This window comes from Lontra canadensis, unplaced genomic scaffold (genome assembly GCF_010015895.1).
Source record: "Lontra canadensis isolate GAN:19392208 unplaced genomic scaffold, GSC_riverotter_1.0 scaffold4, whole genome shotgun sequence".
Classification (NCBI taxonomy): Eukaryota; Metazoa; Chordata; class Mammalia; order Carnivora; family Mustelidae; genus Lontra; species Lontra canadensis.
In genome coordinates this window covers 25,796,788-25,868,876 of record NW_022630998.1, presented here as the reverse complement: position 1 = coordinate 25,868,876, position 72,089 = coordinate 25,796,788, and the positions used below count along the sequence as shown (strand labels likewise).

General features: G+C 36.8%; 2 long non-coding RNA genes across 2 annotated transcripts; one reads left to right on the top strand and one right to left on the bottom strand.

Moving 5' to 3' along the window:
- Nucleotides 1–17,340: 17,340 nt before the first annotated feature.
- On the bottom strand, nt 17,341–49,405 carry LOC116860747. Its single transcript, XR_004381345.1, has 3 exons — nt 49,127–49,405; nt 18,797–19,026; nt 17,341–17,481 (listed from the first exon to the last, which is right to left on the bottom strand). It is a non-coding gene; the product is annotated as an uncharacterized LOC116860747 (long non-coding RNA).
- Nucleotides 20,294–45,328, top strand: LOC116860739. Its single transcript, XR_004381344.1, has 3 exons — nt 20,294–20,530; nt 43,974–44,169; nt 45,164–45,328. It is a non-coding gene; the product is annotated as an uncharacterized LOC116860739 (long non-coding RNA).
- Nucleotides 49,406–72,089: the final 22,684 nt, after the last annotated feature.

Below are 72,089 nucleotides of genomic sequence, written 5' to 3'. Positions count from 1 at the left end.
TGCACTTTTTAAAATGCAAATTCTGGGGAGCACCTTTTAAGAGTTTTAATTTAGTGATATGATGTGTCCAGATGGTTTTTAAATGTTCCTTTGATGAACTCTGAGGAATAAACTAGCTTTTCATAATATCTTATGCTGTAAAGATATTCTACTGATATTTAATTTAAACCCTAGACAAAAATTGTGCACACAAACCTATGGAAATATTAGGTTGGGGACATAACAAGATAGTAGCCTTGACTTCTGACACTGTATCAGCGTCTCAACAGGCTGTGTGTTTTCTATTCAGGGTTATATTGGTCCTCAGTCCGAACAGCAAATCAATGGTTCTCAAACTTCGCTCAGTAGTGTCAAAATTGTAGTGTCACACTTTAAACAGTAGTGTCAAAATTATATCAAAAACACCGGGAATCTTGATAAGAATACAAAGGCTTGAGTCCTATCTTAATTTAATGAGCACATATTACTGTGTTCTTTTTTGGCTACCTGAGATTCTGATACCAAATTTTGGGAACCATTACACTAAAGGAATCTTTACAGAAAGTATTAGGATAACAAAAGGAAGCCTATGATCGAAGTCAACCAGTTCTATAATATTTGAAGTATAGCTATAGCTAAATAAACTAATATATTTAAAGAAAGAAAAGCGTTAAAATTTTACGAGGGAACAATGAAGGTGTCTCTTTTGTTCTCACTTTAAGAATTTGGAAAGATTGCCTTCTGAGTTTTAAACTAATACAAATTTACAATTAAAGAAAGAGATCAGGCCATTTTAACTAATCTAAGATACTATGTCTTAAAGGGAGACCAAGATTTGAAACATTCTGAACACACTGGAACATTCTGAAAACACTGATCAGGATAAATTCGAATATAACTATAACTAAAAAACATAAAACTTGTCACTCATATTTCACTCATCCTAAGGAAAGACTGGGTTAAAAAGAAAAGTGGATGAAAGAAGATACTCAAATAGCAGACACATAAGATGCTCGACAACACTTGTCACTATGGAAATGCAAATTAAACAGCAGTGAGTTACCACTACACACCTATTAGAATGGCTAAAATTAAAAAACCTGATAGTATCAATTGCTGGTGAGGATGTGGACCAGGAATTCGCAATGCAAAATGGCACAGTCACTTCAGAAAACAGTTTGGTAACTAAACAATGCTAAACATGGTCTTGCCATATAATTCAGTATATCATGCTTCTTACTCAACTGACATGAAAATTTATGTTCATACAAATATCTGTACATGACTGTTTATTCCATAATCACAAGTTGAAGTCACCAAGATATCCTTCAATAGGTAACAAAATGGAATACTATTTAACAGTGAAAAGAAACAAGCTATTAAGCCATGCAAAGACAAAGATGAATCTTAAGTGCTAAGTGAAAGAATTCATTCTGAAAAGGCTACATGTATGATTCTGCAACATTCTGGAAAAGGCTAAACTATTCAAACATTGAAAAGTTCAGTGGTCACCAGAAGTTTTGGAGGAAGGAGTGTTTATTAAGAAAAGCACAGGGGAATTTTAAGGTAGTGAAACTCTTCTGTATACGACAGTAATGGTAGCTATGTGACACAATGCATTTGTTGAAACCCACAAAACTTTACAGCACAAAGTGAAACTTAACGTGTGCAAATTTTAAAATACCATTCAGGAGGTCAGGGGATCCCACCACAAAATGCAGACCATGATGTAAGAATCTAATTGTATTACAAATGTATTAAATACTTTCATTAAAGGCAGTTGGGGAATAAGTTGCAGATCTAAGATATCTTAGAGCAGAGCTCGTAAAACCGAAGACAAAAACAACTGTGCATAAGCACTGTATTCTAGTTGATCAAGTTGTTCTCTGTGGGGGTATGGGTTAAAATTATGAAACCAGTATACATGTATACTGGATTGAAAAATTAAGTAAATGGATGATCATTGGTGGGAGCCAGGTTTCTCATCATTGGAATGGGTGGGAAGTTACAGATTAGCAAGGAGAAAAGGCTAGAATGATCCATACCGTAGTGGATTAGAGCTGGCAACTTCAATATGAACTCATGTTTAGTTTACTCTAGATACAGATGGATACATATAGAGATATTTATAGATATGTACATATCCACAGGTTAGTATACACATGTTTATTTCCTTGCTGTTAGCTAAAAGAACCTAGAAGCAAGGACATTGCAGCAGAAATGAGCACATGTAGAAATCATATCTTGGTTTCTAATACCATTCGAATAAAAAGAAGCAAGGCTCCTTGCAGAAATGGTCAATTTCAGAACTGGGGCAGGAGATACAGAATGAATCTAGAGTATCTTATAGTGCCAAAAGCAAGGAATTGCTGAAAAAACAAAAGTAGATCCAGAAAATCATAATAAGCATATGTCAAGTAACACAAAAGCCAAACGAAAGAACTCTCAATGGCCAAACTAGAAAAATGTGAGCATCTAAAAACAAACACATAAATAGTAAGTAGGAGGAAAAAACTAAGCCTCTTGTGCAGAATTCCAGTAATTTCTACAGATGCTGATCCTTTAAGGAGGTGGAGCTTGGCACCCCATATTTTAAGTGTGGGCTTGGTATAGCGACTTCCTTACCAAGAGTTGAGTATGGAAAGGGGGAAAAAGAGTAACTTTGACAAATATCCCCTTAGCCAGATGATCAAGGGCAGCATCAACAGGGATGAGTTATATTGATATATCAGTACCTAACCTTGATAGGATGGGATGAGAATGACAATTCACTTCGGTGGTCTTCTTCCCCAAAACCCATAATCCCAGTCTAATCATGAGAAAAACAACAGACAAATTCCAACTGACAGACATTCTACAAAATACCTGACCAGTATTCCATAAAATTGAAGATGTCACTGAATCCAAGGAAAGTCTAAAAACCTGTCACAGCCAACAAGAACCTAAGGAGACGTGGCAACTAAATGCAATGTGGTATCCTGGAACAGGAAAAGGGCCGTAGACAAAAACTAATGAAATCTTTTAAAAAAATGTTTTTTAAGATTTTTATTTATTTATTAAAAAAATTTTTTAAAGACTTTATTTATTTATTTGACAGAAAGAGAGAGCACAAGGAGGGGGAGCAAGAGAGGGAGAAGCAGGCTCCTGGCTGAGCAGGGAGCCCAATGCGGGGCTCAATCCCACGACCCTGAGATCATGAGCTGAGCCAAAGGCAGAGGCTTAACTGACTGAGCCACCCAAGAGCCCCTAGACCTCATCAAAATTTAAAACTCTTGTGCTAAAAACAATCCCATCACAAAAATGAAAAGACAAGCCACTATATATATATATATATATATAAAAGAATGAAATATATATATAATATATGAAATATATATGAAATATGATATATATGAAATATATATGAAATATATATATGAAATATGATATATTGAAATATATGAAATATGAATTAAAATGAAATATTAAATATATATTAAATATATATAATATGTAATATATAATAATATATATATAATATATAATAATATAATATATTAAATATATATTAAAGAATGAAATATGTATATATTAAAGAATGAAAAAATACATATGCATATGTATATATTTTGGAAGGTAGTTTCTTCTAAGAGACCAAAATACTCCCAAAATTAAGTGGGTGACTCTATTCTGCTTAATTATTTATTGAAGTAATCTCTACCCCTAATATGTGGCTCCAATTTATAACCGGAAGATCAAGAGTTACATGCTTTAATGACTGAGACAGCCAAGGGTCCCAGGAATTCTTAATAAAGTATGGACTTTGGTTAATAATGTGGTATCAATATTTGTTCATTAATTATATGAACTGTACCTCATGAAGGTAAAATGTCAGTAATTAAGAAAATTGGGTGCGGGGTATCTGGGGATTCTCTACTTCTATCTTTACAACTCTTTTTGTAAATACAAAACTGTTCCAAAATAAAAAGTTTATATATTTAATAAGAGCGTGGGTTCTGGAAGAAAAAAATAAAAATAAAAGAGCAATAATCAGATCTTCCTCATATCTACTTTTACTAAAGGTTTGGGGAGCCTGCGGAGTGAACAGTGCAGATAACTTCATATTGAATTTTCACATTCCACTCAATCTTTCTGACTGGCCACCTTCTTTTTTCCTCCCTTACTTTATTCTCTGCTGTCTCTCCATCCACAAATTCCTGTTCCTTTTCAGGGCAAAGGCATTTAATTATACTGCTGTATCTTTGTTGCCTGCTAATCTCTGACCTCAGAGTTTCATTTCCATCTAAAAAAAAGACACTACACTGGCCAAGGCAACTCTATTGCCTCACAGGCTTCTTTACCTTTTCCTAGCTGCCTACAAGGCCTACTCCAATCAACCCACTATGTAAATGCACACTTTCTTCTGATTACCTTCAATGCATTTATACATTTCTTTTATATTAATTATATTTCTGTGATATCTTGAGATTATAGTCTACTTTTATTTCTTGGACAGCAATGCACTGAATCATTTGTCTTCTGTTTATTCATTCATAAAAATTTACTTCTAAGTACTGTATCTTTAATTGTGAAATTGTTTTCCAATTAGAAGATAACTAAAACTAAAACGAACATATTTCCATTTTGGTTATTTCAAATAGGAAGCTCTGCCTTAGGAGGGGTTCTTCAATATATATGCTCTCAAGGGTCAGAAATTAGATCCCTTATTCCAGGTAAAAAGCCAGTTTCTTCATTAGTCCTCCTTTATTAGTCTTCATGGGCTACAGCAACAAAAGGACTCAAATTTTCTTAAAGAATATACTCAAACTTGCTTAAAGACAACATCTCTTTTTTATATAACAGTCCAGGGCAGCTGTTCAGAATGGCAGGAATAGCTCTACTACATGCATTTATGCAGGACCCTAGGCTACTTTCACCTTCTGGATCCACCTTCTGGATCCTCTATCCTCTAGTGCCTCCTCCTCATCTGCATCCAGACGGCAAAAGGGAAAAGTGCCTGGTGAAGCATGGACCTGACCAGGGAGTGGTATGTATTTCTTCCATTCAAGTTCCATGTGCAAACCTGTCTGCATGATGGGACTGGAAATGTAGTCTTTCTTTTTTTCCCAAGAGGAAAGAAGAATAGTGGACATCTAGCTGTCTCCTCTACACACAGGCAATACTCTCTTGAGCTTGGAGACGTTTATTCAGTAGAGACCAGAGCTGGATGGTTACAAGGTCCCCATAGTTGAGAATGTGATCAAAATCAACAGGGTTGTGGAGATACTCTACTGATGAGTTCCAGTTAGACATTTCTGAAAAAGACTGGAAGACTTTGATACCACAATTGCCATGTCATTCATCATTAAAGAAAGGAAAGACTATCCTGGATTCATCAGTACAGGAATACCAAAGCTGATGAAGCAGTAATTGTTCCACTGACCTTATATAACTAGATAGAAGTCCATTCAAAGGCATAGGTTTGCTTCTCGTCATATCTCTTCCATTGAGAAGAAAATAAATTACAGTTACGTAAGGTGCTCTGATAATTTCAGTGGGTGGCTCAACCCTACTTGGATTTTGAAAAGAGGAGGGGCACCTACAATATGTAAGCATATATTATATCATTTGGCCTTTTCTTTTATTTTTTTCTCCTAAAATCACTTTTGTAGGTTTCCAACATAGATTTTTGTTTGTGTGCTTTGTGAAGAATATCCTTAACTTCTTTGTGGCAGCACCTTCCTAAAAATGCAACCTCATACACATATTTTAACAATTATGCTTCAAAGACAAAATACTTTAAGGATATTTTTCTCTTTTAAAGTCTCTTTTATTGCTAATTTATAAACCACCCCCAAAAATCAGTTGTATTGGTTTATTTTCAGACTTAATTTTTACTCAAAATGGTTAAGCTAGCTTGACCAGTCAGGTCTAATGTGATTTCAAATGATTCCTGGTTCTTTCAAAATATTAAACCCATGAATTGACACCTTTGAAGTTATATTTAAAGAACTTTGCCACAGGCTTTGAAATTTGAAAAACAGTTCCAAATATATTTCAAGTAGTTGCAACAACTTTGGACTAAGTGTCTAACTTCTTAAGGAGAAAAGCTCTGAAAGGAAACATTCATTTAATGTTTAAGTTCTGATAAACTTGATTTTAAAACAACAAAATGAACATTACTACTTTATAGGGAAGTTAGATAAGGAAGTAAAGAGTCAACATATCTAGCATGAAAAGTAAAGCAGTTATACAGATGATTGCTTTATCTAATCACAGCTACTTTTGTTTATTTATTTTGTATTTTTCTTCAGAGTCATATATGCACAGTTTAAAATATAGATTTATTGGGCTTATTCTAGAGAAATGGCAGTCTCTTGTCTTTTCTCTCCCTGTTCTATTCCTCTTTCTCAGAAGTAATTACAACACTTTTGGCTGATCTTCTGGCATTTACCTCCATCTCACCAAACAGGCTGCCTCTTCTGTGCTCACAGTTTGGGGTATTGGCTATAGATCTCCTGCAACCGAAGGAGAAGATCTAACTTGCTTCCCTTCTCATTGCCCCTATAACACATGCAAAACCTTCCCATTCTTCATTCTTTATACTTCTACCTTAATTTTGTGCTGACATTATTATTACTGTGGAAACATTATTCATAGCTGTGCCACATAGTAAATCAGGATTCCTTTCCCTTTCCTGTACAACTTTTTTGAATTAATCACTTTGTGTTGTTCTCCTCCTTTTCTCTGACTTAACACTAATTCAAGCCCAAACTCTATGTCAATTGTCTAAATTTCTCTCAAGTACATTAAGATGTTGGAAATATTCTATTCTATTCCCCATTCTCTAGATTTCTTCTAGAAGAAATCTTTCTTGGAGCCTTCTGACTTTTCCCATTATGTATGTGTTGCCTCCTTAAACCTGCATTCAGGTTGTTTGGCATCCTCCCCTACCAAGATTTTGGGATTCTCTTTGCCTTATTCTGCTAATTCTTCTGCATTCCCCTTCTTAATTTTCTCCCCTTTTTGACAGAGCAAATCCTCAGACATTCTTCTGAGAAAAGGTACATTGGAAATAATTGAGATCTTACATGTCTGAAAATATCTTTATTCTGTCCTGAACCTAAATTAATAGTTTTCTATATGTAGAATTAAAGTATAGAAATCATTCTGCTTCATAATCTTGAAGACAGTGCTCCATTGCCTTCCAGACTTAAGCAGTGCTATTTAGTAATTCAATGCCAACTTCCTCTCTGTTCCTTGGATTGTGGCATGCCCCCTCTGGAAGCTTATCAGGTCTCTCTGTGGTCCACAGTTTTCTGACAGTCTGGTGTGGATCTATCTTCAGTTTGCTAGCATTCACTGAGTTTTTTTCAATCCAGAAAATTATGTGTTTTAGGTCTGAATAATTGTCTTATATTGTATCTCTAGTGATTCCCTCCCCTCCTGTGGTAGGCAGAACTTTAATCTGGCCCCCATGATTCCCACTCCATAGTATATATGACTTTATATCCCCTTGAGTATACACAGAGTTTTTAACTTACTTCTAACTGTCAGAATATGGCACAGAGAATGAAATTGCATGCCCCCTATGATTATACAATGTTATATGGCAAAATGAAGGGATTTTGTATATGTAATGTAGTTTCCTAATCAGCTGATTTTAAGTCAATCAAAAGAGAGATTATCCTACGTGGACTTCACTTGGCAGGTGATCCTTTTAAAGGAGAGTCTAGAGGTAAAAGTTTCTTGCTGGCCTTAAAAAGGCAAGCTGCCAGGGGTTCTATTGCTATAAAGAAATGAATGCTGCCCCAAAACACAAGTTCAGAAAAAGACACTGAGCCTCTGAAGAGCCCTAGCCCTAGCTGTCATTTATCACAGCCTTGTGAGACCCTGAGCAGAGGTCCCAGTTAAGGGTGCTTGGACTCCTGACCCAACGGACCCCGTTCTTCTGATCTGTTTTTGCATTTCTGCTGCTTTCATTATATATATATATATATATATATATATATATATATATATATATATATAATTCCAATAGTTTGTTTTGTTCCTTGAGTGTTTTCATTTGTTACAGTATCCTGTTATTGCTTCATGATTGCAATCCTTTTTTTTTTTTTTTTAACACTTCTGAGGACATTAATGATGTGATTTATGTTTTATTTTGTTTTTGGAGTTTTATTCTTCTTATAGGGCATGTGTCTCCTCCAAGTTGCTTTTATCTGTTACTTTATTTTGGTGCCTTTACCTTTCAAATTAAAGATTTCTCTCAGGTGATAAAAATAATAGGTATGGGGGGGCAGGGTTGGAGTGGAAGTGGGAAAGTAACTATCCAAAAGTTTTACTTAAGGGTGATCTGGCTTGGCTATTTAGCGGAGGAGCCTAGAATGTCAATATCTTTAAACCTTTTCTTTTGAGTTTGTCAGAATGCATGGGGAACGATCTTCCAATCTCCTAGCTGAGGTTCAAAGTCTGTGAACTACTCTTCTAGAAGGTGGGTAGGTAAACAGAGTTAGTTTTCAGCTTTTAGCATGCCTATTTCTACTTATTTTCCCCACTTTCAGAATCCTATGCTCACCTTGAATCCCCACGCAGCCAAGAATCTGTGTCTCACCTTCCTCAGGGACTAGATCTCCAGTCCTCTACCAGGATTGGGGGATTTGTTGTGGGGAGGAGGAGAGAGCAATGGTTGCTTGGATCCTGGGAGTTGGCGACATCATTGATGGATCCGACTGCTTTTTAGATTTTCAGCAAATTCTCTTATTCTACCCACCTCCTTCAACCCCCATTTCCAGAGACATCTAGTGCTGTGAATCTCTGCTGTAAAATTGAGTTAGTCTAGGGGCGCCTGGGTGGCTCAGTCAGCTAAACGTCTGCCTTCAGCTCAGGTCATGATCCTGGAGTCCCGGGATTGAGTCCCGCATCACATCGGGCTCCCTGCTCAGTGGGGAGCCTGCTTCTCCTTCTCCCACTGCAGGTTCCCCTGCTCTTACCTCACCCTCTGTCAAATAAATAAATAAATAATCTTTAAAAAAAAAAATGAGTTAGCTGGCTTTCCTCTTTGCCAGCTTTGGGATCTGCATTCTCAGGTCCATTAAGTTCTCTTGACCACTCATTCACTTTCTTCCTAGCCTCTGGGTTGTTTGCTTGGTTGCTTGTTTGTTCTTTGTTGCTGTTGTTCTGCTCATCTGTTCTCTCTGTCCTTGTTGGTTTGTGCTTCCTAAATATGTTTCTTACTTTCATTTCCAGGGCTTGAGACGAAAGTAAGAGTTGATGTATATACTCAATTTGCCTTATTTACCAGTAAGTTTGTTTATGTTTTATAGGAAAAACTTTATGGTTTTGTGGGGAGAAGATATTCCAGATAATTGCTCTTGGAAAAACAAACATAGCAAAGACCCCCCTGCTTTGTATTTTCTGTGGTCTGTCTGAGAAAGTACATTCTTTTTCTCTCCCAAAGCTTTGACTCAGGTCAGTAAATTGATTAAACAGTTTTAGAGAATGGTTCTTTCCTCTGGAGAGATAAAGAACATTTATTTGTCAATAAATATATGGACTCTGAAAAAAGTAAATGCCTTTTCATTGATAATTAATTTTTCATGCTCACATAAAACCAGCAACTTCCACTCACTGAGAGATTATTTTGGAATACGGCTGCTTGAAGCTGAGGTTTCTTTCTGTTAAGCACTGGCTTTATTCCATTGTTGACAGTCCAGTCCATCAAACCAGAAGAGCTTCTGACAAAGTGATGAAGAACCAGCATCGCCTCTGTCTTCTTTATTTTGTTTTTAGTACTTGTTCACATAGCAACTACCCAAAACAACATTTAAGCCAATTTGTAGTTGTAAAAGAATATTCATAAGTTAAAGAATTATCTCCCTAAAAATGTGGTCATATGTATCTGGCAAGTTTAAGGTTAAGATCATCATCAAAAAGATGATCACATTTGGCATTTAAAAAGCTTTTGTCTCTAAGGGCATTTTAACATCTGTTGGATTCTCCCAACATTCCAAACCTCGGCAGAGATGGCCCTGCAATATTTGTCTTTAAGAATGCTTATGAAATTCACTTTCCTGAGTAAGGTGTCCCAACAGTGTACTCGAGGGATTTTTCTCGAAGACATTAATCTTCTATGTCTCTGAGGAACGTGACCTCCTTTCCTGCCCACCCTGTCCAAAACAGCCCCCTGTCTATAGTCCCTAGCCTATAATTCTCTCTTTCATTTCTTTTATAACACTGATCACATTCTGAAAGTATGCTACTTACAATCTGCTTACCCTTAACTGTCTAAATGCCCCTACCAGGGGTAAAGTTGACCAGGACAGGGACCCTGTTTGTTTTGCTCTCTGCTGGACTCACGGCTCCACACAGGGGATTCTGTACTTAGTTCTTCAGCTCCAGCTTTCCTCCTAGCTGTTCACATCACTTATTTCTTCACATTCCTCCTGCTCCATTCAAATACAGCCTTCTCGGAGAGACCTCCCTGAACACTATATATAAAGTTGATCTCTCCTAATTACTGTCTATTTTCATCAGGGCCTTCAGTTGCAAGCCATCAAAGGTGACTTCAGTTGGTTAAGCAGAAAAGGAGTTTAATGAAAGGATATTTTGTGACTTACTGAATTGTTGAAAAGGCTAGAGAACTAGGCTTGAGTTAAGCTTCCAGACTAGCGTCCAAAATTATGTTGCAGAACAGATTTGATAAAGGAATAACTCCAGCTGCTAAGGACAAGTTGGTTCTTTTATGCCATGCATTACCTTGTAGCCCCAGCTAATATTACAGGAGGGAGGGAGAGAAATAACCTGAATTATCCCCCACCCCTTTTTTTCCCGCATCACTAGCATCTGATTCAAATTCTGGCATAGGTGTATCTAACTAGAGGAATCCAAGTCAAATGCCTATGCTCTAGTCCAGATGCAAAAGGGGACATTAAAAACTATAAACTATAGGAACGCCTGGGTGGCTCAGTTGGTTAAGCATCTGCCTTCAGTTCAGGTCATGATCTCGAGATCTGGCGATAGAGGCCTATATCAGGCTCCCTGCTCACTGGGGAATCTGCTTCTCCAACTCTGCCTCTGCTCCTCCGCCCTGCTCATGCTCTCTCTCTCTCTCTCTTAAATAAATAAATACAAAATCTTTAAAAAAAACAAAACAAACTATATAGGTGGAGGTAATCTTTATCTAACACCAACCTCAAACTATGGAGCATTCACAAACACTGAAAAGTTTTCAGATGTGTCCACCATAGTTTCTACCCAGCCTGCTTTGTCTGGCAGCAGAGGAAAAAGTTTTGGATGGCAAAACTCTATCAAAAGCCCGTAAGAGAACTGGCCCAGATTGATTTCTACACCTGTCCAGAGCATCAACTGTTTTTTTGGCCTGGAAGGCTGGGGCCCAAATTCTCTACTTGTCCTAACCATCAGAGCCTGTATCACTGGCATTTAGATATAGAACATGGAAAAATCCTTACATATTTGGGACCTTGGAAACTGATGGGAATCCTGAGATGGGTAGTCATCCTTAGAAACAAATGTGAAGGGGCGCCTGGGTGGCTCAGTGGATTAAGCCGCTGCCTTCGGCTCAAGTCATGATCTTAGTGTCCTGGGATCGAGCCCCGCATTGGGCTCTTTGCTCAGCAGGGAGCCTGCTTCTCTCTCTCTCTGCCTGACTCTCTGCCTGCTTGGGCACGCTCTCTCTCAAATAAATAAATAAAATCTTAAAAAAAAAAAAAAAGAAAAAAAAAAGAAACAAATCTAAAGTGGGCCCAATTCAACCAAATCATGACTTTGTGACTGCTCAGAAAACTGAAATCTTGCACTTAGTATCCTCCTCAGTGAAACCATCTAGACATACCCACGTATGTGCAAGCATGTGCAGACAGACTGAGAGTCACACAATAATCAGGACATTTCTTCCCAGAAAGTCAATTTTACCTAGCAGCAAGTCAATTCAGGCGCTGTTTTCTTATAAAACAAATATGGACCTGTTATGGAATAGTATATAACAATTTCTTACATTTTCAAAGAAAGCAAACATAATATTTTATTTTTTTAAGATTTTATTTATTCAGTTGAGAGAGTGCAGAGTGACTGTGTGAGGATTCATCCTCACCATAAACAATAAAACTGAGCTGTTATAATTAATATCTACCTAGAGCAAAGAATCAAGAAAAAGTAATTATTCATCTGAAGTAATTCATACCATGAATGGCTGATAAGTTCCTTATGTTTTAAAAGCAGAAGTAGTAGAGATAGAATAGTTATCCAAATTAGTTCATACAGTAGGGTGGGTATTATGTCTGTTTTGTTCACTCTCAGGACTCTAACAATGTCTGACAGGAAATGAGTACCAAATATCGGTTGACTGACAGAATATTTGGCAATGGCAGCTTTGAGTAAGGAAAATATCTTGGTGTCCATGTTTTTCTTCAACTTATTTTGACAGACAGGGAAAGAAGACTAGTGATTTTGATTTGGTTTCTTTCTTCACCACTTATAGCTAAAAATTTGCTTGCACATCATCTCTATGTTTATATAATTACAAATACATAGTATGAGTGTTTGTTTATAAGGTTTAGGTTGGGGGTGGGTGTTTAACTTAGAATTTTTCTTCCTCCAAAAGATGTTTGAGAAAAAGATGTTCCTTCTAGAACTTTTGGGGATGTACCCTAATAAAAGAATAAGCCCGTGAGCAGGGAATTCCGATGCAATCCTCTATAGCACTTAGCACTGACAGAACTGAATTTGGGAGACAATGTATAAGATGCAGAGTCTGGAATAAAAGTCCAAGTTTCTAATTCAGACTCAGCCACATGTGTGACCCCATGCAAGTCATTTAACTGCATACATGGGTTATTTTCTCTCAGTATTTCCATATCTTACCCGAAACCTGCTAACTTGTGAGGCTTAAAATCCTTAATTAAAGTTGCAAAGTAGTCCTCCTTCTCAGCAGGGTTTTGATCCAAGACCCCCAGCAGATGCCTGAAACTGAGTAGTACTGACCCTTACATATACTGTTTCTTCCTAAACATACATACCTATGACAAAATTTAACTTATAAATTAGACACAGTAAGAGATTAACAGCAATAACTCATACTAAAATTGAATAATTCTAACAACATACTGTGATGTGAACATGGTCTCTTTCTTTCTCAAAATAACTTATTGTAATGTACTCACCCTTCTTCTTGTGATGATGCAAGATGATAAAACACCAAATGATGAGATGACGTGAGGTGAATGACGTAGGCATTGCAACTGTAGAGTCAGGCTATTATTGACCTTCTGCCAATTCATCAGATGGAAGATCACCTGCTTCCAGACTACTTACAGTTCACCACAGGTAACTGAAACCACAGAAAGCCAAACTGCTGATAAGGGGAGACAACTTTACAAAACTGTTTCCGGAGAAACTACAAGAGTCAACAATGACACTAATTAGACAGGTTATAAGGGTGTTACATTTCCAGAAGAAGATTTAAAATGCAATATATAAATGTCAGTTATGTAGCTGCAAAGAACAATACTAAAATTTAATCCTACTATGTTTTTAAGTGAGTTCATCCATGTAACTAGTAAAAGCTAAACACAGAATATAACGTGGCCTCATGCTTAAGGGGAAATGCATAATAATGCCCACTGGGGAAATGGAACAATGCAGATGTAGCTCTAACAGTGACCCTGCTTACCAGGCTTTTCCTGTCCACCTTCTCCTGCCTTTTGTCATCATCTTCTTCTGGGGGTACACTTTCACTGGCAAGGAGTACAAAAAGCCATTACAAAAAGAAAGTGGTAAAGTGATGAAGTATTGACCCAGTGGGCAAGGAAATGAATTATATAACTATAGAATGGTATGTGGGAAAATATGTACAGACAGGAGATGAATAAAAAGAGGCACTGTGCATGTTATTAACTTGGACAGGAATAAAAGAAAAGGATCTTATCATCTCACTTTTTCTCTGCCTTATTTTTCCAGATAGATTTGACAGCTCGGAATTCCTCAGTGACTTTCCCTTCTTCATTTTACATCTTTTGGTTCATCTTTCTTCCCTTCCTTTCACAGTTTTCAAGCCCCGATCTCAAACTCAAATAAATAAATAAATAAATAAATAAGGAAGAAAGAAAAAGAAAAAGGAAGAACGCTGGGCCTGGGGCTTGCACATAATGCTGCTTCACTCAGGAGAGTCTCAGTTTCCCTGCACTGTTTTCCATCCGTAAAGTGGTCATAATAATACTTGTCCCAGCCATGATACAGGAATGTGTGACTAAGGTGTGGGGAGGACAGGAGCAAAAATTAACCTCTCAGGCATCATTGTCACTATTTCTCCTCTCAGATCTCTCCTTATTCAGGAGAAGCCTTGGTGGCTAGGCACTTGTGAGGGCCATGCCTTTTCCATTCCCACAGCCACAACTCTTGACTTACCTAGCCCAAAGATGTGGGGTTTTATTTTGTTTTGTTTTGTGTTGCCTATGCTGGGATCCCATTTCATTCCTTCTGCTTCTCCCATATTTTTAGATGAAATAAACAAACATCTCATCAATATCTATAATCCATTTATCTATGATGTTGAAGACATAAAATCCTAATCCTATATGTGAGGTTAAAAGGCCAATCCTAACTCTTCCTTGAATAGGAAATGTGACATTTCTTTTGAATCCTATTAATCATATTTATCAATAAGAAAGCTAACGTTTAATATTCTTTTATATTCACCTTGTTAACAATTTCTTTCTTTTTTTTTTTTTTTGTTCTCTCTGACCTCTTTTGAAACTGCCCTTTATAAACTCCCCATAGTGTTCCAAAAAATAAAGCAAGTAGGACAAATACCAAAACTCCTAAACATTTCTGCAGGAAACACATTTTCTTGACACTGTCCACACCAACTGGATACCATGAAACCTTGTTTCCTCTCATCTCTACACCCTGAAGAAAAAAATAAAAAGTTCCATTCCCACATTACTTCAAGAACTTAAATTTTCCTGTGGGATATGGAATTCTTGTAACACCTCCAGCAACGCAGTCCATTCTTTTCCTTGTTTAAATCTTTACAATTATTGTTCTCAAGAAAGCAAATTAAACAAAACAAATGGTGACAATGGCCTGGAGTTCTCTAATGCAAAATTATGGATCTCAGAGGGTCTTTTAAAAATGTACCTTACCTAGTTGCTATTTATTATCAAACATACCTAAATGTTTGTAATGTGTGAATATTTTAAAGCAAACCTATCAGGGTGTCTGAGTACAGAGTTAAGTCAATAGTTTGCAAACATCTCGTTGTTTCTTTACATGCATTTAGGTACTGATACATCTTTTGCAGTGAATGAAGCAGACCTGCACACATACAATAAAGGAAAGCAAAAATTACCAGGTTTGGGCTTCTCTTCACAGCCAGAAAGATTCTGTTGAGTCTGCCAGCAGGAGATCTTGCGTATTAATACTCTACCTGGAAGAGCTGACATGTTGAAAATGAGATTAACACCTTCCTGTTTTACATTAACTAAGGCTAAAGTGTCATTTGCCTTATCAGGAGAAAAAATTCAAGACTGAAATGATAGGGTTGCCAGCAAGGTATGGTTTTAAGCAAATGTTAAAATACTAAGTAGGATTTTTTTTGTTGTGGTGGTGGTGAGTCTTTGAAGATAAATACCTTGTGCAAATAAAAGCCAAAATAATCAGGATGACTCGAAGACTACATACAAACACATGAAGCACAGCAACTCCTTTTTGGGCCAATACTAATTGACATTTGGCTCCTAGTAAACAACTTGTCAGAGCACTTAAAAAAATAATAAATAAATGAATGCACCATGTCAAAGAGTTCTGATGCCTTAGTATTTGTTGCCAATTCCAAACCAGCCTAGAAACAGAAGAGCTAATATAAATGATTTATTTGTTCAGATACAAGATAGCACTTTTTAATTCCCTCACTTCACAATCCATCTAGTTATGTATTTACTAAAGATGAGCATTTAGATGAGAAAGTATTAAAAATTCTAATGTAGGGAAGTCTCGAAATCATTGTCAGCTATGGGGTAGGATGAGCGGGCCAGGAGTGGCTTCATGTTGCTCTCCTCCGAGAGGACCCCCAACAGGAACTGGTGGGCTCTTCTCAGGCTGGCAAGGCCGGCCGGTCATCCACACTTTGTCCTCAGGTGACAGCCCCCTTCTGCAATGTGAGGCCCACTTCTAGGAGTGGCAGGGAGTCCAGAAAGGTGGACGTAAGTTCTTTGTCCTCCAGGCCTCATAGTCTCATTGTACAGACACATCAGCAACAGCCGGAATACAATTTGGACTCCAATCAGAGCAGAGGCATAAACACCTGAAATGCGAGCAGTGAGGGAGGGAGAATTCTCCAGGGAGGATCTGGGATAATTTCCCAGAGAAACGGTGTGAGCTGGATCCTGCGGGATGAATAGGATTTTAACAGGTGGGAAGGGAAAATGGTGGTGAGGGCTTTCTAGGTAGAATGGACCAATTCATTATATTTTGACACCATGATCACAGAGAGCATTATGGTTAAATAGACACCTAAAATACATCAACGGAAAATATGTTATTACAGAAAATGCTGTCAGCAATCTACTTAAAAAAAAAAACTATCTATACATGTGTACTGAATATACAAATGGTAAGAAAAAAGGAAAAAGTGAGACTTTATTCTCCTTGCTCAGTGTCTACTATTCAAACCTTAAGAATAAAACATACCAGTAGCTATTGTTTCTATTCATTTCAGAGCTTCTACTTGCTGATATCTTATGGGGTCTCCAGGAGGTGGGGGAAATGAAAACTCCTGAGATTTTCAGGAATGCCAACAATGTGAAGTTGGAATCCCACTCTAACTACTTTCATTCATTGTTCCAAAGGTGACACTGGTCCTTGTGTCAAAAGGGAGCTGGAGGAGGACAAGCAGTTTTAAGGTAGCACAAAGTAAGGCAACTTAATGCTTCTTAAGGAGAAGCTGCGGAGGGCTGTGCTGGTGGGGACGAAGATAATACAAAAACAGCAATAAGAGAAAAAAGCACGGGTGGGGTGGAGGGGGGAAGGAGTTCTGCTAACTTGGGATGAGGTAGGAGGAAGAGGTGGAAGTCACCTTCACAGGTGTTTCAAGAAGATTTGTGAATGATGCAAACCTAGGGACAACAGAAGCAGTGAGGCGGGATGCAGAGAGACATCCAGGGAGCTCCCAGGAATAATGAAGAGCACACGTTGCATCATCAGGATCACTGAGACCCGAATCCTCTGGGGAAGTCATGTCTTTTTTGTACTAAATGTTTTGAAGCAGAGCTTGGGGGTGGAGTGAGAGAGGAGGGGAAAATCACTGGGAAAAATTAAGCAGTCTGAAAGGAGTCTAAGATTATGAAGATAAATGTTTACCTCTCTGCTGCATTGTATCTCTTGAAATGAAACTGGTTTTGAATAGTGCTGCATCCGTACTGCAAGAATGTGGGCATTGTGAACAAATTGACTGTCTCAGATGATTTGACACATTTTGATTTCTGCTTAGGAAAATATCTGTTAATCCTATTAGAAAGAGAAGGAGAGGGTCCTGAGTAGGAATGTAAGAGATCAAATCACTTACCATCTTGCTCACACTCTCCAACTGCCAAGGTCTTAGAGTCAGCATTTCCACAAGACCTGGCGCCTCATCCCTGCCCCGCTTGGCCCCACATGGAAACCTCTTCACTACCCGCCCCCACCCCCCCATCCCTGCCATGGCACTGGTTAAAATCAAGACCACACTGGATGGCAGCCTTGTCGCTGGCAAACCAAAGCAGAAAAGACCTGGCGTTATTCTTTCTTTTCATGTATTTTCTTTCTTTTCCTCCATCCTCCCTTCTATTTTCCTTTTCATTTGTCTCCCTCCCTCCCTCCCTCCCTCCCTCCCTCCCTCCCTCCCTTTCTTCTTTATATGGTTTGCTCTTTCCTAATATCCAACTCTAGACCATTCTTTGTGTTTGGCAAAGGAAGCAGTTTTATTGTTGGGTAACTCCAGGGGGGATATGGTGTCTATGATGTTGTCTGGGCCAAGCCTCCCCCGGGAAGGTTAACTACCTCTAGCTTATTCTCTGAGGGGGAAGGATAACAACCACATGCTCGAGCACCAGCCACCCTCTCTTGCCAGAAAGTGGAGCTGTTCCTGCTTGGGAGTACCTCTGCTTCCCACACGGGTGTATCTCAGTGTTGTAGTGAGACTTACTGGGACCAGTTATCTGGACTCTGAATTGATAAGAGTACAAATGACAAATCTGGGAAACAGAAGACATTTTTCCCCAACTACTTCCCAAAAAAGGTTCTTCTGGGAGCAACACCCAAGTCTGATCAAAGGATCTGTTCCTCTGTCTCAAGAGCCAACACTGGAGCCCAGCATGCAGCTAAAAATATGCACTCACAGTCCTAGAAAATTGTATTCATTAGACTCTACCTACAGGTCCTCACCCAGAATCTGCTCTATGCCAAAGCAGCGTGCAGCTGTTAATCCTCCTTTATAGATTAGGCAGTAAAATAAAGAGGGTGGGGCTGAAATGCAGGGGAAGTCTGCACACGTGTTTGGAAAGGAAGAAAAGGAAAAGCACAGGGATTTCTTGTTCTCTCCTTCCTGTTCCAAGTGCCAGGGTTGTCCAGACACCACAGAGAGATGCAGGGCTTTTTCACATTTACAGTATTTTCACTGCCACAGGGTTAGTGCTTGCTACACGTAAAATGGGAAGTTAGACACAGATCAGATAAATGCTTTTCAAACAGTGGCACATTATTCTTTCTGGATCCCTCCTCCCCTCTTCTTTATATGTTAGAGAGGAAAGAATGAGAATTGGAGTTGACATTACCGAGCACTTACTATGTGCCAAGCACTGTGGCAAGTGTGTTGTATACGGGATCTCATTTCCTTCTTCTAAGATACGTGGGAGGTAGACTCTTCTCTCACCACCACTTTGCAGAGGAGGACATTAAGATTGCCGAAAGGTGAACGAACTTGAGCAAGTAAGTGGCAGAGCTGGGATTTGAACCCAAAGCTTCCGGAAGTCTTGCTCTTGACATCTGCGCCATAATGCCATCTCTGAACAGTTCCTGTAAAAATATGTTTCACAGCTTTCATTTAAGATCTTGGTGACTGAACCTTAATAATAATTATGTTATTATGTTCCTTTTCAGGATTTTCTGCCATCAAATGGCAGGGTTCCTTGAAGGCAGGGACTGTGTCTCCCTCACCTCTGCACCTCCGTGACCCTTAAAGTATCTTGCACAGAAGAGGAGCTAAAGAATTATTTGTTGAAATGAGCTTTAGATTATCCCTGTATCTAAATAAAGCCCATCTAAACAAGTCCATTTCCCAAACACTAGGGTTTTCCTCTTCTTTGTAGCCATCCTCTTCTTGTTTTGTTTTCAAAAGGTTGATTTTGAACTGGAGGGACATTGCAGTTGTCTTGTCACTTAGAGTGATTTGAAAGTGAGAGTCTGTGTAGTGCTTTAGCCTGCCCTCAGCAATCAGGCCTCACACTCACAAGGCTCTGATTGTAGGAGTTGCCTTATTTGCATTGATGAGGATGAGCCAGCTGCTAGAGCATACAGAACTGCACCTGACACAATCACCGAGTTCAGGATTAGCGCGGGGAATCAGGAATCCACCGCGCTGCATGGCAATCTCAGCCCTACATTAGAGTCACTCATGCAAAATGACCCAAATTTGCAATGAGCACAATTAGCAATCCAAAGATGCATGTTAATTTGGGGGCTGATATTTTCCTACATGTCCCTAAATTAAAAATAATAAATATACTCTTTCCTAGGGCATGGAAATAATTCAGGGGATTATGAGTTTGTAAAAAAATGCGTAAACCCCAAGAAATGTGGATTTCTTTGGGTAACTAGCTACCCCCCACACACGTATCAGAGGTATTAAGTTTGGCATCAAATATGGTAAGATCTTTGTGGTGTCATGCTCCTTTTTGAATCAGGAGAAAACAGCTATTTACAAGGATAAAAATACTAAAAATAACAATAGCTATAATATGTGGAAAAGGGAAATCTAAGCTTTTTTTTTTTAAAAAAGGGATTTGATATTTTCTATTATGTATTAATATTTCTGAGGCTACGTTTGGGTCACACATAACCACAGATACACTCAGTGATTTCAGGATTTTCTAAAAGTGCAAGAGATTATGTTGAATTTTTATTAAACAGAGTCTATAAATCAAATGGAACCTTCTCAAACCCTGTACTGTGTTTCCATATGTCTGCAGTCTATAGGTATTGAAATGCTCACCTATACTTTAGGAAAAAAAAAAAACAAACACAACATTTTGCAAAAATTGAATAAATGATCATTCGAAGCAAAAGCATGCAGTTCAAAAGCTAAACCTCCCATTGGAGAACAGAAAATTTAATGAGCTTTTAATGGAATGCAATGCTCAGAGTAGTAAATTATTTGTTAGTTGACGATGCAATCAGCATGCTGATTAAGGTTGCTTGGTTTTTTACTAAACATTAACTGAATGAAAACGGGTAGTCCTTGTTCTGCTTGGGGGGCTTTAAGGAAGCAAATGGACTTTCAGAACAGAGATTGTCAATAAAGGTGAGTGCACTCCAGGTGTCATTTGAATATGATGATAAAATACTTCTGATAAATATTTAAAAGCATTTTAAATCCACAATGTTCGTCTAGTGTATTGTGGACTCTGTTTAAAGAAACAGTGGGCCTTAGCAGGCCTAACAACAATCCCTCTATCTCTAGAAAGAAATATCTAGATCTGCTTTCTTTTATTGCAAAAGTGAAAAAGGGGGGTGGTATGCTTTGAAAATATAAGCCAGCATGGACTCTGAGACCAGGAACTGTTTAGAATGTGAACCTAAAAAAAAGACAAAAAGGACAAAAATCAAAACAAAGGAAAATATTCTGACAGCAAATAAAGGAAGAGACATCTGTTTCTCTGGATAGATTAAGATAACATTTTAATTAAGCAGTTTCGATATTCTGATGTTTTTAAATAATTGCCATTAGAATACATATATATTTTTAAATTTATAAATGACGGCATTCTGAGGGCAAGAAGTATTGTGATATCGGAGTTATATCCTGCCTAATTTAAGAGGTCTGAAGGGGGAGTAAAAGAAAAAGGGTAAAAATTGAAAATTAATTATGTAATGCTTATTTTTGTTGTTAGATGGTTAATACAGAATTTATAAGGTCTATCATTTACCACATATTAATTGGTATATACAGTTACTATAAATTATTGTTTCTGAGAGAGATTTTGTTACTAAATCTGTTTAAATTTCTAGATTTCTCTTCCCCCTCAAAAGAAGGGTTTTTTTCTGTTTGTTTGTTTTGCTCTCTACCAATTGCAGAATTATGGGTTTGTAGGTTAATTTTCTTTGAACAGCTACAAAGTTCTTTTTCTATAAATCCTAATTAGTTTCATCATTGGTGAGTCTCTGGCAATGATCAGGTACCCTTAAAATCCGATAAATAACTACCTCTCACTTTTAACTATTCCTGTTTATGACCCAAGAGGTTAAAAGCCTTTGACTGGCATTTGACTTCTGACCTCATATAAATGTTATCTTATCAGTTCCTGCTTGTTAACTTGTATTGAGTGCTTGTCCCTGATGGCTTTTAGATAAAGGGTTGTGGGCTTCTTTCTTTTTTTTTTTTTTTTCCTTTTTAATATATTTCCTATAGGAACTAAACCATTTGCTTTGTTCTATGCCTGGTGCACTCCAGTCTAGAGAGTAACCTGCTATAAATCTGTTATAAAGCCCCAAATATACTTTTATTTATTCTCGACATTATTTTAAGTTTAGCTTTATGGGTGGGATTTTATCATTGAGAATATATATTTATTATAATTAATAGCAGTAATTACTAGCCATCTTAATCCTTTACCATGTTAGTCAGGTTAGCTTAGTATTCTTTTAAAAAAAAAATGCAAAAAAAAAAAAATTTTAGCTTTGCATTTACACCAGCATGAGATGAGTTAGAGAGATAATTTATGGAAATCTTGCCTCCCCAGACTTTAGAAGTCTGCCTAATGAGAGAGTCATCAGTAAGATATATCTTTTTTTAAAAATTGAATCCAGACCATGAACAGGGCATTTTCGAACCTTTGGGGACGAAGGAGGTGGCCTGGAGCCCTCCTTTTCTCTTCTGTCCTAAGAATTAAGAAGGATTTCGGCCCTTTATTCCATTTGCAGCTGTGTGTGTTGTTCACACATTCAAGTGTGTATGTATGTGAGTCCAGTCACTGTGTACAAATCTAAATACATTTGAATGTTTGCATTTTCATCTCTCCATACCTCCATGGCATCATGAGAGTTTTCTAGGCAGATATTGGTGCCTCCGAGGCTGCCTCATTTGCAAATGACCTACAATGTGATTTCTAACCAAAATATTACATTAATTTCTATGTGGAAAACGGGCAGTAAGGAAGGGAAGAAGGAAGAGGCAGCCATCTTGGAGTCCTTTTGCCTTTTAGCCTCTTTTCTCTTCCCAAGGCTTGAGAGAGTTAGAATATTATCTTTATTTTTAATTGGCCTTGAAAGTAATGCAGGAAGCATATACAAGAGACCTTTGTATTTGTGTTTGGGGTAGAAAAAAGTTGTAACCTCTTTGGACTTTAAAAAATAACTGCGACTATAGACAAACTACACCTATTCTTCTCAACCCTTCTAAATAAATATACATATAAATGAAGCATTTGCCACAGCTTGTAAGAGACCTGCACAAAACCTATTAGGGGAAACAAATGTCTATTTGGACCATTCATTTACTGTTATCTAAAGAATTAATATGTCAGTAAAGTTATCTGCCCTTCCTCCTCCCCCATTCTTTCTTTTCTCCCCAAACACACTCTCACATGCACACATACAAACACACGCATTCAGACACCCCCCAATCTGAAGAAATGGCAACCCTGGAAACTTGCTTTTTTTTTTTTAAATAGGAATTTCCCACTTTCTCTTATGTCTTAAGTCTTTAAGAAAGCAAAAAAGACCAGCTTTTATTTTTTTAATTTTAATTTTCTGTGTGTGGAGAGCTGGTCTGGCTCTGTTGTGCCCTGACACTGCTTTCATCATGCTCATATTCCAGCAACACACAGGTTTAATACAATTTGTCCTAACTTTTCATTTCAACCATTGCTTCTCTCAGAGTGGCCAGAGTTTAAAGACTGTGAAAGCAAAGGGAAAAGAAATACCACGGCAGGGGGAAAAACAAACCAACCCCCAAACTGTTGCTGGTATTCACAGCACTGACACATTCTCAAATGTTTTCTCTGTAGTTATAACACAAAAGCGCTTTCTTCCCTGTTTTGATGTGTTAAAGACGGGAAAGAGAGAGGACACTTGGAAGTGGTAAAGTAAGTATTTGGAAGCACAGAGAAGGTGTTTCTCCTTTGAATATCCAGCATGTGTCAATAACATGTAGAGGCTTACAGTTTCATATTAATTAACATTTTGTAAACGGAGAGGGGATGAAAAGTTAAATTTAAGCAAGTTGTGGCACACCGCCGAACTTTGAGCTACCAGCGTTGCCGTTTTGTGAGTAATGAGAAGTGCATCTGAAGCCCATCATGCTGCTAGCTCTGAAATAAGGATAACCAGAATCCTGAGGCCCTCTGAAAAGGGGGTGAGGATATCCAGAACAAATTATTATCTAATTCTGGCATTTGGCAGAAGAGACCACAAACTTTATTTTTTTTTAACTCCTTTAATGTCAGTAATCTGAAGTAATGTCAGTGATTTTTTCCTAGCCAGTATTATTTGCAGGTTGTTTTCCTGAGTGAAACAAATAAGGATTTGAAACACAAATAATGACCTGATTCCTAAATACTCTCTCCTATTCTGGTGGCCAAATTCTCTGAGTTGAATCCCAGAGTCCTTTACCATTATATTTTGTTTTCTGGCTTTTTTAGAAGTAATATTTAAACATGAGAGCTGGATGACTTCAAAATTGGTGTAAGTTACACTACCCCTTTTTTATATGTAATTAGTGTATTAACACATAGGGGTAAGTCTTAGTATAATCCAAAGCAGAAAAAAGTGTTCACTTCAACCAGTTTCTGTATCAATCAAAATGAACTCCCTCAGACATTGTTGGTGTATTTTGAAACATAGTTAGACGAAGACAACGACGAAGGGGAATCGAGGCCCTTGGCTTTTCTGTAGAGCTGTATCGCCAAGATTTATAAAGTTACCTAAGGGTGTATTAAAATATATTGCCTTTGTATGTTTATATGTTTATAAACTTACCTTAGGAATATATTAAGAAATACAGCCCATTTGATCTTCCCCCCATTCCTTGCCAAAAATCAATCCTGCTCTGTCTAGAAAAAACAGAGACTTCTGTGGTATCATATACCTTTCAGTATTTCAGCAAAGACACAGAGGACATAGAATCAAAAATATCAATATTTTTTAGGACCCAAGTTACAACTGTTAAGGTTTAACCCCTTCCTTTGTAAAGACCGATAGAAATGGATTTCTCATTTCTTTGGTTTCTGTCCTCCTCTTTGCATGCTTTTTTTTTTTTTTTTTTTTTTTTTTTGTTTTTTTTTCCCTTTTTTCTTTTTTTTTTTTTTTTTTTTTTTGGTATAAATTAGCTTTGTCCTTTCTTAGTAAAATGTTTAAATCTGGGCACACGCTTGCTTTCCCAAATAGATTCTCATTCTCACTCTCTGCAACTTGTCTTGGTTTTGGAATGGGGAGCAGTTTTCCTTATTTAAAAAGCTTTGTAATTCGGACTCAGGGAGCCAGAACCTCTTTCTGTCCATCTGGACATGCTCAAGGGTCATACCCAAGATCATAAGCCATGTTTGCATCCTCCTTATGGGAAAATGGTAAAATAATATACACAAGCATCTGATACCAGGGGCATGGCCTGGAACACACCTTGCCCTCCTCCCCTTGGCCTTGCCTGCCCTGAAGAATGAATACATCCCTCTCCAAAGTTGATGCTTCGAAGTGACCAGTCAGATGCTAGCAGGTCAGCTGGCTGTCCTCTTGGACAGAGGGTCCATAAATCAGAGACATGTTGGTGTGGCTGAAAGAGGAAGGTAGTCTAGCCTGAGGGAAGCCACGTAAATCTCTCCCAGTGCATTGTTCCTGGTAGAGAGTGGGGGTGAGAGTTTGGGTAGCTCCTGGGGCCTTGCACTGTTATTAATGCCCCTGCCCTCCTGCAGTGGGTGCTAACTTGTTGTGCATGAGAGCTGCCACCACCCTTCCCAAACATCGGGCTGCTTGGAAAAGTCAAGCACTGCTGAGCTCTGATTTTCATTTAATAGTCAAAACCAAGATGCATTTGGGCTATGATGATAGGACAGCTCCCTTGAAAAGATTATTTGAACTACAAAGGCATTCATTTAGGGCTAGCGATGTTGCAAAAGGGCCTGCTAGAAATTAGCAGCCTGTCCCGGTATTTGGAGAGCAAGAGTGACAACTTATTGGAAGTTCTCAAGGAATCATTTATATTTCACACTCCACTAGGCAGCTGATTTGAGATTGTCTGTTAGCATAACAAAGGCTCTGAGCCTGTGAACTTCAGAAACCTTTCGACCTCTTAGCTGCTGGCATGAATAGCCCCCAGTTCTGCCTATAGAGATCTCCCAAAGCTCCCCTGTTCGTGGCTAAATTGTTAATCAGGGTAATTTAATATAGTTTTCAATATGCCTCATCTCTTATTGGGAAAGGTATTCACAGCTTCCCTACCCCTGAAAAAAAAGTTCTTTTATTCAAGTGTGAGAGGGGCAGCTGCAGACAGACCCCCATCTCTTGCTGCTCCCCCCACTCCTCCTCTGTAGCAGCAGCAATGTTCCGAAGGGCAACCATAGTGAAGGGCCAGAAAAGGAAACTCGAACGACGATGCCTTTGCACGCACTCCAACCTGAACCTGAAATTCCAGCCTATTTACGCTGGGAACCGACAAAACAAAAACCCGAAGCTCAGCCATAACTGACATCTCAGAGCCAACACATACGCGTGCGCGAGTGAGCGTGCGCGCGCGCACACACACACACACACACACACACACACATACACGCACACGCCACACCCCCTTCCCCTCCCTCCCTTCACCACCACGCTTCCCCTCCCTCTTCATCTCCCAACTAAGCCTCTCTTCTGGCTCCCGACAAAATCCACCAGACCCCAAGGCCTGCTAATTTTCATTTCTCTCACTCTTTGGAGGCAGCCCACACCATCCTGCGTTCTCCTTCACACAGTCACCCTCAGCCCGGAGCCCGCATCTTCTCCCAGTGTCACATACACTTGTTCTCACCCGCTACCTCCTCGCACACTATCAATTCACATGCACATTAGTTAGCTGAAAAGAGCCAGAGCACAAATATATTCATTTTAATCCAGTTAAGACCTAAGAGGTCTCATAGGATATTATTCAATAGTTTGAAAATCAAGTATAAAACTCAGATTTTGCTACACTGTTTCATCTCAGAGAGGTCTGCAGCCAGGCCTTTTACTTTCTGCCAGTACATAAGGTAAAAATAAAATAAAATAAAATAAAATAAAATAAAATAAAATAAAGTGAATAAAAAACAATCACAAGCAACCCACCCATCTTCACGCAACCATTCTTCAAGTATTATTTTGTCTTTTTAAAATGATGTGTTTCTCATACTCATGGGCAAAGCCAAAAGAAAAATTCCATACAAAGAAGGAAAAAATATGAAATCACTATTTTTAAAAACAGAAGGATACAATCTCTTTTCCATGTAAGAGTTTTAAGACATCTATAATCTTTAATCTTTCATTTTTATGCGAAAATTTTAAGACATCTGTAAATGTATCTGAATGTTTCCTGATTGCTTTGGTGGTGATTTTCTATGCAATTGAGCTCTGTCTTTGTGCAAGTTGAGACCCTGTGTCTTGCTTCTTCCTGGAACAGCCATTTCTCATTAGCCCTGTCTTGGTTGGTGTACTTGTCTCTCAGCCTTCTAAAGTTGGATAAAGCCAGGATCTAGTGTCTGAACTATTTTCTTTGAATTCGCTCTAGTTAGTTTGGTCCCTGGACTTTCTTCACACACTTGGGATCCTAGTCTACCAAGCATCTCAAAACTGCTGAGATGGGAAACAAATTCTGTTTATAAGATCCAAGAAAGGATTACTAACCTCTAAAACAGGAAGTACAAATACAGACCCATAATCAATAAAACAAAAGAGCTCAGCCTCTTTCTCAAGATAATTTTTCTTGTAGTTAAAAAAAAAATACATTTCCTGGTCAATTTTAATATCTAAACAATGCCCAAAGGTGACACTTGGGAACAGAAAATAAAGTAAGTGTATCTGGTTATTATTTTATATGGCAATCCAAAAATCTGCATTTTTCTTAAAAAAAAATCTGACTGCTTAAATATCAATCGTGTGGAAGTTTTTATATCATAAGCATTTTTGTCAATAATATATGCATTATTCATTTTAATGACTGGCCCTTTAGTTTATTCTGTAAGTAGTGATTTTCATTTTCATGATGTCTCAAACCAAAATACTTTAAAAATATTGATAGTTACAAGTCAGTGAAACAATATTTTTGGTTTCTCCTTTAAAAAGCCACCCCCCCCCAAAAAAAAGAGAGAGAGAGCGAGACAGAAATCATTCATATAAAAATTAAGAGAAATTTAACTATGAAAAGATGGTTAGAGAGAAAAAATATTATGACTTTCAAACCTAAGAAAGAAAAAATACACAATTTGCATTTTTTCAGTGCTTTTGCTTAACATTTTTTTCATTAGCCTTTCTTCATTAGAATTTATGATCCATGTCCATCATTACACTTTCACATCTCTGATTTCTGTTAAATTTTCTAACAAAGGTTAATAAATATAAAGGGGGTAAAAGGCCTATTTACTTTCACCTAAAGTCCTCAATATTTCAAGGTTATTTGTATTTGCATGGAAATTTTTCCATGTTCTAATTTAAATTATCAAAATTTGGAATTAATTCTATCTGTTGTTAGGAAGTAACGGGAAGTTTTCTTAAAGGAATTGAACAATGTGATTTTGCTAAATTAACATTTTCTTGGTGTTGGGCCATCTAACACCCTTTCTAGCATGGCATAGTTTGGGCTTCACATTTATGGAAGGAAAAGGGTTGGGGGGAGAAGGATATATATTTGGAATGGTGTTTGACAGGGGGAATGAACGCAGACACCAGAACAATTATATTACAATCCCACTGGGAATGCCAGCACCAAATTTAGCCAGACTGATGGGGTACTGTCTAGACGGTCCCTTTTGTGTATCAGCTGTTTTTTCCCTGCTTTATTGCACGGCCTGAATGTGTGAGTTGAACATGCATATGGATCCCAAACATAACTATTCCTGCAACCATACATTGCTATTAAACTTCCTCTCATTTGGCTGAGAATCAAAGGTTGTGTATTCCTACTATATTCCCTTTATAATATTTTGTAATTAAAATGCAGCTTCCAGAACTAGTGGTTTAACAAAGCTTCAAAGACAAAGTAGAAGGTGTTTAGGCTGTTTTTTTTTTATATGAAAAAAAATGTACTAGGTAAACATTTCTATCTTCTCAAACATGTCCACCTCTTTTCTACAGAAGTTAAAGAAAGCCAGGAAAAAAAGAAATAAAACAATGAGAAGAAAAAGGCATAGCACATGTAAATTACCACCTTTCCTTTTGAAAAGGGCAAAGATAGAAAGAAAGAATATTTATTAAATGTTTACAGTATAATTAATGGCAGTGTGTGTGGCTTTCCTCCCCCCCCCCCCTTTTCTTTATCTCTCTTTATTTGGTAAACCAAATAGAGTTCAGGAATCAGAGTTCTTTTGAGGGCTTAGAAATAGATTCCCAAACTCTTTTAAATACATGCTTACAAGATTACTTTAGTGTTATTGGGCAGATAGGAAATCCCAGAGACATTTCACATCTGGGCAACTGTCAGGATTTTGTTTTGTTTGTCAAGATAGTGCAGGAAGGCTAGATCTTACTTATATGTGATTACAGTATCCATACAAAACATTCCTTGTTCAAAGGAGCAAGTATGAACTCTTAAACAGGATATATATTCCATGGGTGATAGGTACTAAAGTTGGATGCCTTTGCTAACAACAAAGAATCTGAAATGAGTGCAAATTAACTATTCCAATTAACAAGTAAGAAATAGAAAACATTAATGCTAATGAAAGTAGTATCAGATCTACCTCTGTCAATGATAGGTTTATCAGCAACTTTTATCTACAGTCACCAAAAACTGAAAGGTGTAAGAAACTGGAATTCCACAAAATATGTCATTATAAATAAAAATCTTGCTTCCCACTATTTAGGGAAGCGAACCCTACAGCACAGATAACTTTACTAATATGTATACAATAGCAGGAATTCTTTATTTCATTTGCTGTAATTTTTTTCCCTTAGCTAAATGAAAAAAGGTGAAAGTTTTTGCCCTGAAGGAAAACAAAATCAAAGATAGAGTTGTTGATAGAAAAAAATTTTAATAGATATATTCTGATTTCATGAGCCAAATTTTGTCAGTGACTAAATGATGGAATTGATTTTTAAAATAATAATTTTCCATGCCTTACCCCTAGAACTCAATAACTACCACATACTAATGACAATGAAGATTTTATTCACCTTTTGAGGACTGGGTATTGAGAGGGCTGCAAGAAAGAGAAAGTAAACTTTATTCCCAATTTTACTGAACAGGACAAGGCTAGAAGTCATCTATTTTTTCACTTTGAAATATCAGATCACAAATAAACAATCATACAGCATAATTACTGACACAGGATTGGGGGATATTTCCTGGTTGTAAAACGTTATGAGTCTTGAACAGCTGACACTAAGCATGGAGACCCTGAGTTACACTTGTAGGCATTGATGCTAACAATCTCTGAGGCCTTAAGTTTGGTATGATTGAGAAAAAATACAACCAAAGGCAGTGACAGAGAGCAAAAGAAACCAAGCCTGGGAAATAAGAAAGCAAGAGAAAAATGGGGCGGGATGGGGAAGAGCGGTGTGGTTTGGGGGTGGCATGCTGGGGTAGTGAGTGAGAAAGAAAGAGGAGAGAATGAATATTCTAAGCATTGTTTTAATCTAAAACAGAGATGCTTCCAGGAGAATGCATTTCAATGGAGCTGAGCCAAAAATAATTATAGAGATTTTCTTGTTTTGTTTTGTGAATGAAGAGCATCTCTTTTCTCTAGAGATGAGAGAGAGGGAAAGGGAGGGAGGGAGAGATTGAGAAAGGACCAGAGCCAAGAGATTGAAGTGATGCCCCTCTGCCCCTTTGCTTCCACACAGCACAGTAGCAGACCTTTCTTTCTTCCCTTTTCCAAAAGCTATTGGCACGGGATTGTGTTAGGAAGAGAGGGAAGTGGCAGCAGCCCTCAAACCTAGCTGGGTTTTCTATTCTAACAATAGCTTGTTTACTTTGATAAGGCTGAAGTATTGAAATTGGAAGCAAAATTGGGTTGGGGGGGCAGGGACACATATTTTAGGATCTAGAAATAAAATTGAGCTATTTACAACTAAAAATATTCCCCTATTTGAGACACTTGAAACTTCCTTTGTTTTGTTTTTTTTTTTTTTTACCAATTACATTTGTTTCCTTGTTTTTCATCATCAATAGAAAGCTACTAAAGGAAATAAAGTATTCTCTCGATTTTCCTCCATTTTTTTCTGTGATGCAAAATCTTTATCTTAGAACTTTTATTTACAGGGGAAAAATTGTCATTTGTTAAAATAGCTTGGGCTATGACTGAATTTTTATAAAATAAATATACTCTTCAGGAAAGCTGGTATAAAAAATTTTATACTAATATGAAATACACAGGATTGGGGGAGAAACCCACCAACACTAACAGACTTTTGGAAGGAAAGGAAGTAATTGCAATTTAGAATTACTATCTAAAGACTCTTAGTTTTCTTAAGTTAAATTGATTTGCGTACAAATCACATCATTACGCACTGTCTGAACCTGAATATTCTCTCCAAATCTCTTATGTTAGGTGTTGTGCCATGGTAATGACCCTGTTATTTTTATCATTCACAGACGTTAATTCTACAAGTGGGTTTAAGGTACCACTTTTATCTTTGTATTACCTGAATTTTTAAAAAAAACAAAACCTAAGAACCAGCTCCTTTCCTCCACATTGTATTTCACAACTTGTAAAAATTAACTTTTGTTTTTAGGAATATTTGACCCATTAAGTTTAACAATTTAGTCATCCAGTAGAACAGCATAGTGTGAGCTTAGTGGGTTAACACCAAATAGGTAAACTTAATGGGTTAACATCAAGATGACCTGGATGTGAATTTAAAACAAGAAAAACTACTTGTGTTACATTAGTAGTCAAGATTATCTATTGGGTTAAGCATAAATAACTCAGAAAGTAGCAAAAATGGATATAATTTCCTTTAAAACTTCTACATATTAAAATTGTCCCAGTTTTTCTGTCAAAAAACAATTGAAATGTATAGTAGATGGCAGTAAAGTTATAAGATTCTATTATGTTGTTAAGGTTTTTTTTTTTATTTCTTAAAGATGGAAAATATCTTCATGTACATGGGACTTTATTTAGGGATTTTCAAAACACGTTTTAAATGTCACTGTGAATATATTGTGTAAATCTATGAATATGAGTTTTATAAATCCACATTTAATTTAATTAATCATATTGATTCACTTGACATTTTTCTCCTCCTAAATCTCCCTTTCCCTTCCTTCCCCCAGTCTCTCTATTAAAAGCAATTCATTCACAGTGGTAGACTAATTTTTGAAGCAGATTTTACAAAATAAAACCTACGATGGTTTTAGAGGAACTTTTAAAAGCATTCAACTTAAATTTGTTATAAGTGGTTAAAATGATTATTTAAGAATTCAGAGTACTTAATCACACTAATCTTCACAATCTATGTAAAACCCAATATCCCAAATGAGCAGATCTACTTTTTTTTAGGAGTACTTATTAATATTAAATAACCAGAATAATCATTAATATGCTTTAAGGCAAAACAAGTGATGAGATTAGCAACAAATACTTATTTTGCCAAGTTTTAAAAGAAAACTTTACCTCTTTTAAAATAAAACAATTTATAAAACAGAAAAATACTTAGTGATATTTAGTATTTATTAAAACCCCCAATATATACCATTTGAGAATTTATATTTGATTTTACTATGTCACTAAAATTGTTGAGGGAAAATAGTAGTCTACTAAAACATTTAGAATATGGTATATAATAATTTATTATTAAAGGCAATGCAATCTGTCACGCCAACATAGGTATTTACTATCAAGCTCTGGAACAAATTTGGAAATGAGGGGACAAAGATAGATTTACAATTGGTTAAGTGTCCCAAAGATATTAGTAATAATAACTAAGCTGAAACGAGTATAGAAACATAGGTATCTGCATCAAGGCTTCTATATATTATAAGAATATATAGATATATGTGTACAGATAGGCTAAATGCAGATATATTTATCATTTGTTTGCAGTGGTCATCCTATCATAAAATGGATTTTTAAAGGTTCTATCTTGACCACTTCTTTTCCAGCCCCAAATTACGAAACCAATTTCAAAGCTTTGCTCAGGAAAGTTATGAATCACTTAAAACCAACCATGGAAAAATTGCACCAAAAGAAGTCCTCTTTGCTTGTTCTTTTCATTTTGTAGAGGTATGGAGTCCAACACGCAACTGAGGGTGGGGGTGAGGAGAGAGGAGGCAGCAAGAAGCAATCAAAAGGATTAGGATGGAAACTTCCTCAAGCTTCACGGGCTTGTTTGCTGGCCACAGATGCCATTATAGTGTATAGATAAGATATGTTTAATATGAAGACTTTAAAAAGAGCCTTCACACTCCTGAAAATTCAGAGGCAAACCCGAGCCTCTTTCTTTAGCCCACATACTTCACTTCGTTGGCCCAGGAAGCCTGGCTAAAGATAGTTTCATCCAGCTCGCACACTTAGGTTTTGTCACTTCATGTCATAACCTCCACATTACTTAAATGTAGTTTTAAAATGTGTTAAATGGAAATGCTGATATAAGCCTAAATGTAGCTGTACTTGCTGTTTCTGCTCTAAGTTCATTCATGGTAGTGGATTTAGTTAAAGGGCCCAGAACAGCCATGCTTAACAGTAAGGAAACAAAATCCTTCTGGCTTCCATGGGGGCTAGGTATATGTCAGAGCAGAGGGAACTCACTGTAGATATTTGAGATAAACACCTTCTGTAGAAATGGACACATTTCGTTGGTGTCCTGTATAATATAAAGAAAAAGATGCTGCATTACGAATAAAGCCCCAATAGCTTTTTTTTTTTTTTGGATACTAAATGCTATTTTATATATCTTGGACACAGAGAACATCCAGTAAAATTTATGATAGTAAATAGCTGACTCCAGATAAGAACTGCTAGTGATCCGAGGTGTCTATTGAATCATAATCAAGAACTACCTGGTAAGCATTAGATGACAATAAAGGGTATTCTTACTAAAATACTAGATGAATTGATAAGAGAAAATGGTCACTCTGACAGAAAAGCCAACAGGAAATAGCAGTAATTATGTGTGTCTTATACACCAGCATCCTGCATTACATCCAGTATGCAGTATGCTGTTTAAAAAAAAAAAAAAAAGTATGGTACCTCGTCTGGATGATGCAGCTGCATTAGGAAGTTTTACAGAATGGCTTATTTTCCAGAACACAACATTTAGCTTTTCCACATGCTTTTTTGGGTAGAATTTCTCCTCCCAGTTAAAAACTGGTTTTCATCACACAACTGCATAATTATGTTTCTGCAACTAGCGATAATTACTTGTTTTGTGTATCTCTACTAGAGTGTTTCAGTGTTTGCTGTTCTACCTCATAAAATGCATCTGTATTAGAGGCATGTGAAAAGGAGTATTGACCTTATATAATATATTGCTATATTGGTAGGGGCACACAGCTCTAATTCTTTGTAAAAGGCACAAAAGTCTATATTGCTTTGAGTTTTCCTTTTTGAATGCTATGTGAGTTTTCTGACTAAAGCATAAAACTGGAGGTAACTGAAGACAAGAAACCCCACAACATGGAAATTACTCAGTACACAAAGAAACTCTCTCTCAGATAAATGTACAATGGGTGACTGAATAAAAAAGGCTGTTGGAGGGATTTGTTGATAGTGGCATCATAGAAAACTCTGGAATCAGTGTTTGTGAGATCTGTCACACCAAAAAATCAAGAACAGATTTCAGATCATTCCAGAATATCGAATCATTTTATGTTGCTCACAAAGCTCTCCACAAATACAAATGAAAATTAAGCAGAGCCCCTCCTGTCAGTCTTCTTTTATCTTACAACAGCACTTCTCTTTCTCTCTTTTCCTTCCAACTCTTATTTGTCTGAGGTTCTCCTTTCTTTCAAGTTCTCTTTAATCCTTGCTTTCCCATGTCCCTGTTTAGTCTTATTCACCAGTGATGCCAATAAAAATAAACAGTCTATTTAAAACAAGTGAGTCAATGCCAAAAAACGCATGATTGATGTGTAGCTTATTTTTTATTTTTATTTTCTAGTGAAACTACACCTGTGGCATTGTCTTATTTATTTATTTTTTTTACCATTTAAAAAACATAACACAAAGAAAACATCAGAGAATTGAAGGGCTATTTAAGGTCTTTGGATTTATTTATAAATATATGTAATGTTAATGCAGTGGAATCCTTGTGAGACTACTTCCGTGCTTACTGATCCCAGGGTGCAGAAAGAATTAGCTTACCCAGGAAAACTCAAAGTCATAATTAGTCTTGTGAATTATAATAATCGGGTCTCATCCTACACTTCTTTCTCATGTGGTACTCCCAGTGGGAGTTCTGCATGAAAAAGGACTACAGGATTGGGCATTAACAATGGTATACCTGCAAAATATGAGCACTTTCCTTTAGCACCAATCAATGAAATTAGAAATCTGCCCCATGTTGGTCCTCTGCCCCTTAACCAATTAAAAGATTAACATCGACAGATTTTTCAAATTTCAAAAGGAAATTTTACTCTTAGTTTTAAAAATACCTCTTAAAATTTAAAATAAAAATAGAAGTTTGCCCCCCAATATACCTTTTATTCTTGACTCAGTTATAGATCTATGGTGTAATTAATTTTCACTTTTAGAAGAGTTAGCAATGCTTAAGTTTTAGATAATTTCCTCATACAAACAGAAACAAAGAGCAAGTAAGGAAAGACTCAGTGAAACTCAGTAGAAAGCCATTTATCCTCAAGGCTCTCAGATCAGCTATTTTTCCTAAATTGATTACTCAGGGTTAACTGACTGAGATGACCAATTGTTTTGGTATACAGACCTAGCCTAAATTAAAGAAAAAAACAAGTGTAATAGTTTCCCAATCCTGAGATGTTGATGTTTTGTCACAGAAATGTTTTTTATATGAATTACATTATGATGGACAGCTAACTAGGCTTAGAAAAGTAAGCAGAATACAGTCATAATTGCACATCCATCTAGAGCCCAACTCAACATGGTCCTAATAACCCTAAACATTTAGACAACAGTCCTTCAAGAGGTGACTGGATAAACAAACTGTAGTATATTAAAACAATGGAATACTACTCAACAATATAAAAAATGAACTTTTGATACATTTTACAATATGGAAGAATTGCAACAGAAATATGCTACAAGAAGCAAGACCAGAAAAAGAAAACAAATTATGTATATAATAGTTTAGGAAATTCAAATTAACGTATAGGGACAGAAAGCAGATCAGTAGTTATCTGAGGGAATGATCAGGAGGCAGGAATTACAGAGGTGTGAGGAAACTTTTGGGGGTGATGGATGTACGCCCACTGTCTTGAGAGTTTCACAGATGCATACAAACGGAAAAACTTTAAAAATTTTACAATTAAATATGAGCAGTTTGTTATATGGCAATTTTACCTCAATAAAGTTGTTAAAAATAAATGGACTGATTAGAATGTATATAGCAACCAATCAGAGTGGATGTTTGCATTAACAACAAAAAATTCAGACAATAGGTTTCAGAATCATCCAGGTGATTGGGACCATGTACATTTGACCGTGAAGAATCTGAAGATTGAGATGTTCCCCTTCATCCCCTCCCTGATGTTTATGATCCCTAGTTTAGTTCAAAACCGTTTTCCACAATGTCCTGTTAAAAATCAATGCCATTCTGGTTGAGGTGAGCATCAGAAAATGTTGGAATACCACACGTGTTTGAGGTAGAGGTAAACTGAAATATACTTTCTTCTAGAGCAAATAGGACCCATCTATAAAACATTTCAATCTTACAGTTGTGTGTTCTGCCACAGTATCTCCAAAGATTTCCTCTTGCCTTTCTTTACTACCATATGTGTGATAAGAATGGAGTGGGGACCTAAATTGTTAGGAAAACAACAGAAATTACCAGAAGATATTTGTCTCAGCTAGATATCTTATGTGAGCTGATCAATTTCTATTCAATTCAGCAAAAATTTATTAAAATCCACAATAAGGTGCAAAATTACCATACTGCAAACTCTATTCTGGAATGGAGGATGACTGAGTTACCTATCAAAGTGCCTCATATAGAAAAAAAAAAAAAAGGACTGAGATAACTTCACTTTATTATTATTTTGAAAAATTTTTTGGTATGTTCCAAAATTCATTGTTTATGCAACACACCAAGTGCTCCATGCAATTATTCTTATTGTTCTATTTTTTCTTTTTTCTTTTTTTTTTTTGTTTCAAAGATTGTATTTATTTATTTGACAGACAGAGATCACAAGTAGGCAGAGAAGCAGCAGAGAGAAAGAGGGAAGCAGGCTCCCCGCTGAGCAGAGAGCCTGATGTGGGGCTTGATCCCAGGACCCTGGGATCATGACCCGAGCCGAAGGCAGAGCCTTTAACCCACTGAGCCACCCAGGTGCCCACTTATTGTTCTATTTTTATTATGTGAATGTTGTGCTTTATTTACAACTAAATTTTTAGATGCATAACTTGAGTTTGATCAGTGCGCATATTAAGGACAGAGGAAAAATAGCCCTATGTAACTTTTAAGAACCCCAGGGACTAAACTGAAAGTCAAAAGACATATGGCAAAACTGGAAGCAAACTGAATATATGTGCAAATTGACATTTTACTAAGAGAACATGCTTAAAACTATGGGTTTATCAAACATATGTCAATGAAATTGAAACCAAAATCTCTTCAGCAAGTAGAATGGATTTCTGAGTGCAGAAATACATGTGTTTTACATTATCTGAAGTGGAAACATTTTTCCATCTTGTCCCATTATGATGTATTATTCTGATTTTAGAGATATAATACTAAAAATATATTAAAGAAAACATTTCTGTTTAGGGACTTACATATATCTTAGTTTTTAAAAATGTCTATTTTCTTACCAGGGTCAATCCTCACATCTCATAATTGGCTTTCCAAATTAAGATTTGTAAAATGAAAGATGTGCCATTGATCTTGGATTTAAACTTATAACTTATGTTAGTATGTAGCTAATTCCTGAATTTTAAACCTGTGTACAATAGCTACAGTTAAATATTTTTGCGGATATTTTTCTGAAATGGAAAAAAACAAGAGAAATTCAACTTTGTGCTTCGTTCATGTCTCCCGGTTTTCTTTTTCATGTCTTCTTTCCTCTGCTCTTCCTTCTTCTTCTGTCACTTCATTACTTAGCCACTGATTTTTTTCTGCTATTGTTAATGTGGATCAGTGACCAAGACTTTGTCTTAACCTTGAAAATGCAATTGCTTTAAGCAAGTCCCCACACTATTTCTTGACTGTGCTTAGGCACTAAAAGAGCTCTTAAGATACAGTGTCTGTGATACTGTTTTCTTTTGTTAACTTTTAGTACTGGATTTTAGTTTTAACCAGAACCAATTCAGTAAGAAAGGAATTCAAAGGTTCTTGGAGCGCCTGGGTGGCTCAGTGGGTTAAAGCCTCTGCCTTTGGCTCAGGTCATGATCCCAGGGTCCTGGGATGGAGCCCCACATCACATCGGGCTCTCTGCTCAGCAGGGAGCCTGCTTCCTCCTCTCTCTCTGCCTGCCTCTCTGCCTACTTGTGATCTCTGTCTGTCAAATAAATAAAATCTTAAAAAAAAAAAAAAGGAATTCAAAGGTTCTTAAGTAAAAATAATTTTAAGAAAACAACAAAAAATAATAAAAATTAAAAAAACAAAATGTTTTTAAGAGGTCCTACCACTGCCTGCTCCCTACCTGATATCTGATGTCCCATATGATCTAGTGAAATGAGTACACCTTCTTCTCCTTAAGACTTTGTGGGAAGGGTCCAAAACAACCTGTCTGGAAGCTGATACACAGAGGAGAAACCCTGTACTTGGGTTCCTAGAACTGGGGACTCTTGCCAGAATAATCCAAAGAGCCTTTTGGTATAGAGATAACTGAAAAAGCTGCTTTCTTTGCTCTAGAAGGCTCAACTTCCTTTCTTCCTGCATTCTTTACCTGAAGGGAAATTTAAAGTGGCCATGATACTTCATGGCCACATTCCAGATATCTGTGTTTTTTATCTTAATTCATTGGCAAAAACCCACTTTATTCATTTCATTGGATTTTCTTTAGGGCTCAACGTGATAATGTATGTGAAATCACTTTGCAAACTATGAAGGTATGATAAAAATTTGAGTACCATTTACTGGAAACAGAACACTAGAAATTGATACGGTATAGCATTTTCAGCCAGGTACATATTGATCAGTTTGGGACCTTCATTTTTTAGGTCCCGACACAAGCATCTTGTTTGCGCATACACACTTTTTTTTTTTTAGTTCACAGAAAATCAGATCATTAGGTAGGGCTAACAAGTTGCCCCTTGTGATGTTTTCCCATGTAATCTGGAGGAAATACTGAAAGAGTGTGTCAGCACTGAACTGTTTGGACCTAGAAATCTCATCAAAAAAATCTTGTCTTCTTAGAGATATGTGAAAATGTCTATTGGCAAGCAATTTAGATGATATCATTAACAAATCCTGTCCTCTATTATCACATACCCACTCTCCTGAAAACTTAAACCCTTCTTTTTCTCTCATTGATCCATTAACATAAAATCATTTTCTAATTCAATGTTATAAGTAATTACAATTAGAATGGATTTATTAATTAATGTCTACTATAACCATTATTAATTAATCTTAACTATACAGCATTTCATATAATTTGTTCCATAACTCTTCATCTTTTGAAAGACAGAATTCAGAGTTACCTCTGAGGACAGTGGAACCCACAAAATCAGTTAGGAACTGTAGCTAGAACAAAGAAATAAAATTATTTTGCAATTCAAAATGAAGAGCTAAACAGATATTATAAATCTTCATATTTATCTTGCCTGATGCATTAAATTACTTAAGATTGGAAAAATCAATGCAGTCTTCAAATTCTACTTTGTACATTGCTTTTATTCATCAACTATCCAAGGAATATGATAATCTCAAATTTTTACTTATATAGATCTATAATATTTAGACAATACAAATTTTATCTACTTTCATTAAAATTTCTGCAAAATATAAAATCAAAAGAAAGTACTTTTTTAACCCAGAGTCTGAGAATTATTTGTAAGAGATTGATATTGATTAGAAAACAAAATACTACTTTAACATATGTCTGAGGAAAGTTATGAGAGCACTTTAAAACATCCACATTCCATGTATTTAACTAAAATGACATCCTTTGCTAACCACATTATTTATCTGTAACTAATTATTTTTCCAGGTGTTTACTGTTCTATCCAAAGACCAACATATCATGCTGACCCTTTTTCTAACATAATGGCAAGTGGCAAGAATAAATTTTACAGCATCCTGTTCAAAATAAGCAGAATTATAATGTGAGGATGCCTGATGTAACCTAAGCAGATATAATAAGCAGACACAGAGAGTTAGATATGGGATAAAGGCAAAGTTCTTTTAATGGATTCTAAAATGAAGCTGAATTAGAAGAGAATACAAAAGACATATAATTATGCCTAAATTTTACCTTTTCCCCAAATAAGTAACTCAGTTATTCCTTTCTACCGACAACTGATTTATGGCTCAATCCAATAATCTCCTACCTTTATACACAGTGGAAGGTGCTGGCTGCATAATGAAAAGGGCTTGAGACCATGTACCTCAGGAAAGGTGCTACATGATGTCTTTAAACATGTCACCTGGTCCATTAAAAATGACCTAGATAAGAAATGGGATATTCTGCAGAATCCTACAAATCTCTCCACTGCTCCTCCCTAGTTTCTATCTGTTACCTTGATTGGTTTAAGGAGTCACTGATACGTGGTTCCTGCTGCTACCTCGGTTTTTGGCATTTCCTATATGTCTCTTGATAATCAAAATGAGGAACTCGCCATGACGCACCTAAAACTCTACTGGTTCTCTCACTGCCTTCTTCCCACAGTCCTTCTGTACCAGTCCCATATTATACATTGTCTGACAACTATGTCTGGTGTTTTCTTTGATCTATGTTAACATATGTATCTGGTCAATTGAGAAAAATAAGCAGCTTATTTTTAATTTTTTTTTTAAGATTTCACTTATTTATTTGAGAGAGGAAACAAGAGAGATAGAGAGCACAAGCAGGGAGGAAGGACAGGGGGAGAGGGAGAAGCAGGCTCCCCAGTGAGCAGGGAGCCCACCAGCAGGGCTGGATCCCAGGACCCTGAGATCATGACCTGAGCAGAAGGTAGACACTTAATGGACTGAGTCACCCATTCACCCCTAACAGTTTATGTTAATACTTAGTTGACCACCCAGGCAGCCAATTAGGAAATAACTGCATAAAACAGTCAAAAGACTGTAAAATTCAGAACTAAAATGATAGCAATAGGGAGGAAATATGATGGGCTTAAGAGCTGCTGAAGGGATAGAACCAATAGGGTTTGATGACTGACTGGTTCACAGAGAAAAAGGAGAGGGAAAAACCATGGATCATGCCTTAATTCAAGCTCAAAAAATGGAGGAAATCCTGATGCCATTTATTAAAATTGGAGACACGGGAGGAAAAGCAGATTTTGGTTGAAGGAGATGTGATGAATTCAGTTTTGCATAATTGAATCACAGGTGTGTCTGTAAGACTTCTGAGTTGTGATGTCCAGTGTATAGTTAAATATAGGGTCTGCAGATCAAGCAAGAAATCTAGTTCTGCAATGTACATCTGAGAATACAGTATTTAAAAAAAACTAAATCATCAATTATGTTTAAAAAAAGTCAAGAAGTCACATAGGATATGGACTGAAACCCACTGGGTTTCCCACAAAACGCTGTTGATGAATATGGCTAGTGGAGTGTTAATGAAATTAAGGAACAGAAGTCTGGAGGAATAAATAGAAAGTGAGGGAATAGAATCCCTTATCCTTTCAATGAGAACAGCCACCTTTTTTTTTTTTTTTTTAATCTCAGGATTAAGAACCAGAATTGCTTCTGTGGTTTCTAAAAAATTTAAAATGAAGTCTTCTACCTTTCTTTCCCATCTAGTAATGCTTAGTTTGACGGTCAGACTGAAATGAATTTTCATGTAGCTTTTAGAGAGTTACAGAATTCAGAATATGTTGTATTCATATCTCTGATACTCTCTGGATAAGACAGTGCTGTGCCTTTGCCTTGTACATAGTAAATGTTCAAATAATATGCCAGCACTTAGTAAATGCTCAAGTAATATAACTGCAGGTATTCCTAAATATCTGAATCGAATCTACTTCTAAAAATGTGTGGGAAAGCAAATTTTTTTGTAGCAAACACAAATATTTTATTTTAAATGGGAAAAATAATAATGCATTCTTCATATAAGCAAGAGCCCCAAACAATTCCCCTAAACATCATCAAAACACTCTTAAACATCTATATGATAATCTACTAAAGATTTATGCATTATAAATCCTTATTTATAGGGATTTATCCTTGATTATTTAACATTTAATACACACTAGTCAGTACATTGGTGTAGATTACAGACAGTATCAGATACAGATTACATTTTCCTTCTACACTGCAATGACTGTGTTCTAATGTAAATACGCAAGAAGATATATAAAAAAAATACTGAATGCGAGTAACAACAAAATAAAATAAGCAAACGAAGGCATTTTTGTTTTAAATGGTTACTTTCAAATGAGAGTCAGTATGATATGGGAGACCATTTCACTTGATAATGCATAACTCCTCCAAACAAGGCAAATGCAAAGCAATTCCTTATTCAAAGAATATCAGAGATATGAATGCGATATATTCTGCATTCTCCTATTAACACTCTGAAAGTTACATGGAAATTAATTTCAGTCTCAGCTTCCAATTCCAAACTTGGGGTAAATGTTTGTAAAAGTTGCTGTTACCATTTCTAGTGTTACTTGGACCTGTGCTGTGACTCAAGGTTGCTTTTGTTATGGCACATGTGCAAAGCAGAGCAGTGGTTCTCAACTGGTTTTCATAAGATAGAGGTCAGGGATGCTGTAAAACATCCCACAATGCACAAAACAGACCCTCCTAACAGTACAAGCTAGCACAAAATGTTAATAGTATTGAGGTGGGGAAGCCCTGAAGGAGAGAAAGACCAGAATCAAACCAATATTTCAGAGGAAACCTCAATTAAAATAAGGAAGAGATTGAATATTGCAAAATCAAAAGTTAGAATGAATTGATGTTATTAGCTTAGGGAACCAAAAAGCAGATCTCTTCATCAACAGCACCAATAAATCTAAGAAAAGGAGCTACTTTGGGAGGGACTATGAGAAAAAATATTAAGTTTAGTTTTTACTATGTTATACTTCAGGTATGGGTGAAACATCCAAATGCATGGAATAATTTTAAATAATAAACCTTCATACAAGAGGTTTTGTCTAAGTTTTGTAGTTATTTTTTAAAGCATTTAGATAGTCTTCAGGTTACACGTCAACTCACACATCTAAGCTCTAACTCTGTGCCATATATCATACTTTTTTCACATGCAAGCTCAACGTCCAAGAAGTTGCTGGAGAATGATATTACCACCCCATTTAACGGATGACAGAGATGAGGCTTAGAATGGCTAAGTAACCAAGGTGATACAGCTACAAGATCATTATACTAAGATTTAAACCAATGTCTTCTAAGTCCTAAGCTTTTTGCTAAAATAATTTTCTTTTTGTACTCATGCATGCTCCAATTATTTCAGACAATCCCCTACAACCACATCTTCACGGAGCTTAATAAGTAACTTCCCCCAGCTACACACACACTCACGTACACATACGCTTTTAAATACATTTTTTTGTTGTCCTTATAATCTATGTCAGTGTAGAAGTTTGGAAAATATAAAGCACAAGTCAAGAGGATAAAAATCATCATTACTTCTATCACTTGGAAATTATCTACTAATTATCTACTAATAAACAACTTTTAGGTAATGATTTGAATTTTTACTGTTTTTCTCTGCTGATGGTTTTGCTGATATGCAGTGATATTTCTAAAATTAGTCATGAAGAATTAGAAAGAGGAGATAAAGGGAAAGATGGTACACAAGCTAGAGAATTAGCTCTCAAATTTAAAAAGAAGAACCTTGGGTGAGGTGGAGGTGGGGAGAAAACATGGGGAGGGTAATTTCTAGAGGCTCTCTCTGCCCAAGGAGTTCTAGGGACTTAATAAGCCTTAGTTCATCTGTCATCTCTATGCTCCATTAATGACAAGATTAAATGGAAGCTACACATTCCAGAGTGCTTATCATTTGCAGACTCAGTACTAAGAGCTTTACTCACATTATCTCATTCTATCCCCGCAGCAACTTCGAGTAGGATATTATTTCCAACTTAGAGAAGAAACTTAGGCTTAAAGAGGTTTTAAAAACTTGCCGAGTTCCAAATCTAGTAAGAGGGGAAGCAAAAATTCAAAAGCAAATTGGGCCACAGAGGCAGTGTTCCTCCTCTTTGCTATGGTGTCTCCTCTCACTGCACACAATCAGGTGTGGCAAAGTGCCTAATTCAAGCAAGCAAGAGCAGAGCATAGAATACTGTCTCAAGGTTTCTAGCTTCAGACTTCCCTTTCTTTTCTCTTTGTAGAAATAGGTTGACACATGCCTTCTGGGATTATGGTTTGAAGATTCTGTCACCAGATGTTTTACATTTGATTCCACTGGAAAAATACCGTGTGATAAGTAACTTGCATGAGAAGATTAGTATGCGCCCGACACAAGACTTCGCTGAATGAAGGGTCAGAAGAAAGGAACTCTACCAAAATGGAGGTCCCTTCTCTGGAGTAACTTTAACAACAAGTTGAGCAAGACTCCTACCAAAGTTTACCACTTATTTATCTAGAGTAGCTGTATTTTAACAGGTAGATGTTGGCTGACTAAAATTATTATTACCTGCTACTTTTCTTGAGGTCAGTCTACTGCTCGTGTAAAAGAGATTAATATCAGGTTAAAAATGTGGAATTATCACATTTTGTTCACATTTAAAATGAGTAAGCACAATTTCCCTGGTTTTGACAAACATTTGAAAAATGTAGTCTTTGGTTTTTAGCTTTAGCCTGTAGGATGGAGCAGTTGTAAAAAAGGAAAGACCTTAAGTGAGTAGTATTTTGGATACATTATTTTAAGCTAGCTCTCTACCTTGGGTATATTCTACGGTCTGTGGAAACATGTTCTTCCTGTGAAGCTCAATGTAGATCACTGGTTTTACATGAAGGCCTATATTAGTCACTTACAGACATTTTTACACATAATTGTTGGGCAATAGTGTGTGTTTATTTTATGATAAATGTTTCAAAGCTACTGTTCTCTGGAGTTCTCACATAAAGGAAAATATTTATCTCATTGGAATTTTAACCACACTACAATTAAAATGAAATGCAATCGACAAAATATTAATGCAGGTATGTCTGAAGATCAACTACTTAATGGTTAGGTCCCTATCTATCATTCTCTGGCTTTCTGAAGGTCAATATATAGCAAAGCCAATGAATTAACCTGCAAGTCAGAAACATAGTATCTGTGTAACTGTGGGTCTATTATTAATTGCTTAATAAAGTGCATGACTTGTTGATGAGAGTTTATGCTGCCTGTTCTTTTTAAAATTCAAGCCTAATTCAAGCAAGCTTATGCCAGGCTGAGTTGTTACTTTAAAATCTCAGACAACTGAAGATTATTTTTGATGCTAGATATCACTGTTAACACTACAGGAAGTAGATACAATCATAGGATGGGAAGGCAAGAAATGGATATATAGTCTCTTCTCAACTTTTCTTTTAGAGAAGGGGACACTGAAAATCAGTGAAGACAACAGAGTTGCTCAATGTCACATAGTTAGTAGTAAAGCTGACCCAGAACTCAGGTCTCCTATTTCCCAGGCCACTGCTATCCAAGACACCAAGCCACTGAATTTCAAGATTCCAACTCAGGGCCTGGTTTTGCAGATACCGCAGGTAATTAGCCTTGCAACTTGTGAGTCTGGCCTTTTGTTTTCTGTGTTGTTTTCTATGCAAAGTGAAGTAGGAATTAAGTAGGTAAGGCATAACGGAGGAGCAGAAGCTTGCACTAACTGGAAATTGTAGCTCATAGTGGCAGGTGCCATGGAAATTTTTTAAGGCTACGTTTGGTGAGGATGAGCCACCTATCTCCCACTCAGCAGTGAATGTCTGAAATAACTAGCACCAACTTTAATCTTACAACAAGTACTACCTGTGGGTTCCAGGCAGAAGGATGGAACTCTGTGCAGTCTCTGCCAAGTAAAATGGACGACTGAAAAATAATGATACTTCAATTGCCATTATGGTTTTTATGTTGGCAGTAGAAGTCAAAAAATAACAATGAATTTTCCCACTAATTTTCCACTGCCACTTTCTATGTGAGTCAGCTTTAATTATTCTTTTGCATAGTGCTGGATAACAAAATGATTCAAAGCTTTGGTAACAACTCTATCAGCACTCTACAAAGGAGAAAAGAAAGTTCTTGAACTAAGGTTTCACTCTAATTATACAAGACTGTAGCAACACACACACACACACACAAATTATAAACAGAAATGGCTATTCATTTCAGTTTTTAAAAGATTTACTTTGGGGCGCCTGGGTGGCTCAAGTGGGTTAAGCCTCTGCCTTGGGCTTAGGTCATGATCTCAGGGTCCTGGGATCAATGGGCTCTCTGCTCGGCAGGGAGCCTGCTTCCCCCTCTCTCCCTGCCTGCCTCTCTGACTACTTGTGATCTCTGTCTGTCAAATAAATAAATAAAGTCTTTAAAAATTAAGTAAATAAATAATAAAACATTTACTTTCATCATGCAAATGGTCACTGGGCAGTTAGAAGTTAAAGATAATTAAGTTTGGCAATATTACCCAAATTACATCAATTATTTTATCAAAATAGAGCTACTTTGTCAAACTGATGCCAGAATTTGACTTTCAGCTCTGCCAAAAAAAGTTTCAACTGGCTTAACATTTCTCCATTTGATTGTTAAAGGTCTTTGGCAACAATCAAATCAGATTGGCCAGCTGAATCCTAATTCCTGGTCTTATTCACACTTCCTCATTACCTTTTCATGTCTGAACAAGTTAGCCAGAGTTATGGAGTAGAGAGGAGTCAGCTCTTCCTACAAGATGTTTGTGTATCAGCTTTCCAAAGCACCAGAAGAGAAAAATACTTCTGTGTCTTTTGCGTGTCTGTAAATTGAAATGACTGGTTTGCAGTATAATAAAGTTACAGCTGACATAAGTCTTGGAAATATTCAACCCCATGTTTCCCAGGTTGAGGGACGTGTACACACCATTGGTGTGTACAAGATCATTTTAGGAGGCATACCGATATCCAATAACACAGTAAGGAAATTTGTATCATTTCAGGCTTTTTGAACCTTGCAATTATATCAGGAAGAAAGTCTCAGGCTGGTGCTGACAAAGAACTCTCTAACACTTTTTTCTTGCTTTTTAAGAAATAGAAAGCAAGCCTCAGGCTCAGTCTTCAGCAGACAACTCTTTGGAGCTAGAATTTAATAACACTGTATGGTTTTCATTAAATTGATTTTGTCCATCTATTTATGGCAGGGATACAAATCCACCTTTTAAGATACATTCAGTTAATATTAAAAATTTTTTTAAGTTAATTAAGGACAAAAATTAAGTGAACATTAGTTTGGTGAATATAGCAATGCAAATATTACATAAAGGCTGCAGTCAATGATACAGTAAAAATCACAAAGCTGCTGAGGAGCTGGAGATGGACTCCCTGAACAGATGGGAAACTCAAAGCCTCAACAGGGCAGGACATCCATCAGGACTGCAATCCACAGGCCATTTGCCAAGTGGATGCCACCCGAATCACTTCCAAAAAATTACTAATTTGAATAATTTTCTTTAAAATAGCCTTTTGCCCCATCACTTTGTGAGTAATATACATCAAGTTTGAGTTTGAAAAACAATAAAGGACAGGAGTGATTTGATACAATTATTTCAGAGGAAATGTTAATATTCAGAAAATTAATTTATGAGACATGAGTTAGGAAAGTAGAAAAAAATTCCCCAGTATAAAACTTCTCAAGTTTAAATTACAAACTCGTGTTTTGTTTTTTTTTTCTCTTTTGAAGCTAGTTTGCCTAAGTAAATCAAAATATGTTATCTTTTGTTTTAAATTTACAAGTCCTGAATACTTGGAAACAACAAGACTAATTTTCTAAGCAATGTATATACATTTTAACATGTATAGGCTTTCATTGAAATACAAACCTAAATGCTACTAGAAAAAGGTTTAAATTAAGGGAAATTATGCGTTTTGTACTCTTAAAAATATCATAATTAAACATGCAGTTTGAGAAAAGCAATCTAGAGGTTTTTGTGAAATCCAAAGATTCTTGACAAAGTATTTCTGTGAAGTCTGAGAGGGATGGAGGAGCAACTCCCTTTTACTGACAGAGATTCATGGCCTCTTAAGGTAGTGGCCACTCCAGCTGAGTAGACATTCTGGAGGACAAGGAACAAAATTTGAGAAAGACAGAATGGTCACTGAATTACTGACTTCTAAAAATAAATAAACAAAAACTTTCCTCTTACCATCTTGTCCACTTATTATCTCTGAACTGAAGCCTATTTTACCATTGGGGAAGTGGAAGAAGAGAGTTAATGGGTAGCAGGATCAAGCTAGTTAATCTTTTGTAGGTTAAAATCTATGCTGTATATGGAAAAAGGTGAAACAGAGTAAGGTATTTAATATAGTTAAGAATTTTAGCCAGGTGAGAACTAATTCCTTAACTTTGCTCTGCCTCAGTTTCCTTTATTCAAACATTGGGACTAACAGGCATCTGTGTTATTGGGTTGGCTAAAGAAATAACTAACATTTATTAATGAACTAGAAAGACCTAGGGCTAAGATGGGAAATAATTAAACTGATTCTCTTAATGCCTCAATAACATTCAGGTTGTAAATGAGGGAAAAAGAAATTCACTACCTTTTCTAAGTAACTAATACTCTCCCATATCAAGGATTCCCATTTTCAGACCCACTCTCTGGGCCTAACATTTTCATTCTTGATGCGGAGAGCCCAGCTGAAGAGCCTTCAGAGAACTTTCAGCTTCTGGGGAATTCCAAGGTATATGTCCCACCGCCACTCCATGCACAGCACAGAATTTGTGTAAGGGAGTTGCTGGGTATAAATCACCAGGGAAGGAAGGTGCTGCTGCATCCTCTTTGATTTTCTTCTAAGAATTTGTGAGCAGACTCAGTTTTCTTTTCTTTTCTTTCTTTCTTTTTTTTTTTTTTTTTTTTGCAGACTCATTTCTGATGCCGAGTATCTGAGCAGAGCAAAAATGATCCCATTTAAATCTGGGGATCACTTGTGAACCATTCTCACAAAGGTCTGGAACTCATCATTACAGCCCCTTGACTCACTCATGAGACTACCATGCACGACATGGTGCCAGGAGCATTATGTCCTGATGCCAGGAACACCCCACACCATTCAGACTCATGTCAGGTACCCACTCATTATAAACCACTTTCCTGCAATCTCCCCTGAAAAGGGGACTGAAGATAGACTAAAAGCAACACTACGTGTGAAGATTTCACAACATCTCTTTAAGCAATCTAGGTCAGTGTGAGTCAGTTTAGTTTATGTGACCCACAAACGATTTCTATGACTTTGTTCTTACTTACCAGTTTCAATTGTTCTGTACACCCTGAAAATCTCATTTCATCAGTGAGAAATCAGACACTAAGAGCTACTTACTTACCAATACCAAGTCATCCCATAGCTGGGTCATAATTGGAATCTACTCCAACACTCAGCCTCCCATTCAAATGTTTCTTCTTCAGTGCAATTCCCAGCAGCGTTCTCCAGGTTTCCCCTGTCCAGGTGAGTTCAGAAAAGATTGTTAACCCAAATCTATCTGTCCTCATCATTTACAAAGGATGTTACAATGGCCCCATTTACAAACCAGGGCACTGAGTCTCAGGGAGACCAAAGGACATGCCCTAGCTCACAGAGAAGCTCCTTAATCAGCTGTATAAGGTATCAATTCTTTTCAGCTTAAAAAAAAAAAAAATCACTTATCCTTGCTTGCAGGGTTTCTGACCCAGGGGTTTCCAGTTTTGCATGCCAATCCTCCTTAGCTGGCCTACTTCTTGGTTCTTCTACTCAGCAAATATGAGTCATATGATTCAGCTGAATTGAAGTCACCTGGCAGATTTTTTCCACTCTCATCAATAGCACACATACCAATTGCCCTTTAACCAATCACAGAAGAATTTTCTTTTTCTTTATTATCTTATAAGCACTTAAAGAGAGCTTTAAATAATTCTTCAAAGGAAGCCACTATCATTTGCAGCTTTAATAATCCATTTATAAAAAAATTAAAAATTTGTAGTGAGACATTATAAACTGAACACATTTTTTGATCCTTTGGTTTCATCCTATTTGCTTGAGGAAATGACCAGGAGCTTAAAATCTGTTCTAATGTTGACAACCTCAGATATATAATCATCAAGGAAAAAAAAAAGAACTTGGAATTGTTGGAATTTGGTTTTACCAAGACAGATGCCTCCATCTTGTACAGTTTTTTTCCTTCTTTTTTAGTAGTACAAGCAGATAATTATAATAAAATAGCCCAGAACCATGAGAATTAAAATAGCCTGAATATTAATGTGTTTGATTTTCGTCCACTTTGCAAGGTCAGAGATGTGGTCTATCCACACAAGGTCCAAGGAGTAATTTTTCTTTCTTTCATTCTTCCTTAAAAAGTAATTTTGTTAACAATAATAATAATAATAATAATAAATTTCAGGTGACTTTCTTTTTTATGGCTTAATTCTACATTCCATTCTAGGAAGAAGGAATTGAAATCTCTGAGAGGTGGTTTCATTCATTAATTATTTATTTACATTCAACATAATGTTTGCTGAATATCTACTATGTACTACTTAGACACTCTCTTCAATGTTATATAGACATGTAGATGACTAAGACATAGGCCTTAACGTTTGACCAAGAAGGTATGTAAGAAAAATTAATCACAAGCATATGTTTTAATGACAAAATTGGGAAACATTTCACAAAGAAGATCACATTGGATATAGTCCCAAAAGACTGAGCTGATGTCCTAGAGGGGCAAGAAGAACATTCCACAAAGAGGGAGCAATTATTCAGAAGTGCAAGAATATGAAAACTGGGGGCACCTGGGTGGCTCAGTGGGTTGGGCCTCTGCCTTCGGCTCGGGTCATGGTCTCAGGGTCCTGGGATCAAGACGTGCATCGGGCTCTCTGTTCAGTGGGGAGCCTGCTTCCCCCTCTCTCTCTGCCTGCCTCTCTGCCTACTTGTTATCTCTCTGTCAAATAAATAAATAAAATCTTAAAAAAAAAAAGAATATGAAAATTGGAGATTTTAAGTTCAGGAGGTAAACAACTCAAAAACTCAAAATTTGAAGTCAAAGTTCATCAAACAGGTTTTCTCTACTCTAGTCCTTTAAGAAGCCTAATTTGTTAAGATAGTATATCACTTTAATCCAGTGCATCATTTAAATTGCTTCAATGAACAGACTTAAATAGTCTTTTCACAGTATCCCTCCTCCACAATCTCTAGTATGCCAGAAAGGTGCCAACACAGAAATGAGCTGACATTAGGAGGCCTGCATGGTGACAGACTGTTCACTTTCTCCAAAACACAGGTGTTCATGAAAGAGCATGTAGTAAGATGTTGAGCAGCATAATATATATACAATGGAATACTATGCAGCCATCAAAAGAAATGAAATCTCGCCATTTGCGACCATGTGGGTGGAACTAGAGGATATTATGCTTAGCAAAATAAGTCAATCAGAGAAAGACAACTATCATATGATCTCCCTGATATGAGGAAGGGGAGATGCAACATGGGGGGTTTAGGGGTAGGAAAAGAATAAATGAAACAAGATGGGATCAGGCGGGAGACAAACCATAAGAGACTCTTAATCTCACAAAACAAACTGAGCGTTGCCAGGGGGAGGGGGGTAGGAAGAGGGTGGTGGGGTTTTGGACATGGGAGAGGGTATGTGCTATGGTTAGTGCTATGAAGTGTGTAAACCTGGCGATTCACAGACCTGTACCCCTGGGGCTAATAATACATTATATGTTAATAAAAAAATAAAAATTTTAAAATAAAAAAAAAAAGATGTTGAGCACCATAGAACTGATGCTATTTTATAAAACCACATGGAATCAGTTCATAAAATCCTGAGATTGAGAAGTTTTTAAATTCATATAGGATCAGGGGTGCCTGGGTGGCTCAGTGGGTTAAGCATCTGCCTTCAGCTCATGTCATGATCTCAGGGTCCTGTCCAGCCCCGCATCAGGCTCTCTGCTCAGTGGGGGAGCCTGCTTCCCCCTCTCTCTCTGCCTGCCTCTCTTGCCTACTTGTGATCTCTCTGTCAAATAAATAAATAAAATCTTTAAAAATAAATAAATAAATTCATATAGAATCATATATTTGAGGTGGGGAGATGATATGAAAGTGGAGGACAGTGGTTTTTCACAAATGATTATGCAGGGTAGTAAGGTTGTCACAGAAGGACTCTGTATCAGAAGACATTGGTATGGCATGAAGTGGTTGTATATTTTTTTAAAAGCATGAGGATTATGTTGTTTACTTTCCTTATGATAGTAATTTTACAGTTAGGTAATCAAATATAACTGAACAGCAAATCTTCTACTTTAGGTATCTCCACACAGTCATTCAGACTGATTCTATGGAGCACATACTTGGGTGCTGGGCAAACAAAAAAGAAAGAAAGAAAAAAAGCCAGAATTCCTGCCTTCCAGGTGTGACCATTTTGAGATTCAGAAGAACATGTTAATGTGCTAAAAGGCAGTGTGAAGACTATGAACCATGCTTACTTTTGGGAGGTACTACAGAAATGGGAATGGTTAAAGCTCAAGATTAAGAGAAATCATTCCAATGGAAATTGCACTCCATAGTCATTTGAAACCTATGTTCTTTAGAATGTGTGAACCTCTTTTCTCATTGGATTCAGGATCAGTAAACCATCACACGTTGAGTAGTCTGGAAATCTCAAGATGCTATAAAAATGGGTGTCTAAATCACATGACTAGAAAAATACTTTAATCCTTACACCACTCAGATAAAGCTAAAGAATCCATGCCCTACTGCTCCTACTACAGTCATACCCATTAAGTGATCCATCAGAAATAGCGCTTTTTAAAAAAGATTTTATTTATTTATTTATTTGACAGAGAGTACCAGCACAAGTTGGGATGGGGGAGAAGCAGGCTCCCCGCTGAGGAGGGAACCAGACTGGGGCTCCATCCCAGGATCCTGAGATCATGACCTGAGCTGAATTGAGACACTTAATCAACTGAGCCACCCAGGCACTCCGAATTCATGTTCTTTTTGATGAGGCAATAATGAGCTGACATCTAATTTTACTATATATCATAAGTAAATTATTAGTTCATGCCAGCATAGAGAGGGTGGCCATGGTCACTCATATTCATTTGATTAACCTTACATAATACAAAGACCATCCAAAGGCTACATGTAGGATTTTCATGGGACTCAAGGAGTTTTTGCACCACATTTTGAAAACCACTACTCCATTGTGTTTATGCTGGTATCTTCTTGGACAGTGTATGTCTATGATATACAGATGGATAATTCATGCCTCTAGTAAGGCAAGAGATGGAAACTTTTGGAGTGCAACTTTCAGGAAAACTTCAGAAAAGCCTCAGGTTAATATATTCACACTTTACTCACTAGATTGCCTGGAAATGATTTTTGGTCAGAATAGGTTTTTTGGTTTTTTGGGTTTTTTTGAAAGTGTAGGAAGTTGCTTTTTTTTCATCTGTGATATTCAACATTCCACCCATATATGCACAATTTTATCAGAGATGCTTAATCATTTCTTTGTTTACTTTTCAAGAAGCCTGAAATGAGTTTGGATATTCTATGACTTTGGTAAATAAATATGTAGCAGAGGGAAAGTCCACCTCATTTTAAATTTGCATTTCTTCTCCAGAGACAGCATATTTACCAGTCTCTAGTCTCCAATTTTTGTCACCACTGTAATAATAAAACACACACACACACATGCTTACACACTTCCATGCACCTCTCCTACCATGACATAAAGTTTATAGGAGTTTGTCATTTTGATTGCCACTGGTTGAAATTCTGATTTCAGAAATTATGAAACAACTGGAAAAAACCTTAGATTTTATATCGTCCATGCACCTAGCAAGAGAAATAAACTTAATTTGAAACATGGCGGTGATAAGGACTAGATTTCCTATCCAGCAGGGAGATTTACAGCATGAATAAGATGCCAGGAAATGGACCAAAAGGGTACCGCGTATGACTGTTTTAAAGAGGGGGAAATATTCTACAGGACTCATGAGCCATTATTTCAAATGCTTGTGTAAATATGGTTTAGTTCATCATCACTTTTTCCAATTATGTGTATGTTCAGCTCCAAAGTACAGCCTCTGCTTCCTTGCTTGAAATGCCACCAACTGAACTAGCATTTTCATTAATACAAGCAATGTTTACAGTGCCCAGAAATGATGGTAGGAATATAGGAGTTCTTTTGTTATTTGTAAACTAAAATACGTCAGAGAGGTGCCCTATTAGTTTTAGCTTAGCTTTTTGAACAGGGCCGTTTAAAACATTACAATTTTTAGGTTCTTCATGAAATTTTCATATTTCTATAATAATCATTATCATCATGTAAATAAAGCAATATATTTTATTTCTAAAATTATAACTGTATATCTAAAGAGATTAAGAATTAAATCAGTTTCTTAATAAAAACAATTTTATTTTTCAGGTCAGTTATGGACCCACTAAATACTTGGAAACTACCTATATAGCTTTGTTTGTACTAAAATTTTATTCTTAGAAGACTGTAAAATATTTTAACTGCATTAAATATTTAAGAAAGGCATTACTGTGTAGCAGTTAAGAACAAGGACTTGAAGAAGACGGCTTAGTTTCACTAATAACCTGCATGACTTTGGGAACTTCCAGAACCTCTCTGTGCAGTTTCCTCACCTATAAAATGGGAGTAATAACAGATCCCATCTCAGAGGGTTGTTGTGAAGATTAAATAAATAAATATTTGTTACAGAAAAGAGTGAAACAGAAGTATTTCCTTCTGCTAATATGGCATATCACAATAGGAAACAGGGGTTCAAGAAGGAATAAAATAAAATAAAATATGTAATGTACGGCACAAACAGAAAGAAGACTTTGGAAGTGCTAGTTTGTAAAGGATGCCTTTACATATTTGGTCTACTCCAAGAACCAGAATACTATCTATAAATAAAATTGAATCTTCCTTATTTGGGCATCTTTCCTTAATGATACCTGAAGACAATGGTTTTTTGTTTGTTTGTTTTTTGTTTTTTTATTTGACAGAGAGAGATCACAAGCAGGCAGAGAGCAGACAAAGAGAGAAGGGGAAGCAGGCTCCCCACTGAGCAAAGAGCTCAATGTGGGGCTTGATCTTAGGACCCTGAGATCATGACCTGAGCCGAAGGCAGAGGCTTTAACCCACTGAGCCACCCAGAAGCCCCCCTGAAGACAATGTTTGTTTGTTTGTTTAAGATTTTATTTATGTATTTGATGGACAGACATCACAAGTAGGCAGAAAGGCAGGCAGAGAGAGAGAGAGAACCTGATACAGGATTCGATTCCAGGACCCTGAGATCATGACCTGAGCCGAAGGCAGAGGCTTAACCCACTGAGCCACCCAGGCACCCAAGACAATGTTTTTAACACTTAAAGATCATCAAAAAGTTAAGGAAGACTACCTGAGCAAGCAGAGCTCCCCAAGCGTCCCTACTGTCCAGGGTCCTCTGGTCTTCAAGGTTGATATGTTTGGCATTTGAGTCTTTTTCCTTCCAGTGTCCAGCTATTGACTCATTTGGGCTTTCTGATCATTTTAATTTAGTCCAAACTTAGATCATAATCTTTCTTCTTTGTCAGCTACTCCTAGCTGTCAGCTACTTTTTGGTTCTCACTTGAAATCCACCTTTCTCAAATTCCAAAAGATTTTTTAAAGGAATATATGCTCTCCCACCTCACCTGGTTGCTTATATCCAGCTGTCCTGCTTCTATAAGCACAAGAGACACACCATGTGTCACTGGAGTGAGTGATGGTTACTGCTCTGCTAGTTCTCAGTTGTAACAATCTTAGTTGATTCCTCACCAGCAGCTTTAAATCAAAATAGGAAAGAATGGTTTTATGGTACAATATACTAGTTTAAAGATATTGGTCTGCTCTTACTGCTTAAAGTCATAGGTTAGATGAGGAGAGAACCGTATATCTTTGGATCTGAACTGGTGTCCTAGACATGAATTCTAGCATCTGTTAAATATCTCAGAGCTCTTCTAGCCCTAAAAGTGATTCCTCACTGCTCGTTTGAAAACAGATATTAAGGAGAAGGAAAAGGACATACCAAAACCCAAACATGAACTAAAGACCTTCAGAAAATCACTCTAATACTTGCCCAACTATGCTCAGTGGGAAGACTTGCTCTATTGAATCCATACTGTATTAGAATGCCTTCTATGAACACACCCTGTTAAAAAAGAAAAAGAAAAAAAAAACCCTTGTTTAGCAGAAAGCATTTTATTTTATTTTAAGATTTTATTCACGTGACAGACAGAGATCACAAGTAGGCAGAGAGGCAGACAGAGAGAGAGAGGGGAAGCAGGCTCTCTGCAGAGCAGAGAACCTGTTGTGGGGCTCGATCTCAGGACCCTGAGATCATGACCTGAGCCGAAGGCAGAGGCTTTAACCCACTGAGCCACCCAGGCACCTCCAGAAAGCATTTTAGATAATAGAAGGAAGAAGAGCCAAAGATGGTCTATGTCACCATATTTTCTTTGGTCCTTTTTTCACTGAAATTCAGGAAAAATAGCTTGGAGGGCAGAATGTGGTGGTATAGTGGAAAGAACTCTGGACTAGGTGATGGAGTCAGGGTGTGGGTCCAAGATCTGCTTCCTGGAAAAGCCACTGCTCTCTCTGAATTTCAACATCTATTCAGATGAGGAGGTAATAACATCTACATCACAGAACTGTTGTGAAAATTAAGTGAGACCTTTGTATGCTACAATAGTAATACCGGACATCATTATTGGTTTCTATTAGCAATAAATAATTTTGATATTTTAGATCGGAATAATTAAGGTCCCCAAACCTTGTTTTCTACCAAACTAGATGTATGATTTCCTTGATTTTTTTTTTCGTTTTTCCAGAAATTTATAGTCTGCATGTCTTCTGGGATGCAATAGAGTGCAAAGAGCTCAAACATTGGAATAAAAGAGATCTGAAGTCGGGACGCCTGGGTGGCTCAGTTGGTTAAGCCTCTGCCTTCGGCTCAGGTCATGATCCCAGGGTCCTGGGATCGAGTCCCGCATCGGACTCCTTGCTTGGCGGGGAGCCCACTTCTCTCACTGCCTCTGCCAGACACTCTGCCTACTTGTGTGTGCTCTCTCTCTGACAAATAAATATATTAAAAAAAAAAAAAAAAGAGATCTGAAGTCAAACTGTGGTTACGTCACTCTGAATTCACTTACTAGTTAGTGCCAGTCAAATCTTTGACCCTTGGTTTTCCTTTCAAAATATGGGGCTAATGACACTCATTTTCCATAGTTGTGCCATAGTTGGTACCATGAAGGAGAGGATTAGTGATAATGCGTCAAGGAGCCTACCATAAACAACCATTTCACAGTAAACAACCATTATACTATAGGAATTTTTTTGGTTTTTTTTTCATTCCTTATTATTATTATTGACAAAATGGGTTTATCTTTGTTCACAATTACTCAAGCAATGTGCTTAATGGGTACTAACTGCTGACAAGATTACACCTTGAAAAAGATGAGTCATTTGAATGAATAAATCATTAAATGGTAATATGGGAGGGCTCAATAATTATTTTCCCTTTAGATATCCGAACTGGAAATTCTTTGGAAATTCAAATTCTTGAAGAATGTAAACATTCGTAAGACATGGTTACTGCCTTCAGGAAGCTTATATCCTAGTTAGAGGCATTTCTTTCAGTAACATCTATGTTCAAACATTGTCTTTGTATGGTGACTGAGCTGTGAAGTAAGTAAAAAATCCTTTCAGAAATTAGACAAAAGTCTGTGAAGTCATCTTTCTGTCAAAGGGGATGGGTGAGGAGGAACTGGGTAGCAGGGAGAACTAAAATCTGTTAAGTATATTATGTGTAAGGCACAGAACCAGGCAATTTATGTTCATTGTTTTACTTAATCCTAAAAACAGTCCTATGAGAAGGGCCGCAAAATGTAGACTTTGTATTTGCAAACAACCTTATTTAAGATCACATACATAGTAAATGCTAGAAATGGGACTAGAAATGGGAATCCAATCATTAACAGGGGAAATGGGGTTAGAAAGTGGGTTTTGTTCAATTTAACAGATTTTTATAAAAAAAAAAAAATCTGAGTATTTCCCCTTCTCCAAAAATGTCTTTTCTTTCATTGATTTTTTTTTCTTTCCTTTTCTGTTGGGCCCAACAATGAGCTCAATTCTAGACTTTAGAACCCTCTGATCGGGGTATAGCTATTTTTTCTGTGCATATTGCCCAGAGAGCTTATCTTATTTTTTAATCTACAAAAAGAACTGGTAGCCATTTCAGATGTGCTACTGTTGCTAGTATTTAGCATTCAAATAAAAGGCAATTCACCCGACATTAATTTAATTGTAGAAATACAGTACAGAACATACCTCAATTAAGATATATAGTTCAATCATTTATCTTTTTATTTACAAATATTAACGATTATTGCTCCCAGCCCCCAATAAGTCATAAAACTTTATTTATTTATTTATTTTAAAGATTTTACATATTTATTTGAGAGGGAGAGAGAGCACAGAGGGAGAGTGAGAGGGAGAAGCAGACTCCTGCTAAGGGAAGAACCTGATGTGGGGCTCAATCCCAGGACCCTGGGATCATGACCTGAGTGGAAGTCAGAGGCTTAACCCACTGAGCCACCCAGGTGCCCCAAGTCACAAAACTTTATAAAGCAGTTTTAGGGTATGAGCATAATCAGCCACAAGTACCAAATTAACATGCTCACCAGAAGTTTTTTTTTTTCTCCTTTTATGTATCAACCAACCTGAGGATGGTTAATCTAGGATAGGTAAAGAAGAAAGGTAGGGTTTGAAGGAATCAGAAATATGTTTTCCTTGCTCCATGTGTGTGTGAGTATAGAACATTTGCCATGAAGTCTATCCTCTTAGCTAGAGAGCTGCTGTACAACTGAAACTGTCTCTTTTTAAGAAAACATTCTGAGAAACCCAGCTAGCCACTTCACTTTACATTTCAGTCAGAATCTATCACATGGCCACTCCTAGGAGAAAGAAGATCTCTGTTGTTGTTTGGAATGTAAAAATTAGAAGAAAAAAATATTATCAGAGAGACAAAAAGAGGTCTTTTTAGAATGTTAGGAATTTTAGTTTTCCAGCCTCCGTAAGAGAGAAACACCCAGTGGAAAGGGTACAAATGGCTTTGAGGAAGTTATCAGGTCACGTACGCTGTTGAATACTGGAAGTTACTGCTCTTCCCTGAGCCACGTTTGGTGCCATGAAGGGCATTGTGGTTCTACTATTTACTGTGAAACTGCATTCAAATTTCTCTTTTTTTTTTCTTTAAGATTTTACTTATTATTTTGACATAGAGAGAAAGAGACAGAGACAGGAACAGAGACAGAGCATGAGCAGAGAGAAGGGCAGAGGGAGAGGGGGAAAGCCGAATCCTCCCTGAGCAAGGAGCCCAGGACTCTGAAATCATGCCCTGAGCCAAAGGCAGATGCTTAATTGACTGAGCCACCTAAGTGCCCTCAAATTTCTTGACTTCCGTCTAGCTTACCTTCCCTATTTATAAAACATAGATAACCAAAGTGTTTATTTTAAAGTATTCTTGTGACCACGTTCCACAATAATGAATGTTAAGTGCTTAACATATCACCTGGCACATAGTGAACTTCAATAAATATGAACAACTATAAAGAGAATCATTGATATTATTAAGTATAATACTGATACTTCTCCTTGACCAGAGTGAACCTTTTTACATTATCTGCATATTGCCACTGGTTTTCTGCCTTTTTTTTTCTCTTTTGTCTTAGGAATACCCATCCTGACCTTTGGATGTGTCCTCTGAGAAGGTACCCATGACAGACCACACTGGACATGTGCTCAGATATTGGGGAAAGGTTCCATGACACTTGAGTGTGAACCTACCCATCACTGAGTTTCCTGACGCAGAGCCACCAATGTCTCTTTTTAGCTGATGGAGGCTGGTGCTGCTTTGAAGCATTGAGAGATGCCATGCCAATTCACAGCAAGGTCTTTATTGTTGAAACTCTTGCATAATGACATCTTTATTCATGTGAAAATACAGGATGAATTTCAACTATATGATATTGTTTATGTTCATCAGAAATGTTATTTGTCTTTACAAAGTCTGGTTTCAATGAACCGGCTATGTAATGGATATTAAATAAACATGGAATTTTACACATTCATAATATTTGGTTTCTTGTTGTGATTTTGATGAACTACACTTTCAAGCACTGTCAATTCATCCTTATTTACAAACGAAACATTTGCTTGTAGCAGAGTGATATAGTGTCTTGCTTTATTTTAAGCTAAGTCAACTCTTCTATTCAATGTTTAATGTGAAACTGACTCAAAAATGTTCTTTTAGGCCACAATTACATTTCTCTCTGTATAACATGTATTATACTATTTTAACTTAATGCTGTGAGCTATATAAACCAAAGACATTCTAATTCTGTTTTTAATGTATTTTTCCCAAGATAAATAATTTATAATGTACTATTAAAACTAAGGAGCTCATATTAAAAGAGTTATATCATATGACCTGCTGAAACTCATCTATGGAAACTGACTCTCTTAAAAGTAATTTTGTGAAATTATTTTGTATAAAATTGACTTTCTTATATGAATTCTTGACAACAAATATAAAACAAAAAGAACTTGAAATTTCTCTCTCCATCCTTCTACACACTGAAGAGAAGTAATCAAATACTTTCTAAACTTTATGATTTGGGGATTTCTTAGAAAAAGAAAGTAGATGAATAGCAAACATTTCAGTTACGCATATCAGCTTCTGGCTACCTCTCTAACATAAAACTCCTTTTCAAAGTATACCTAGTCTTTTCACATCTTTAAAGTGATAGTTTCATTTATGGGTTTATTTGTAAAATGTTCTCATTTTGCCATCCAGGGGAAGAAGTGCTCTTTTTTTTTTTTTTTTAAACCTGAAAATAAGTAACCCTAAGCCCATGTTCCTTCATCCTGATAGCATTGGCTCATAACAGGCACCCTATAAGCACTCACAGGCATCACATGAGGTAAGGAAAGCTCTGAAAGGGCAAATAAATATTCCAAACATTAGGGTTCCTCTTACCTTGAAAGGGCTTATTTAAAATGGATACTCACGGCATACCATGAGCAACTAATGTCATCATGCAGGCATGTATTTGAAACTGTCTTTACAGGGAGCCACCAAGAAGATGTTGGGGAAGGGAAAGCTGACTAGTCTCAGAGAGGGTTCAAACAACAGGGAGATGGTGTCTTCACACCCAGTGTCTAGCCTTCAGTTTCAAAGCTTGGGGTGGTGGGACTAGAAAATGAAGGGAGGAGGGAAGTGAAGACATGGAAAAGCAGGAGTGAAGGAATGGAGGGAGTCTGTAGGAATTTTAGGGACAGAATGCTGATTCCTGTGAGCGTACTTCTGAGCATTCTAGCACCAGCATACAAGGGCTGGAAGAATTATTTGCAAGAGAACTTTAGAGTCCGTAAAAAATGTTTTTCTACGCCATCGTGGATTGCGCTACTTTTGTGGGTGACTAACCTCACCCATTCCTAGGATTCTTTCCTTTTGACTAGTTCCATTTTTCAGGCAGCGACCTTTCCCTGACCTCAGCCCGAAACTCTGGGTCACCTTGCTATAGCCTTGGTGTAGCACTGAATAGAGGTCTTACCAGATTGTTGGCACTGGATAAGTGGTACTGAGCACAATCGTCCTCTTTCATGAGCTGGAGGGAAGTTGCCTTTTCCAGGGTTCAGAGAGCTGGGCTGACTTATCCCTCCTTTTTATTCTGTTGCCCAGTAATTTTCCCTCTGGCCAGATCTGTAAACTGGTTGCCTTGCAGGAAGGTGACATGCATCACTGATGCAAAAAGGAAAAAAAAAAAAAAGAGAGAGAGAGAGAGAGACTATTGGCATCAGCACAGCATTCAACAGTACTTCAAAAGTTTCATTTTATGGTGAAATAGGTCAATTATTTGCTCCAAATAATTAGAAAGTTTAATTGCTAAACCTTAATCTCAGATATCTTTATATTCCTGTGTTGTTATTTAATTATACTCTTCTTCTGAGTAGAATTATATGAACTCCTGTTTTCCAATCCATCCCCCAAATTATCCTAGATAAAAACTCTTCTTGAAAATAAAAACAGTTTTTCCCAAGTTTTCAAACACCAAAAAAAAAAAAAAAAAAAAAGAGTTTGATTATACTTCAGAGACTCTACATAACCTTGGTCATTAGCCTCCCATGTTGCCAGATAGCCATGGCTCCACCAGCAGCATGGTAATTTCTGATGTTCTAGACTGTTCTGTCTTTTCTAGGGAAAAAAAAACCCAATGCTGGGACTCAAAGTCTACAGTAAATAGCGAATTCTGATATCACACTGAAAGGCAAGTGTGACATAACCAGCCTACCTCTTTCAAGTAAATTAATATGGTAATATTGACAGTTTCCCAGGCTATTTCTGTATATACTGTATTTGCTCCCATTCTAAGGATGTCAGCACTAAAAAAATGACAAAAAGAAGAAAAAGAGAAAAAAAAAAAGGATCTCAATGGCTAGTGGGAAACATCAAGCTGATCCTTTATCTTGCCATCCAACTTTGTCAGTTCTTGGTAAAATAGTACTTCAAATTATTTTTCACACGAATAGACTCGTGTCTTGTGTTTGGACATTTAATTAGGCCTAAAGGGGACAAAGGGGGAAAGGTTTTAATACCATTTTGCTAGGTAAAATACTCATGAATATTTCCACCATATTAGGTAATTTCCTATCAAATATACTTGTGATTCCAAGTGGCTTGGCTGCAGGACCGCAGAACGCAACCATCAGTCACTGTTGGCTCTGTGCAAGACGCATTGTACCCTGCCCGCTCTAAAGCAATCAAACGAGTCTGCAAATGTTCTTCAAAGAATACACGTAGAATGTTACTTCGTTAAACATCTCCTTGGCATTCATTCTATTTTCCACTTTGAATTGCTGCATTTAGTTTTGTAATGACCTTCTAAAGCAAGGAGGTTCTATTAACTCTTTGATCTTCTAGCTTTGGGATGAAAACAAAGAAAATATAAATGAGCACTTTGTACACTGTCTTATATAGGAGAGCAGAAGAAAAAAAGGAAATATGTTTTCATCAAACAGATTGGTTTGTGTGGAGACTTCCAGCCCTTCCTGTTCTTTCCTCCCTTTAAGCAAAATGCTTATCAATGTTGTACATGTGTTTGTTTTAATGTTGTCTGTGTAACTAGGTCTTTGTTTCTCTTCTTTCCAGCTCCTATAGCTGAGGTTAGGGTCAGATATCTCTTTGTGGATTTTTTCTTTTTTAAGGCATTCTCCATCCTTGGTTTCCTCTAACCCTAAGTGCAATTCTTGGGAAATCTGCCATCCTATTTGTGGGACGCTGGCAGCCCTCTTCTGTTTCCAACTGTTCCTTTGTGTGTGTCCATGTGAGTGGGGAAAGGGGAGGGGATCCCCGGTCAGGTAGTTGCCTAATACTGCAGTGTAGAAAACACTGGGAACTCTTACATCTGAATACCAGTTCTGTACTTCATTGTGACTGTGTTTATATATTCTGGAACAGAATCTCAAATGCTAGTTATCTTGCTCCTGAAGTCCTAAACTCATAGCATTATTAATATATAGATGAGACACTGACTTTCACTCTATTTTTATTTTTTATCACCTCTTAGTGTGCTTCCTTTTACATACTCATTTGATTCTATCTTTTCAGGCTTTAACACAACTTTGGAAGCAAAACTTTAGGTACAATATTATAAAATACCAGCATTTTATGATAAATATTAAATCCAAAGCATGAAAATAGTTATCAGAACAAAGCTTTTCTCTTCCCAATATTGTAACCAGCTATTTATTATATCATACACACTTTTTCTTGAAATTTGAAACTCTTATTTGTTATTAAATTGAAAGCATCCTGAGCTAAGAGCCTGGGGACTGTCTGGACTTCCTCAATCTAGACTCTAGAATAACAGGTGATCTAGCTGTATTGCTGATAATGTTATCTGGTCCTGTTGTAATGCCTTAGGTTTATTGGAAATGGAAATCCATGTTTTATTACGAAATGGATTCATTTCGTTTTGGCTAGGTTTTTCTTTTACCAGAATCATTTAACACTAAGGATTCATTATGGTAGGGATGTGCTGAAAGTGTTAACCTATATAATTCACCAGCCCAACTTCAGAGGTGAAAAAAAAAAAAAAAAGAATGACAGTTTACCTAGGTTCCCTGCCCACAGAAAGCAGTCCCACCATTAGAACCATCACCTTTTCATTTAATTTCTGCTTTAATTTGCTTTTCTGGTTCAAAGAGTACAAGTTTCCTTCTATCAACTATTGCAATGGGAGACATTCAGCTTTCTGTCTTTGACGTTTTCTCAGTTGACAGTCCCATCAGTCAGGGAAGTGGCAACCAGCTTGGTGAATCCCTTTTCACATCCTCACTTGTTGCCTTTCATTTTTTTCCCACTTGTTGCCTTTCAACTGTTTTTTACGTCTGAGAACATTCCTTTTTCATCTTAACAATTCCTTATGTTGTTGTTATGTTTGTCTAGTCATACTTTAAATTATAACTTCCCTAAGATGAAACCTTTCTTATGTTCTAGAATGTATTCTAAAAATATTTTCCACTGATATTAATAACTATAAATTGCTAAAAACTCAGATTATGTCTTTTAGGAAATTTGAAATTATAGGTAAACAACTTACTTTGAAAGGGTGTCAGTCTGGCAGTTGTGATCAGATAATAATCTAATTTACATACGCATGAAGAATATTTCTATATATTTTATAGAAATACCTTTTTATAACAAAATAAATAAAAGAGCAGTCAGTATTTATATATATGCAGTGCTTTGACCTTAGGTACAAAATGAGATGACAGGCAAAAAGAATAACTTAGAACAATTATTAAATGAAAATTTGTTAAACATATACATGAAGAACTGCTAAAATTTGAGATCTTGAAATACTGATTGTTTTAAATGGTCCCCCCAAAACTGGAAAAGATAGGGAGGAAAAAAATCAAGTTACTTACAAAATTCTTTTCTATGTTTACCTTTTGGTGGCCCATTTAAAAAAATAGTTTAAACACCATATAGCATTAATTCAGTGGCCAATAGCATTTTAAACCTATAGATAATATTTTAGACTTCTTTCAAAAATCTCAAAATATGCAATCATAGAATAATATTGTGGAGGGTGTACATAGGGTATATTATTAAACTGAAGAGGAAAATGCTTTGTAGTAGACAACTATTTATTTAGATTTTTTTCAGTCCTGTTATTGATCAAAGAGTAAGTTTGTTTTTCTATTGCAAAATGATGGGAGAAAAAGAATGTAAGGATCAAGGGTTCTTGTGAAAAGTTCTGATTGCCTTGATGCTTTAGAGAAAAAATCCTAAGGAGCTCTTGGTTAAAAATGGTAAATTAATTATAGTACTCATCTCTTCTCCTTGAACAACCTCTGCCAAAATGATAGCAAAAGAAAAACAAAGGTATTTGCCTCCAAGAAAAAAAAAATGAGAAAGAAAAAAAACAGTGGACATGGGATTTCAGCAACTTGTAGAAAACAAGCATATAGAGAAGTACAAGCAGATCAGAGGGACACAGCTAGGAGGTATGCCAAAAAATCCTGAGAGGCTGAATATAGAATCAAGAGTGAAGTACAGGCCTGAAAATCAAAGGAGTGGTAGAAAGTGTGAATATAAACAAGATGAAACCTCCCCACCCCCACCTACACACACACACACACGAATATATATATATATATATATATGTGTATATATATATATATATATATATATATATCTCCAATACACACATGCAACACACACGTTACCCTTTACCCTCTCCCCGCCCCAGGAAAGAGGAGGCTATTTTCCAAAGAAAATGAGCTATACTGGCCCTAGTTCTAAGATTTCAGACATAGCAGCAGCTGAGGCTAAGACACAGGACTAAAATAAGTGAAAGTATAATACTAATTATAAAACCTTCGTCTCCTTTTCTGGCTCTGCTCTCAAAATGCTGGCAGCCAGGAACATGCCTTTCTAGGTGGGAGACTTCAAGATACCTCTCTAAAAAAACTGAATGGTCCCCAAGAAAAGACCCATACAAACTGAAATTTGGGGTTCTCTTAGGAAAATGCTGGCTTACTAGTCAATTCCCCTACACTGAACTTTCCCATAGTAAGCTCTGATACATGCAGATCTTTCACTCAGCTTTCTGAAGTCCCATTCTTTTTTTTTTTTTTAAGATTTTATTTACTTATTTGACAGACAGAGATCTGTCTGTCAAATAAGTAAGCAGAGAGGCAGTCAAAGAGAGAGAGAGAAGGGAAGCAGGCTTCCTGCTGAGCGGAGAGCCTGATGCGGGCCTCCATCCCAGGACCGATCATGACCTGAGCCGAGCGCAGAGGCTTTAGGCTTTAACCCACTGAGCCACCAAGGCGCCTCTTAAAGTCCCATTCTTTTTTTTTTTTTTAAATATTTTATTTATTTATTTGACAGACAGAGATCACAAGTAGGCAGAGAGGCAGGCAGAGAGAGAGGAGGAAGCAGGCTCCCCGCTGAGCAGAGAGCCCGATGTGGGGCTCGATCCTAGGACCCTGGGATCATGACCTGAGCTGAAGGCAGAGGCTTTAACCCACTGAGCGACCCAGGCGCCCCCTAAAGTCCCATTCTTAAAATGAGTAATTAAGAATTACCAGACACAAAAGAAAGTCTTTAACATAAATGATAAAGACAAAAAAAAATCTAAACTCAGAAGGAAAGATAGTTACCCAAAGAATAGAAAAAAAATTCAAAATTATCTATAGTGCTATATCTTCATATATATGAGAAAATGCTGTATCCAAAAAACAAGACAAGAATATTGTTTAAAAAGGAACAAAATAAACTTGGAATATGAAAAATGTATTTATAGTCTTAATTAAAAATTCAACAGAAAGGTGAAAAGATAAATCATCTACAAAGTACAACTAAAGGATTAGAAAACAAGAAAGAAAAGAGATGAACTAAGAATTACCATCTATCAATATAATGAATATACAAAGAAAATACATTGCTCCTGTAATCACGTTCATGAGTTAATGGTAAATATCCCGTGTGGCTGGGGTGAATGATTGTCTTGTGAATTCTGCAATGGAAGAAAATGCCACAACGTATAGGAAAGGTCCTTCAAAGAGGCCAAGCTCACTATATGCCAAACTCGGTATGGTCCAGACTTGAATAAGACAGTATCTCCTGACTTCAAGGACTCAGACTGACCCAGGTCACTCCTTGTACTGAGCATTCCAGGGATGGTAGCCAATTAATCAAAGAGACTATTACAGGGACTGAGTCAACTTTGGGATCTTGGAGTCACCCAGGATCATTAATAAGATACTCAAAATGCTAGGGCTTCACTGATTTACCATTTACTCCTTGATTCTTCAAACATTTAGTTACTATCATCCCTTGCTCTCCCCTGTACTTTTAGACACTTAGTCTTTAATACAAAAAATAACAAATAAATATAGTTAATTGTCCTTATAACTGGTTTTGGTCCTTCTATACTCTCACCATGGTGTTTTATTGCCAGCTCACACCCTCCTACCTCTGTCAGGAAATTATAAGTCACATTATAAGTCTGTCTCATACAGCACTGCCTATATAGTGCTGGTTGATTTTAGTATGTTCATCTCAGAAATATTTGATATTAATTTGAATATATGTGGTGGCATATATGCTGTTGGCCAAATAGTCTTCTTGTGCACACAACAGCATTAATTTCCTTTTCCTCTTTGAAATTAGCCATGCCCAATGAATTTGAGAACAGGGAGTAAAAATTACTATAGCTTTTTCCCTCTGCCAGGGTGACTGGAAATGTTTCAACAGCTTTTATCTTAGAGTGAAGAAAGGATGATACAGATCAAAATTCCAAGTAAACCCATGGGTAAGGAGAATGGGAAAGAAATAATCTTTAGTTTATAAAATCTCTGAGATTGGGGGCTTATGTATATAACAGCAAAACCCAACCTATCATGATTGATACAAATATAAATATATAACATATTCAGTTTTTTCTCATAACAAATAAGCCAATATATATGATGGGTATTACTCTAAGCCATCAGTCAGTGAGCATTCATATGCCATTCTGTGTTTTTCCTTAATGGTACTTCTATTTGTTTAGTTCTGCCATTAATTTAGTTTAGGAGACTAATTTTGACCAATACTGATGACCAAATATTGCAAATGGTTGTACTAGAGGTTTCACCTAAACTGTCTGTCAGGCTAGATGTTAAACAGTAAACCTTCAAAGAAACTGAGGAAATAGAGGCTGATGGTCAAGAGGTAATTAGAAGGTGGTGGAAGACATCTGACATTATGAAGTGCAACCATCATTGCAGCTGGCCGATGTTACTAATAGTATGAAAAGTAGCTGGAAGATACCATGACCAAACACATAACATAATTCAGGTGTCTTGAAGATTGAGTGTATTAGTTATCTCTTGCTGTGTAACAAATCTCCCCACACTTAGCAGATTTTAGAAGTGATTTAAATGGTGGTTATGGCTCAGGGTTTTTTAAGTCTCAAGAGTTCCTTGGCATGAGTGTCTCATCATCTCACTTCTTGAGTGACCTAATAACATAACAGCTAACTTCTCCCAGAGCAAGTAATACAAGCGAATAGAAGCTGAATGTTGTTTATGACCTACACTTATAAGATATACTCTATCATTTCCACAATATCCAGTTTGCTACACAAGTCAACCCCATTCAATATGAGCAGGATTAACAGAAGGGTGTAAATACTGGAAGACAAGTATCACTGAAGGCCATCTTGGGGGCTGGATATATAGGGGAAGAAAACTTGTTCAAGAGTAACACAGGGATTACATCTTTGCAAAGGGATTCTGCTATGATGGCCTTACTGTTTGTTGATTCAGTGTTCCTGTTACAGAAACACACTCTATCTCATGTCATCTGCGTCCACCCAATGGGATATAATGAATAAGCATATTTCAATAACATAAAAAATGATTGAGACTCCTCGTGAGCTACTGGCTTAAAACGATATTCTACTCTAATATTCCACAGTGTTTTATTATTATTTCTATAAAATTGTCAATAATTTAAAAGACTGACTTTTGGTATCTCAATTAAGTCTTTCTTTGTTTTCTATTTTTCTATCATGTACATATAAAGATATGGTAACTATTTTTCTATTTTTCTATCATGTACATATTTTTTCTATTTTTCTATCATGTACATATAAAGATATGTTAACCAAGAAAAGTTAAACTATAATTTTTCTAAAAGTAAAAATCTGAAAAATACAAAGAACAATTTACATCATATAGCACTTTTTGTCAGCTATAACTGTACTTTTGGAATTATTGTTGTTTATTCTGCAATGATTGATAATCATCATCTTGATTTCCCGCCTTTTCTCATGTCTTTAAAATTGGAACTATTTCCTGAATTTCATTATAATGCCAAATTCATTATATACTTCAAAAATTCTCTTTTGAAGTTATTATTCCATAAAAAGACAAATATAATGAAAGATTTCATTTATAAATGTTTAGTGAAGACATTAGTTCTACACTTGTTTGAAATTAAATCAACATTTAAAAACTCATGTTGATTTCCTTTTTATATAAAAAGCAGCAAAAAACATCTAGCATAATGGTGACAAGACCAAAACCATCCAAATGGATGTATTAATACAAAAATGTATTCTATTGGCTTTCCTCATTTACAAATGGGTTTCATTTCAAAAGTTATTTTAGAGTTTGGTTTGTTTGTAATCTGGAATGTATTTCCCACAGAAATAATATGAAATATAGTAACGAGGCAACCATATTAGTCCTCGGAAGCCCTCTTAACCAGAGAATTCCTCAATTTGGCATTTTCCAACTACAGAATCTAGACTTCTTGTGTGGGAAAGCCCAAAGATGGGGGGCTTATTGGAAGGACGTGCTACAGCTTCTTGTGGTTTAGAGGTTAGAGAAAAAAAATTAGTGTTCTTATGCTTCTTTCTTTTGTCTTCTTCCTGGTAACCTACATATATCTACTTTTTCTTCTATTATTATTCTCTCTACTTCTACCTAGAGTTTATTAGCTTCCTTGGTTTATAGTAGACATAGAATTTACTTCTTAAATAACAACAACAACAACAACAATAACCACACCTCTTGAGCACTACTGCAAATTAGACGCTGGTTCAAGCACTCTGTGTTTATTATCTTACATCAACTCAGGTGGAAGGCATTATTATTATTTTCATTTTACAGCTGACATAACTGAGGAATATAGAAGGTGAGTAACCTGCTTAGAATCACACAGCAGGTAAGGGGGTAAGAATTTAAACTTAAGCAATTTGATTGTGGGTTTCATCTCTTATTAACCATGAGGAGATAGACAGACAGACAGATAGGTAGACACACACACACAATTTTAACTCTACCAAAATTGAAAACAGATGGAAATAAAACAACACTTACCTTATTATTTTTTTAAATTCAGCAGCAATGGGTAAAGCGAAGTTTCAGAAATCAGCAATAACTTGTACATGTCATCTCCATGTCAAGAAAAAAAGACCTGTTTTTTTGGGAAGTGAGGCAGCAGCACTGAGTAGACAAAGAAAAAAATATATATATACTCTGACAGTGGATTCTGGCTTGGATATGGAAAGCACAGCAATTTGTTGGAAAGATATAAAGGGAGTGACCTTTCCATCTCCATTCATCATGGGACCATCTGGACCTCACAAACTTTACCATAAAATAGGCCTCAATGGTCATTGGAAAGCAAGATAAGGAGGTTTTGGGATTCTGAGTTTGCCAAGCTGGGAGGGAGCCCTGTGCCAGGATATACTTAGGTTGGCAGTATGAGGAGCAAAGAAGAGGCTAGGAAGAGAAAAAAACACCAGGTAGCACATATTTGCTTCTGCTCTTTCAAAAAATAAACAAAATATATAAAATGAAATTTGTTGGTGTAATATTTAATATACAATTAACTCTGAAAAGTCCTAAGTTTATTTAATGCTAATGTATTACTTTATTTTTTAAATCCAAACTGATATCTGGCGACAGGATCAAAACATCACAGACACCTCTTGAGCAAGTCATGAGTGGCTGTGAGACTAAGCTGTTCTCAGTCCCAGAAATTAGAAATCCTTTTCCATTGTGCATTCTTATATCCTTGCCAGGAAAAACAGATACATTTCCCAACTAAGAACGGAACAAGGTCACCTTGGCCCAGGTCATCAGGAACTATAACAGTAACAGACGTTTGCCTACAGGAAGATGACAATATTGTTATTAAAAATTTCTAAGATGTTTTTCTTTTTAGAACTTATTTATTTATTTTTAGAGAGTGAGTATGTGAGCGGGGTAAGGGACAGAAGGAGGAGACTCTCAAGCAGACTCCCTGTTGATCATGACCCTAAGATCATGACCTGAGCCAAAATCAAGAGTTGGACAGTTGCTTAATTGACTGAACCACCCAGGGGCTCCTCTATCATTTCTTTAAAAAGAAAAGTCACAGTAACATGTGAAGATTTAATTCATGTACAAATATGAGATGTCAACTTAGTTTATTAGGGCCAGCTAAGTAATTTTGTTTAAAAAAAAAAAAAAAGAACAAATGAGTGAATAATCAGTGCAATGGTCAAGTAGGCAATTGACTTTCTTTAGCTAAAGGAAAAGCAGAAGTTGCAACTGAAAATAAAAATCCAGACGGTAGCTTGCTGGGGCACAAAGAGGGACTTTGCAAGTCTTCACCAAAAGAGATGCTGAGGTGGCTGGCCATTGCATTCCCATTGTCTGGGAAGCTAGACATCCATGATGAATGCGAAAATGTTCATATATACAAACACTGTAACGAGAGCCTGGAATCTGGAAATTCACTGTTGAGGTTGGGACCTTGAGAAAATCAGTTTTCTTCTTTGCTGTCTTGGTTTCCTCTATAAAATCAGGGAGTTGGAGAAAAAAAAATCAACATTCTCCAAAGAGCATGCTTTGAAATAGCAGCTCTTCGGGATACAGATGCACACAATTAAAAAAAAAAAAAAAAAAAAAAGCCAGAGTTACAGTCACATTATGTATTAGTTAGGGCTTTTTAAGTTGCAAGCGGCAAAATACCTGACTCAAGCGGCATTGACCAAAAAATGGAATTTTTCCTCTCAATGGCTAAAAAGTTGAGGAACAGGGCTGGTCTTTGGAATGGCTGATTCTTTGGCTTAAATGATATCATTAGAAGCTGTGTCACGGGCTGAATGGTCCTCCAAAGATCTCCATGCCCTAGTCACTAGAAATTGTGACTATTTTACCTTAC